Genomic DNA, 72,089 nt, shown 5'->3' with positions numbered 1-72,089 from the left:
TGGCAACACGGTGTAGCAGTCATTTAGCAATTCTTGTGTATGTTGCACGGTGTTGTGGCTATAAATGAGATAAAAAAAAATCAGGTTCAACGAAATTTTGGCACTGCACTGTCGACTACAGGGGTAGCTGTCTCAGTAGGTTGTCTCCGCATCTTGGTTTGCTATACAGGAACCAGAAGAAAAGGTTGGATGTTGTTGTATTGCTCGACTTATGTTTCTTCAATCAATGATCCTTTTTATGATCAGAAAAAATCTTCACATAGATTCTTTTTGAACCTATGTTTTTCTTTCTCTCCGAACTAAACTCCATGATGCATCAGAAAAGGGTACCTATCTCCATCCCAGTGGGGCAACGGAAAGACCGAAGCCATTGGTGCGACGTGCTTTCAAGCTCCAGCGGTGGGCCTGGCTGGCTGGCTGCAATCGGCCGACGCCCGCCGCAGCCACTTGGGTGGGAACTGGGAAGATTGGGAGAGCCCCTGCACACTACAGACGAGCACATGGAAAGAAGGCGTGCCATTTGGGACATCCCACTGTCACTTTATATATATGGGTTAGTACTCCTAGGAGTATGTACTCCTATGCCATGTGTCGTCCGTTGCTTTAATGCCCCGTCATACCATTTAAATTCCTTTAGTTTTTAATTAAAAGAAACAACAGGATAATCTCCCATGCAAACTTCCGTTCAAAAATTGTTAGCATGTCCCGTGATAATAGGGATTTGGGTGACTCGGTATATCTAGCCGGAATAGAAACCGAGCTGTACGGGCATTAGGAAACCTATCACGGCATCCCCGCATAAACAAAATAGAAGACGACGGTGGCGGCGGCCGCGACGGTGACGATAGCGGTGGCGGCGTCCACTGCAGCGACGATGGCGGCAGCGGCGGCGGAGACAATAAGATGCAGTACAGCTTGTTGTACCAGTACCATTGACATCCATCACATGGCCAAAGACAAAGCGACTCCCATGTACTTCTTCCAATCGGCATTGATAACGACAAGGTAGATACGTCCTTCGGCTCATTCACATGCATGCTTCATGATATTACCTGCACTCCTTATTCCTTCCGTAGTACTACTGTGACTATTAATTTGATATCATGCATGTTTGATCTACAGCTCATTTGGATTGATTGCACGCGAGATGGGTTCCCAGCCGGCGGCGCGTCTGCTCCATGCAAATATCTTCATGATGCAATCTACTCCGACGACAAATACGATGACTACTAGATTAACGCGACATGATTTGATAATCATGCAATAAACACGCACAAAAAACCTGAAACTACTTATACTCTGATGGTGTACTCTTTTTAATTAATTATTATTCTTCTTTGTCTTGTAATCTAGTTTAAAATGAATTGTGCTTTATTTTATTATATACTTATTTTCTTAACGCATCATACCCTTTTTATTCTTCTCTTTGAATAAATTATACATCGTTTGTAGTAGCTCCAACACAAAAAGGTGTGTATACTCCATAAAAAAGGTGGTATTGTCACATCCCTAGTTCTGGCCTGACCTATGCTAGCTTCCATGTGTGCATCATGTTTTAATTCAAATGAAATTTGAATTGAGGAATTTTCAAAGCCTCAGAAACCTTCTAAAAATGATCAACATTAAAATCTTCTCAAAGAAGTCCAAGAAAATGTTCCTTTTCAGCTTGAAAAATATTGGCATGAGGTAAAGTGCAAACCAATATTTTTGGAGTGACTGAAACATTTATTTTGGGCCTTTGAGTTAATTCAATAACTATTTGCATTGGATATATATATATATTATATATAATTAATATATGTCCAATAATTCTGGAACATTTTATGTGGTTTGGTATATTTTAGTTCTAGCCACATAACTATTTTCAGGATTTTATAAAATGGTTTAGTATTTTACTAAACCAAAACAAAACAGAACAAAATAGAAAACAATAAATAAAAGCAGAGAGAGAGAACTTACCTCAGCTTACCTGGCAGCCCACCCGCAGCCCAACACTGTGCAGCCCAGCAGCGGCCTACCCCCTCCCTGTCGCCTTCCTCCTCGCGCCAGTAGGCAGAGGAGGGACACGGCGCGCGCGCCCGAGCTCGCCACGCCACCACCCTGCTCGTCTGCATCGCCTGGCCACCGCGACGCCGCGCGTCATCTCCTCGGCGCCGCCCCGACCCCCTGGACCCCCTCGCTCTCTCCCTCTCCCTTGTTTCTCTCCTCTGCTTCCTCTCTCTCACTCGCCCGAGCGCAGCCGCAGCCGCGCCACCGTAACGCCGCGGCCACCGTCTCCCCCTCGACCCCTCGCTGTGCTTGCAAGCTCCGTCTCGACGTCCCCGACCTCCTCGACAAGCCACGACGCCACGGACGCGCTGCAACGCCGCCATCACCACCTTCTTCATCGCCATGGCCGGAGATCGCCGCCGCTCGATTCGCAGCAACGAGGACGCCCCCGAGCTCACCAACCCCTTCGTTCGATCCGCTGTGAGCTGCTGCGTCGATCCCCTCCCTCCCCTGACACTTTTTCTCCTGCTAGCGCCGATATCCACCGGAGCCGAGAGCTCTTCGCCGCCGGCCATGTCGCCGCCGTAGCCACCGTTGCCTAGAGCTGCAACCGAGCACGCGGCCGTGCTCAGTGCAACCCCAGGAGGTCGTAACACCCCCCTTTGCCTCCTGCCGTGCTCCCTAACACCGACTCCGAGCTCGCCCGAGCTCCGGCCGCCGCCGAGGTCGACGCCGTGCTCAACTCCGGCCACCTCGCGGCCTCCCGTCCGTTCCTTTGGATGCGGAGGAGCAAGAGCTTCTCCCTAGTGCCCTCAGCGCGCCAAACCACCGCTCGTAGCGCCAAACCCGCCACCACCCGAACTCCGGCCGCCACCGTCGTCATGATTGCCGTCGCCTCCGGCCACCCTAGCTTCTCCCATTGGCCCTGTTAGATGCGCGCGAGCCTGGGCATCCCGTAGAGCCCCTCCGCCGCTCTTTTGGTCATCGGAGGGCGAATCCCGACGCTCTCCGCCGTCCCTGGCCTCGCCGGCGACGAGCCTCGGGTCAACTCCGGCGAGTTTGACCCGGGTTTGACCCCCTCTCTCTCACTGACATGCGGGCCCCGCCCGGCTAATTAAGTTAGGTTAGTATTAACTAAGCTAGGTTAGTTTAGTTAGACACTGACACTCGGGACCCACCGGTCAGAGTTTGACCGGACTGTGCCACGTTGACCTGCTGACGTCAGGATGACGCAGTAATGTTTTCTGGATTTGTTTTTATTCAGGAAATTCCAGAAAATTGTAAAAACTTCTAAAAATCATAGAAATTCAACCGTAACTCCAAATTAAATAAATTATATATGAAAAATTATCAGAAAAATTCAAGGAATCCATCTGTACCATTTTCATGCATGTTAGAACAACTTATAGCTGCTGTTTAGCACAAATCAATTAAATGGCATTTGAATGATCACATATGGAGTTTAAATTTGAATCTTGTATTCAAACCAACTTCATTTAATCTATTGCTAGTTGCATTAGCTCAAAACACATTCATTTTGCCATGTCATGATCATGCATCATATTGTGCATTGCATTGATCGTGTTTCTTCTGTGTTTGCCGGTGTTGTTCTCCCTCGGTAGACGTTGTACCGACGATGTGATCGTTGACACTGATGAAGACTCGATGTTATCTTCAGAAGTGCCAGGCAAGCAAAACCCCCTTGTTCATTCCGATACAATCCCACTCTCTCGCTCCTGCTCTCTTTTACTGCATTAGGACAACAACGATTCATCTGTTACCTGCTGCGGTAGCTGAACCCCTTTATCCTTTGCATGACCTGTCATTGCCACAGTAAATAGATGAAACCCACTAGCATGAGTAGGAGTTGTTTGAGCCCTGTTGTGCCTACTCATTCATGCTTGTTTGTCATGCCTGCTACTGCTTAGAGTTGAGTCAGGTCTGATTCATCGGGGATGAATCAGAGGTGTGTGAACATGTCCTACGGTGTGTGAGCTAAGCGTGTGAACACGATTTGGTAAAGGTAGCGGTGAGAGGCCATGTAGGAGTACATGGTGGGTTGTCTCATTGCAGCCGTCCTGAGGAACTGAGTTCTGTGTTTGTGATCCATGATTCAGCTACTACCACGCATTGGGCCCAAAACCAATGGACCCTCTCGGCTTCTTAATCGCCCTTGTCCTCTGTCCAGGAGTTGCAAGTAGTTTCTGGTGTTTGTAGTATGCTGGAGGCCGTGCGCAGCGCTGACCGTAGGGGTGGGCTGTGATGCGGTAGGCACGTGGCCGGGTATACCGGGCGCCCGTTTGGTATCACGGAACCCTGTTCACATCGTTTGGGGCTGTGAGCGAAACTCCGGCCGGATCTCCTCATGGATGGAACCCGAATAGGCGATAAACCTGGACTAGAGACTCGAGTGTTTAGGTAGGCCGTGGCTGACACCCACGTTGGGCTTCCGCTTGAAGGTTGCCGAGTACATGTCGTGTAAACGGCGGTAAGTGGTGAGAGCGTGTGTGAAGAAGTACACCCCTGCAGGGTTAATATGATCTATTCGAATAGCCGTGTCCGCGGAAAAGGACTTCTGGGTTGCTTATATCAGTTCATAGACAAGTGAAAGTGGATACCCTAAAATGCGCAAGATAAGCGTGAGTGCTATGGATGGCGTTCTCGTAGGGAGACGAGAGCGTATCCATAGTGGTTTATTGATATGGTGAATATGTGGACTCGTGTGCGCCACCTCAAAAGAGTTACTTGCAGTCGTAGTTCAGGATAGCCACCGAGTCAAAGCTGGCTTGCTGCAGTTAAACCCCACCATCCCTTTGTTGATAATGATGCATATGTAGATAGTTCTGATGTAAGTCTTGCTGGGTACATTTGTACTCACGTTTCCCTATTTTATGTTTTTGCAGAGAGACTTCAGTCTCACTAGTATTCCCGCGTGGTCTTCGACGTTTAGCTTGTTACCTCAGCTACGATCTTGTGCCTCGGCAGGATTTGGTAGATAGTCAGGCTTCTCAGCCTTTTTTTTCATTTATAGATGTCTGTACTCAGACATGATAGCTTCCGCTTGTGCTTTGTTTTGTATGCTCTGAATGTTGGGTCATGAGACCCATGTTTGTAATATCTCGCTCCTCGGAGCCTATTGATAAATTACTTGAGTCATAGAGTCATGTTGTGATGCCATGTTGTATTTGCACATATCGAGCATATTGTGTGTATGTTATTGAAATGCTTGGTATGTGTGGGATCTGACCATCTAGTTGTTTATCTTTAGTAGCCTCTCTTACCGGGAAATGTCTCCTAGTGTTTCCACCGAGCCATGGTAGCTCGCTACCGCTCCGGAACACTTAGGCTGGCCGGCATGTGTCCTTCTTCGTTCCTGTGTCTGTCCCTTCGGGGAAATGTCACGCGATGAATACCAGAGTCCTGTTAGCCTGCTACAACCCGGTTCACCGGAGTCCTGCTAGCCCAGTGCTACAGCCTGGATTCATTCGCTGATGACCGACACGTTCGATGCTGGGTCATGGATGCCTGTCCCTGTAAGTCTGTGCCACTTTGGGTTTACGACTAGCCATGTCAGCCCAGGCTCCTTATCATATGGATGCTAGCGACACTGTCATATACGTGTGCCAAAAGGCGCAAACGGTCCCGGGCTAAGGTAAGGCGACACCCGTGGGAATACCATGCGTGAGGCCGCAAAGTGATATGAGGTGTTACATGCTAGATCGATGTGGCATTGAGTCGGGGTCCTGACAGCGTTGGTATCAGAGCTTGACTGCCTGTAGGATTACCAAGCCAAACTGGTCGAAGTTGAGTCTAGAAATTCTTTAGTTATGTAAGGGAATTGATTGTGGGATGGAACGTAAGGCTCTTTTTACTCCTTATACCTCATGCCCTTCTGATCTGAGTCATCTTATCTTTCCTACGGGGGTTAAGAACTAAGCTATCTCTTCTTTCTATCAGGATCGCGTGTTACTAATTCGTAGACTTATAGATTGTTGGATTTAAGTCTCAGTTCAGTTCCTACTACTTCCGTATGTTAATTGTTGATCTCGAAACCTTGATATTGTGCTTCTGAGTGGTTATGCCACCATTTTTGTGAATGTCTCAAATCTTTTCTGAGCATTTACAGCCGTTATGCTGTCCGAGTCATCCCAGGTTTCTAAGTAGTCTGATGCATTTGCAAATCCTTTCTTCCTGTTTCAATGTTCCCATGGGCCAGATTAACCACACTAATCAGTGAGTTGAGGTACTCCGTTACCTTGACATATATGTTGGAGATATTATTATGACCCTAGGTGTCTTAGGGGATCATCTAGTAATTTAGCCATGATTTGTGTTCCCAGTGTGATGATTCTGGCCATCATTCTCGAAAGCAACCCGTGATGCTACTTAGTAATAGGTATTCTGTTCCTGGGTTCTTGAACCCGAGATTCACTCTACCTACTTCATGTTGATAGTAATTGCTAGTGCCTTTAGGATATTAGTAACCCTTGCGATAGTCCTTGAAGTCCGTGGTATCTTCTTCTTCCAAATACCATGAACTACTTATGGCAGAAGTTCCTCGTTGAACTGAAATATCACAACAGGATTATTCTTGAGGAGTTCTCCATTCATAAATCGTGACTCTGCCAGTTCTACCTTTCTGCATGGGTTATCCGGAAGAAATATGTTGAACTTGGTTCGACATACTAATCTATGCATCCACAACTCAGAAAATTATATGTTCCTTTGAGTTGTTCTCTTTAGTTGCATTCTGACCCTCGTCTATCAATTGATAGTCAAGAGTATGTGTGTGTTCGTTTATCGATGCCTATTACTCTTGTGGTCCGTCAAGCCATTCTATCGCGGAATGACTAGGAGAAACAAACTCCAGTACCTCTTCCCTATCCAGGATTGGGTCAAAGAAGCTGTGCTCCGCAGATCAAATTGCTAATCCAGCTTTTGTTCTGCTCTACCTTGGAGTATTACATATTTTATATCGAGATTGTTATAGGAATTGCACACCATCCTATGAACTCTTGGTACAGTGATACTTCTTGCCATCATTGTTCATTCCTCGGTTCCTGTGTTATTGTAACCGGAATGCCGACAAATGAATCATGGCGTGTGAAATCAATATTGCTAGCAACTCTGTTGCTTGGTAGTTAAATGGACGATAACCTCATTCTTAGCATGTTGATTATTGAATCGTCACCCTAAGATTGATTGTGCTACCTAGTCCCTATTTCTGGTGCACTCCTCGACCAATGAGTTAGGAATTATTTCAAGTCCTCACCCATTTGATCATGTCGTCTTGCCCTCAAAAGCAAGATTGTTCTCGAGCTTAGTAACATACCGGTGGTTCGTGACTTTCCAAATATCTTCTTGGAAGTGTTACCGGGTTGTCACCTGACTGTTATGTTGAGCTCGTGATCAAGTTGGTTTATCCTGTAAACCACCCTTTCTCCAAGAATCCGTGTTGGATACCCCTGAGCTAGTTGGTTAAGCTAGACAACAAGCTGGAGAGTTGGAAGATAAAAGCTTGCCTGACTTAGTTCGTTCCAAAGGGATATTCTTATGTAGGGTGTGCTGAAGAAAGATGATATCTTCATCGATTGGTCCTTGTGATCAGTTGCTGGACCTATTGTCTTATCAATCCTTTGATTTGAGTGTGGGCTATCGTCAAATCAAATCAGTACCAACGATGCTCGTAATGTTGTCTTATTCGTGGTTGATCCCTCGAGCATACACCATTACATCTTTGGTCTGACCAATGCTATCACCGTGTTCACTTAACTATGGAATTCCTTTTAAAAGGAAACCTAGATGTATTGTTGTTGAGCCCATTGGCAACATCCTTATCTCCTCCATGATGTTGTTGAGCATTAAGCTAGTGTTGGAAACTTTTGAAAGCATTTTCTTCATGCTAGCTCATGAAGTATTTGTTTGATGAAAGGTAGTGACTTCCTTTAATTCATGTGCATCTGATGCAAGTTGCCGTCGTGGATTCGAGAAAGTCAATGTTGCTTTCTTTGGAATCATTCCAAATCAGTCATGCACACGTGCGAAGAATGCTGTGGTTTGAAGACTTGCAACCTTCAATCTATATGTATCCCTAGCACACCAAGCCACTGATTGATTTGTTCAAGGAGAAGGAGTTCCTTCATAAGAGCTAATCCGGACTTATGTAAGGACTTCGATACCCTCGTTGATGGTTCCCCCTCCTGAACTCGGTAGTGTTTTATTATAAGACTACTATGTGGTCATGCTTGTCTGGGACAGCGTGTTCACATGTGTGTAGCAGAACCAGCTCATGTTTTGGAGCTTGCTATCGTAGTTCATCTCCCGAGAATCCCGCAACGTCATCTCGTCGATTTGTGTTGCAAACTTTCATTTTTCTTCCTAGACTCGATGAGCCTGGAATATCCTGACACCAACCAGATCTGAATCTCAGGCAGATATGATGGTTGGAACATTTCCCCAAGAACTATAATATTGGTCTCTCGATAACCGGTAAGGTGGATGTCGTGGCCAACACACCCAGCCGGAAGACCTCCTATTGTAGTATCTTGATTTGAGGAAGTTGGCCACCTCCCCATAGGGATTTCGTAGGATTTACTCCCTAGTTGCCCTATGGATTTCTGTGTTCCGAAGTCTGCCCTTTTTACTTGATGTTCTAGATATCAAACCATATCTATGAATGGGTACACTAGCACATCAAGGAGAACATTAGAAGCGGAGTGCTAAATGTCTCTCGGTCGATCATCCAGATTCTATCTCCTTGGCCCCGTCAAGGGTGAAATCTGAGAAGGTGTTATCTTCCTTTGCATCTGCATCCTCCATCACCATTCATCATGGTAGTAAGTTGTGTTACCGGACCCTTGACACGGATGTTGGTAAAACCTTGATGATTATGGAATTGCTCAAGTTCTTGAGAGCACGCGCAAGTGCTAGGTTTGATCGTCGGCATTAACTGTATAGCGCTCTCAGTTTCCTCGGTTATGCTATAACCATTCCAATAGTGGAATAACTCTCTATTGTTGAGCCTCTCCCCAGTTACCAGAATCATTCCCAGCGTTTGCATTTTGTTCCTAGCTTGCACCGCCAATGTGCCATTCTACCATGGGTCTCTTCTATTTCCGGTGGTAAGAAAATTCATCCATTACGTTGTCTTCAACAAGGTAATCCACATCATCCAATTCCGAGTATGCCATTCTACCGACCCCCCTCCAAAAGATCGGTCGAGAATTGCCTTAGGTTGGTTTAAAGAGTCTCAATGATCTCTGAATCAAAGGTAATTCTTTTTGCCACTTAAGGGGATATTTCTATGAGTCACCTTCCCTAAGGTGCATCGTTATGGTATTATGGAAACTCAATCCTCGCTACGTTGACAACCGTTCACCACCCTCTTAGGTGTGGAATTGTGGTCTACCTAGTGAACCTTCGTCATCTGCTTCACTCCATTCCTATGGATGTGTGCTTCGCCTCTCAGCTCGAGAGATGTTGCTATGTCTCATTCCGTGAGTTAATCCTGAGTTGTTCGACCTTCGAGAAGAACCATTCTTTTAGGGTTTTTCCTTTCCTCTTGTTGTCATGTTAGCTGGAGTTCTCAGAGCAAGACTTCGAGACAATGATGATGATCAAATCAACGTTCAGTTGAAGTGCAACCTGGATCGTGAATATTGTGCTAGTTTGCGTTCCCCCTTCACCTTACCCTACGCTTGAATCTCGGGACGAGATTTTTGTTTAGTGGGGGTGAGTTGTCACATCCCTAGTTCTGGCCTGACCTATGCTAGCTTCCATGTGTGCATCATGTTTTAATTCAAATGAAATTTGAATTGAGGAATTTTCAAAGCCTCAGAAACCTTCTAAAAATGATCAACATTAAAATCTTCTCAAAGAAGTCCAAGAAAATGTTCCTTTTCAGCTTGAAAAATATTGGCATGAGGTAAAGTGCAAACCAATATTTTTGGAGTGACTGAAACATTTATTTTGGGCCTTTGAGTTAATTCAATAACTATTTGCATTGGATATATATATATTATATATAATTAATATATGTCCAATAATTCTGGAACATTTTATGTGGTTTGGTATATTTTAGTTCTAGCCACATAACTATTTTCAGGATTTTATAAAATGGTTTAGTATTTTACTAAACCAAAACAAAACAGAACAAAATAGAAAACAATAAATAAAAGCAGAGAGAGAGAACTTACCTCAGCTTACCTGGCAGCCCACCCGCAGCCCAACACTGTGCAGCCCAGCAGCGGCCTACCCCCTCCCTATCGCCTTCCTCCTCGCGCCAGTAGGCAGAGGAGGGACACGGCGCACGCGCCCGAGCTCGCCACGCCACCACCCTGCTCGTCTGCATCGCCTGGCCACCGCGACGCCGCGCGTCATCTCCTCGGCGCCGCCCCGACCCCCTGGACCCCCTCGCTCTCTCCCTCTCCCTTGTTTCTCTCCTCTGCTTCCTCTCTCTCACTCGCCCGAGCGCAGCCGCAGCCGCGCCACCGTAACGCCGCGGCCACCGTCTCCCCCTCGACCCCTCGCTGTGCTTGCGAGCTCTGTCTCGACGTCCCCGACCTCCTCGACAAGCCACGACGCCACGGACGCGCTGCAACGCCGCCATCACCACCTTCTTCATCGCCATGGCCGGAGATCGCCGCCGCTCGATTCGCAGCAACGAGGACGCCCCCGAGCTCACCAACCCCTTCGTTCAATCCGCTGTGAGCTGCTGCGTCGATCCCCTCCCTCCCCTGACACTTTTTCTCCTGCTAGCGCCGATATCCACCGGAGCCGAGAGCTCTTCGCCGCCGGCCATGTCGCCGCCGTAGCCACCGTTGCCTAGAGCTGCAACCGAGCACGCGGCCGTGCTCAGTGCAACCCCAGGAGGTCGTAACACCCCCCTTTGCCTCCTGCCGTGCTCCCTAACACCGACTCCGAGCTCGCCCGAGCTCCGGCCGCCGCCGAGGTCGACGCCGTGCTCAACTCCGGCCACCTCGCGGCCTCCCGTCCGTTCCTTTGGATGCGGAGGAGCAAGAGCTTCTCCCTAGTGCCCTCAGCGCGCCAAACCACCGCTCGTAGCGCCAAACCCGCCACCACCCGAACTCCGGCCGCCGTCGTCGTCATGATTGCCGTCGCCTCCGGCCACCCTAGCTTCTCCCATTGGCCCTGTTAGATGCGCGCGAGCCTGGGCATCCCGTAGAGCCCCTCCGCCGCTCTTTTGGTCATCGGAGGGCGAATCCCGACGCTCTCCGCCGTCCCTGGCCTCGCCGGCGACGAGCCTCGGGTCAACTCCGGCGAGTTTGACCCGGGTTTGACCCCCTCTCTCTCACTGACACGCGGGCCCCGCCTGGGTAATTAAGTTAGGTTAGTATTAACTAAGCTAGGTTAGTTTAGTTAGACACTGACACTCGGGACCCACCGGTCAGAGTTTGACCGGACTGTGCCACGTTGACCTGCTGACGTCAGGATGACGCAGTAATGTTTTCTGGATTTGTTTTTATTCAGGAAATTCCAGAAAATTGTAAAAACTTCTAAAAATCATAGAAATTCAACCGTAACTCCAAATTAAATAAATTATATATGAAAAATTATCAGAAAAATTCAAGGAATCCATCTGTACCATTTTCATGCATGTTAGAACAACTTATAGCTGATGTTTAGCACAAATCAATTAAATGGCATTTGAATGATCACATATGGAGTTTAAATTTGAATCTTGTATTCAAACCAACTTCATTTAATCTATTGCTAGTTGCATTAGCTCAAAACACATTCATTTTGCCATGTCATGATCATGCATCATATTGTGCATTGCATTGATCGTGTTTCTTCTGTGTTTGCCGGTGTTGTTCTCCCTCGGTAGACGTTGTACCGACGATGTGATCGTTGACACTGATGAAGACTCGATGTTATCTTCAGAAGTGCCAGGCAAGCAAAACCCCCTTGTTCATTCCGATACAATCCCACTCTCTCGCTCCTGCTCTCTTTTACTGCATTAGGACAACAACGATTCATCTGTTACCTGCTGCGGTAGCTGAACCCCTTTATCCTTTGCATGACCTGTCATTGCCACAGTAAATAGATGAAACCCACTAGCATGAGTAGGAGTTGTTTGAGCCCTATTGTGCCTACTCATTCATGCTTGTTTGTCATGCCTGCTACTGCTTAGAGTTGAGTCAGGTCTGATTCATCGGGGATGAATCAGAGGTGTGTGAACATGTCCTACGGTGTGTGAGCTAAGCGTGTGAACACGATTTGGTAAAGGTAGCGGTGAGAGGCCATGTAGGAGTACATGGTGGGTTGTCTCATTGCAGCCGTCCTGAGGAACTGAGTTCTGTGTTTGTGATCCATGATTCAGCTACTACCACGCATTGGGCCCGAAACCAATGGACCCTCTCGGGTTCTTAATCGCCCTTGTCCTCTGTCCAGGAGTTGCAAGTAGTTTCTGGTGTTTGTAGTATGCTGGAGGCCGTGCGCAGCGCTGACCGTAGGGGTGGGCTGTGATGCGGTAGGCACGTGGCCGGGTATACCGGGCGCCCGTTTGGTGTCACGGAACCCTGTTCACATCGTTTGGGGCTGTGAGCGAAACTCCGGCCGGATCTCCTCATGGATGGAACCCGAATAGGCGATAAACCTGGACTAGAGACTCGAGTGTTTAGGTAGGCCGTGGCCGACACCCACGTTGGGCTTCCGCTTGAAGGTTGCCGAGTACATGTCGTGTAAATGGCGGTAAGTGGTGAGAGCGTGTGTGAAGAAGTACACCCCTGCAGGGTTAATATGATCTATTCGAATAGCCGTGTCCGCGGAAAAGGACTTCTGGGTTGCTTATATCAGTTCATAGACAAGTGAAAGTGGATACCCTAAAATACGCAAGATAAGCGTGAGTGCTATGGATGGCGTTCTCGTAGGGAGACGAGAGCGGATCCATAGTGGTGTATTGATATGGTGAATATGTGGACTCGTGTGCGCCACCTCAAAAGAGTTACTTGCAGTCGTAGTTCAGGATAGCCACCGAGTCAAAGCTGGCTTGCTGCAGTTAAACCCCACCATCCCTTTGTTGATAATGATGCATATGTAGATAGTTCTGATGTAAGTCTTGCTGGGTACATTTGTACTCACGTTTGCCTATTTTATGTTTTTGCAGAGAGACTTCAGTCTCACTAGTATTTCCGCGTGGTCTTCAACGTTTAGCTTGTTACCTCAGCTACGATTTTGTGCCTCGGCAGGATTTGGTAGATAGTCAGGCTTCTCAGCCTTTTTTTTTCATTTATAGATGTCTGTACTCAGACATGATAGCTTCCGCTTGTGCTTTGTTTTGTATGCTCTGAATGTTGGGTCATGAGACCCATGTTTGTAATATCTCGCTCCTCGGAGCCTATTGATAAATTACTTGAGTCATAGAGTCATGTTGTGATGCCATGTTGTATTTGCACATATCAAGCATATTGTGTGTATGTTATTGAAATGCTTGGTATGTGTGGGATCTGACCATCTAGTTGTTTATCTTTAGTAGCCTCTCTTACCGGGAAATGTCTCCTAGTGTTTCCACCGAGCCATGGTAGCTCGCTACCGCTCCGGAACACTTAGGCTGGCCGGCATGTGTCCTTCTTCGTTCCTGTGTCTGTCCCTTCGGGGAAATGTCACGCGATGAATACCGGAGTCCTGTTAGCCCGCTACAGCCCGGTTCACCGGAGTCCTGCTAGCCCAGTGCTACAGCCTGGATTCATTCGCTGATGACCGACACGTTCGATGCTGGGTCATGGATGCCTGTCCCTGTAAGTCTGTGCCACTTTGGGTTTACGACTAGCCATGTCAGCCCGGGCTCCTTATCATATGGATGCTAGCGACACTGTCATATACGTGTGCCAAAAGGCGCAAACGGTCCCGGGCTAAGGTAAGGCGACACCCGTGGGAATACCGTGCGTGAGGCCGCAAAGTGATATGAGGTGTTACATGCTAGATCGATGTGGCATTGAGTCGGGGTCCTGACAGGTATATACTCCAGTGGTTCTCAACAAGTACGTACTTCATAAAGAAGTGGGGATATACTCCATTGAAAAGTATATACTCCATCGAAAAAAGAAGTGTAAACCTTCTAAAAAAATTAAAAGTGGTATATACTCGCGCGCAAGCAAGTATCTTATACACCCTGTATATACTCTCCATAAACGTAGTATATACTCTCGACAAAAAATGTATATATCCTGTCAGTATAGTGTGGTATATGCTCGTTCAAACAAGTTAAGAAGTATATACTCTCACAAAAACAATGTGAAAGATGCCGTTGTTTCAAAAAAAATGTGAAAGATGTCATATACTATAAGTACATGCATGTGTATAGAGTATTTAACAAAAAACTACCACAATTCATGGAACCGTGCCTATAAACTACCACTTTACAAATTTGTGCGAAAGACTACCATTTTTTCACTAATCTTTGACTAAAAACTACCATGTATAAAAAGTGTCCGATTCAACTTGTTTAAACTCAATTATGACGAGTTGGCCCACACGTCAGTATAGAAAAAGCAATCAGCCCCTCAGCTCGCCCATCTCGCCGGGAAGGCACAGGCACGCCGGCAGCCCCCACACGCTCCAATGCGAGCAAGATGGCCGGCGGCGGAGACACTACCGCACTAGCTGCTTGTGTACGGTGTACCCAACACCGTCGGAGTTGCCAGGCTAGCTAGCCATGGCCATGCACTACTGCTGCTCGTTGCGGTCGGAGCTGCCACTTGCCAGGCCAAGCTGCGTAGCGGCCCTGCTGGCCTCGCTACATGCTGCCGCGAACCGCGTCGCACCTGCTCGCCTCGTCCGTGCAGCGGTGACGCGCCGCCGCTGGCCGCCATGCTCTGCCGTGAGCCGCTGGTCGCCGCATGTACCCCGCAGGCTTCGTCGACTGCGTCGGGGGGACCTCTCCCCCTGCGACGACCTTGCCGACCTCGCCGGCGCCGCCAGCGTTTCCCGCCTCTGGTGCAGGTTCGGACCACCTCCCCCTCTTTCTCGCACGCGCTCCCTGGTGGCTGCCGCGCCCCGCAAGTCTCGCCGCCTGCGCATGCCGAGCTCACCGCATGTGCCCGCTGGTCGCCAGGTGGGGAAATCAGTCGATGAGAGAGAGGGAAGGGGAAAAAGCAGGAGGTACGCACGCCGCCGGCGACGACGTCAGATGGCAGGAGGATGGAAGGTTTGGCGCCAGCCGCTCCGGCCACACCAGCTCCGCCATGAACTCAGAGGAGGCACACGGGTCACCGGAGAAAGAGATCGAGGCGGCGGTGGTCTTCACCGGAGAAGGAGGCGGAGGACCCGATTGCTTTTTTGAAGAAAAACTAGGGACCCGATTGCATTTTTAGCCCGTTTATGTGTGGGGTCGGGCAGTCAGATTTGCGTTTAACCCAGGTAAAGCGAGCAGTTTTCACACTTGGTAGTTTTTTGTCACGGATTAATAAAAAAGTGGTAGTTTTCGGGACAAAATCGTAAAGTGGTAGTTTTCTGTCATGTTTCCGCGAATTGTGGTAGTTTTTGGTTAAATACTCATGTGTATACAAGTAAAATCTCGGTATGTGCATACACAAATGTACTGCACTTCAAATATCCATCCGTGAGAACAAAGTAAAATATACCTTATCTAGTGTAGTGTACCAGATGCCTTATCGCATGTTCAAAAAAAAAAAACTCATGCAATGGTTGCATGCAACGAGAAGTAAGCAATCATCTGGTCGTTCCTAACTTCTAGCAATCAGGTATGCATGTGGTTTGCATGGCTGGTTACGGTTAGTGCTAATTGGAGAGGTGGGAGTACATACTCCCGGGAGTATAAAAGAGGAGTCCTATATATATATATATATATATATATATATATATGTGTGTGTGTGTGTGTGTGTGTGTGTGTGTGTTTATGCGCTAGCAAACCCATGCACTAGTGCATGCAGCCCCTCTTTTTTCCCAGCTGCGCTTGCCCTCGTTTTCATTCGGGGAGCCGTCATGTCTTTACGAGCCGGGCTCGATCTGGCCCAGATGATGTGCTGTTGATTGTGGTGAAGCAACTTGATCAATGAAACCTCCCATTCGCGAAAAGAGAAACGATTGGGACATTGCTCAAGTGTTGCACGGTCAGGGCAAACCGCGAAAACGGCAGCTGGTTATCGGCCCGCTCTCTCTTCCTGCCCGGCGGCTGCAACCGCAAGATGATGGGTGCACAAGTTGATACGTACGTAGAGACGCACGCAGTATATTAACACATGTCCCCCGAAAGGAAGGAGGTAGGAACTCACGCACGGTTGCGGAAAGTGAAAATCAGAAGTCTCCAAGAAGCGTCCACTCCGCCACCTCCCTTGTCTCGTGCTCACTGCGCCATTCCGTCACGTGTTACCTCACCTTGGTTACTTCCCTACTCCCTAGGCAAATAAGTAACCTCTTTTATATTCCTCAGCAAGGAACAAAAGCAAGGCAAAAAGTTGTAAGTTGAGATGGAGACGGTGCGATGCGGACGAGTGACAAGTTGGGCAGCTGCGCCTAAATTAAACCGGCCCCGGATGGAGATGGATCATGATTATCTTATCACAAACAATGCGTGCGTGCGTCATTGCAGTTTAATTTGTCTATGCCGTGGGGAAAGAGAGAATGCTGGAAGTCTCCAATTTTCAGTTTTAGACATTTAAAACGTTTATTTTACACAGCTAGGGTATTTTTTATTTACAGTATTTCAAAAAATAAAAGAATAGAAAAATCACAGGATTGCAACGCCATGTCCTTTTGAATTCTATAGGAATTTGGATTGCATAAGTGAAAATACGGAGGATTCTTTTACAGAGATTTGAGTGGATGCTAAAATTCCTATGTGATGTAGCACAAAGAAATCCTTAAAAAAAAGTCTTACGAATCAAAAGATCAATGCAGGATGAACTCCCAAGGATTCTAATTCTTCAGAACTACTACTGTGAAAATCTGTTGAATCAAAGAAGGCCAGAAATAGGAAGCAAGGAAAAACTACTCCATCTTTTACCTTTTTTATGAGGTTGATTGAAGAAAGAGAAGCCATGCAGTAGCACATGAACTAGCTAGGTCAGTGAGAAGAGTTTTTTTTTTTTTTGTTATGAGTGATGATCTCCCGTTTGTAGTAGTATGACGAGAGACATCGTCACAGCTGATCACATTCCAATTTAATTAAGCTTGTTTACACGGAATAAAAAAAGACGCATGGTAGGGAGAAATATGCTAGCCCGACCAGGTCGTGGTGGTTGCCGAGGGCGGGAGGAAGCGCGAGAAAACGTCAAGGTTTGACGCCGCGCAGTCATGAACTATTAATGGAATGTCCACACACCTTTCCTGCTGCGATTGGCCGGTGCTAATCCTTTGCAGTATAGATTATTAACGGGGGCGTACACAGACAATTGCCAGAAGACGAAGAATAAAGGAAAGAAATCCGCAGCGACTCGTGAAGATGTACGGAATCGGAATCTATCAAGGTCCTTGCAGTCGGTTCCACACTTGTGAACCAAGATTTCCACACAAACAAACAAACGGACAGAGAGAAGCTAAACCAAACGCCGTCGACTCGCATGTGAGGTGACGCCACAGCGCCACCGCAGCCAATGGAATTCCACGCAGCACGACCCACCGCCGGCGACGTGACGCGAGAACGTTCTCCTCCTCTTCCTTCCGGCCCACTCCGCCTGCGGATCACGAAACCCCGCCCCGTCCCCGCCATCGGCTTCCCCCACCACTTTCCCGGTTGGATCTTCTTCACCGCGCCCCACCCCACCCGGGACAGGCACGTTTTCTTGCTCGCTCCGCTCACCTCCTTCGGTTCACGTACCTCCCTCCGCCGATGGCCGCTCCAGCTTCATCCATCCACCGCGCTTATCATAATCAGGCTCGTATATTTTAATCACGTGCTTTCGGAGCTCGATCTCCAAAAGGGGAAGGAAGAGGCGGTTTTTTGTACCTAAAGGACAAGATCATTACCTGCCGTCCGGCTACCTAAATTGCGTGCCCAGTCCAGCTAGATTGGCTGCGTGGCGTGCGGCTTTATTCTGCAAGTTGCAAGCAAACTAACATGTGCACACAAGCTAATATGACATGTGCAAAATATTGGGCACAGCGAGTGGATATGTATTAATACAGTAGTACTCATTCAAAATGATTGTATTCTTAGCAGAGCAAAAAAGTTTCAAAGAAATTTAGGTTATCTCCGGGGCCATTAGCTGAATCTAGGGCTGGACCAAAAGCTCGTAGCTCGCGAGTTTAATGAACGCTCGATAGTTCGGCTCGTTAAGCTCGTAGCTCGCTTCTTAATAAACAGAGTCAACCATTGATTTAACGAGTGAGCTATTCGTTAAGCTCGTTAGTAACAACACAACACATATTTTCATCTTACGTGACAAACTTTTTGTAGCACCTCAGCACATCTATACAATCTAATCAAACATGTAAGGCAATAAACTATTGTATATATTTTTTGTAGTCATCACATTTCATATTGAAAACCACACATACACATTCATCATGTATATCGTAACACATCATAATCTGTTAACGAGCGCTCACGAGCTTCAAACGAGCCGAGCCAAGCAGGGTTTTCTGCTTGTTAATATTAACGAGCTTAACGAGCCGAGCCTTAACAAGCACGAACTTAACGAGTCGAGCTGCTCGTTAGTCCACCCCTAGCTGAATCCATATGTGGCTGTCACTACGCAAGGAGAAGGACCAAGCACCCATGGTCTTTAGGAGCAAGCTATGGGAGATGGTCTCTTAGGATTTGTTCAACCTGTTAATTTGGTTGGGGGCCTATTAGTAGAATTTGGGATGCATAAGCCTCATCTCCTTGCGTCTTAATTTTTTTCACTTGCCTTGGGACTGCCATGCGTGGCAATATTTTTGTTAACTGTGCTATATTCAGGTCATGAACTTTCAAATGATCAATAAAAAGGATATACGCACCACTCGATGAAGAGGCCAGATGTTGTTTCCCATCCTTTTGAAAAATATAGTACTTTGTAAATGAATACTCCCTCCATCCCATAATATAACTTGAAAAAATATCTTATATTATGGACGAAGAGAGTATAAGACGTTTTAAAGACTTGAGACAAAGCAGCGGTCATATTCGCGTCAGTTATAACCCAAAATTTGGCATATTTCAAATTGATTCCTCGAAGGCCACATGGTTTAGGAAAGCAGGGCACTGAATTTTGGTGTACACTACATGTTTTATTATTGATCAAACAACATCATTTTCCTCCTCCATCTCCCTCCCACGATACCTTAACAACTAGGACGACAACGCTGATTTACCCACTCTGACGAGACCACGCCCCCCTTCTCCCTTTGTCAGCCGCTTCGACGAAGAGAGGGGATGATAATCCAGTTGTGTCGGTCTGTTGGTGGTAGAGTGAAATTTTTAGGTTTTATTCTCGAGTTGTCAGTGGTGAGGCGATGGTGAAAATTTTAGGTTTTTTTTCTTCTTCTGCGGGTTTGTCTCAGTGGTGCTGTCGTACGGAGGGATGACACACTATTGGTGCTCCGGCTCCAGTTCGGACCAACAAAGATTGGCCAACCTCGGTCTCGTCAGGGTTTGCGTGTGAGAGTTATGGTCCTCGACTCCATCCTGGTCACACGTGAGGAGTTACACATGCCCTCTTTAGTGGTTTCTTCTCCAAACAGGTGTTTTGCTATGCATATCGCCGGCATTAGTATCTTGTGGTCTACGTCGACAAATTTGTGAGCGTTTCTTCTACAAGCTTTTGAGTTTCAACAAGTTTTCTCAACTAAGGCGGAGGCTCGGAGGTGGCAAAGTGTTTTTCTCATGACGCGCAGTCGATGGATGCATGAAGAACAAGTTGTCAACGCTCCAAGAATTTAAATGTATCTTTATTTTTTGTAGGAGTATTTTTGTAAGGATATGTGCTATTCAATATATAGTTTCAAAAACATCTTCGAAATTAACTAATGTCGACCCCACAAGAAAACTAATGTCGTTGATTTCAGGCATCTACAGTCCATTTCAAGCATCTACATAGCAATATGCGAGTTGCTATGTAGATCGCGGTCGTCGGCATTTTGTAGTCTACATCAATAACTTGCTGAAGTTGCTTCTACAAGATTTTGGGTTTCAACAAATTTGCTCTTAGCTAAGACGGGGAGCCAGAGATGAAAATGTGCTTTGCTCACAGTGTCTCGTCGGTAATTACAGGAAGAATAAGATTTTGGCACTCCCACGAATTTAAATGTAATTTTCAATTTGTAAGTGTCTTTTTGCACGAGTTTGTGCTATTTAATACTCATACAGATTTTAGCTTTAAAAACATCTTAATAATCAACAAATGTTACCCCTCGTGAAAAAAAAACTAATGCTATCAATTTTAGGCATCTGCGGACATACGACAAGGAGTGTTTCATCTCGTCTCCTTCCATCCCATGTGCGGCGGCTAGGGCACTCCTCCCCTACAACTTTGTCGATGAGCCCATGGATCAGCTGCCTCCCCTCTACTCGGGGTTCCGGTGCGTAGGCTCCGACTAGCAGTTTAGGATAAGTTTCTTGTATGGGTGACGTGGCAGATGGCGGTGCTTCATCTTCGAGTTGTTCTTCCAGATTCCTATCCGCCTCGTGTTCGTTTGTCAGGACGGGGTCAATGGAGCTTCGACTCAGATTCGTGTAGTCTCCTTGTGACGAAGAGGTTAAGGTTTCTCATTGTCCATGTGAGACGACGAGTTTTGAGCTCTTGGAAAGAAAAACTTGTTTTACTCATGAATGATGTAGGCAAAATACAGTGAGTCATTTCTTGGCATATTTTGGTAGATCACATAGTCGTATTGTCGTATGACTAGGCAGTCGGCGGCGCTGGGGTCTCCCAAGATTTAGGCCCAATTTTTTTTCCAATATACATATGTTAGTATTGGCCCAGTCCAAACAGAGGACAAAGCGAGCCACACAGCGAACCAGACAGACGATCGAGCGGGTGAGGAGCCAAGCAGGCGAGCGCCCCTCGTCCTCTCCCAACCCCAGCAGTTCCCACTTCCTAGTCTCCCTCCCCCAATTCCCAATACCAAACCTAGCGGCGGTGGGCGGTGGCAATTCCAGGTCCGACCGGCCCTCTCCTTCCCTCCCCTCGGGCCTCGGCCTCCGGCTCTACTCCTCCCCTCCACGTCCGCCGGTCAGTTGGTCAGGGCGTCCTGCCGGCGGCCGGTCCCGGTCCTGCGTCTGCCGACCGCCGTCCGGCCGTCTCCTCCGCAAGGTGCTGCGCCTCCGAGATCCGGCCTCCGGCCTCCAGTGGCCTCTGCTGAATCGACTCCCTCCACGGCTGACCGTCTCCTCCAGCTGACCAGCTCCAAGGTATTTTTTGCCGTGTATTTTGTAAGAAATCTGAAGATTTGTGTGTAAACTGAAGTTAAACTAAACCTGAAGGATGTTTGGTTCATATACTGCATTTAGAGCAAAAAATTTTTTGGAATGAATACCCAACCTTCATTTCCTGCCGCCGCCGCTGTGACTAGGTGCAGGATTCCTCGGCGCTGTACAACTTGCGCCTATGATTGTAACAACCTTTGATGAGTAACATAAGTTTATTCCCGCGAAAAAAAGAAAAAAAATCAAATACATCAAATACATATACTAAAGGACTAGACAAAAAATTATTACATCACTTTGTAAGTACTCCTTTGTATAACAAAGCAAATAATTAGCGACAATCCTAAGTCGGGGGAAGATTGTTTTTCTATAGCTAACTTGATTATGGATTAATGATTTTTTTTGGAAAATTGCAACATGAGAAAAGAAATGCATGTTGCACTTTGAAATAACTTGAAGCTTCATTTTTCAGAATCAACCTCCACACATAGAAATCTCAATATATTTAGATATAGAGATACCCATTTGAAAAATAATTTGATCGAGCTATAATATTTTAGTGTGTGTAACTTCATAGTTGGTTCATTTTGCCCCGTAAAGATAATGTTAAGTTATGATCCAAATTCATATATAAGTATACATGCTAACTTCTAACGAGTGGAGAGGCCAGTCGTTGGGAGGCTTGGGCCCCCCTACCAGGGACGCCTGAGGGGGTGGAGGGGGAACTCCCGCGGTTTGGATCAGTATTGACCTAGGTCATCTATACTAAAGATATCGTCTTTTGTAAACGTCGCACGCGATAAGTTGATTAGTTGCAAATCTGTGGTGTCGGTAACCTCTTTTGATATAGTAAAGTTTTGCTAGCTGACGCCGTGGTTTTTTCTTTTAGCATTGGAGGGATTTTCCACATTAAAATCATGTGTCCCTTATTATTGATTGGTTCTTCTTTGATTTATTGCCAGTTGTATATCTAACACATAATGTAGCAAGGATGATGTAGCAACTCAGTTTGTTTGATAGACCAATAGATCAATGACTCGGACGAGACACCACAATCACACACGAAGAACATTTTCGCCGTGCAAGATTGGAGGTGAAGCACCCGTGCTCTCTCTCTCTCTCTCTCTCTCTCTCTCTCTCTCTCTCTCTCTCTTGCATACTTGATTCACTTCGTATGTACTCCCTCCGTTCTGAATTACTTGTCGCAGGTATGGATGTATTTAGATGTATTTTAGTTCTAGATACATCCATTTCTGCGACGAGTAATTTGGAACGGAGGGAGTACGTAGGATAGATGGATACGTTTGGTGTGTAGATTGATGGAGGTCAACTTGTCTAATGAGCTAGATACATTCTGTTGGAAAATTTCAAGTTCAGGCCTTTTTTCGGTTAAATCTACGTACGTCGGCTTCATCAATATTGGACTAGTCTCTAGGTCGTTACATATCTAGAAAATTAAAATGTCTTTGAAAATGAAAGTCTTTATGTGGTTCATGCATAAGGGAGTGCTTTTGACTGAAGACAACTTGATGAAACGTAGGTGGGAGGGTAGTAAACGATTTGTATCAGGAGGAAATGATTCAATATTTGTTTCACAAATGTCCGTTAGCCATGTTATTGTGGCACATAATACATGTGTCCTTTAATGTATTTTCACCTAGTACCATTTCCAATTTGTTTGCAACTGGTAACTGAGGTTTAGCGTAATACAACGATAAAAGATCACATTGGAGCGTGTGTGCATTACTTTGGGATATTTGGAATTGTCGAAATGGCGTAGTTTTTAGCCGAACCAATATCTGCATTGATCCGTATGTGGCGGAGCTAGACACAATCGGTTGGGGGGCGAAAGGTAAAATATTTGTGTTTGGAGGGGCCAAAGGCTAAAAAAGTTTATTTCCTTTAGGGGGGAGTACGTCTCTATTGGAGCGGTGTGAAGGCACAACGCTCCTCAAGAAGCCACTAGGGCTACCGTATTCTCCTCACTCCCTCGTAGAATGCAAGAAATCGGAAGTACCGGGCGAGCCGTACTACCATTGTACATCCACGATACTACTGCTTATATCTTCAAAGTTACAACGAGTGGTGTGGTAGTGGGGTAGTAGTATCGCCCAACTACTGTTGAAGCGAAAATCATCACAGAACCCCAAAACAAGCGGCGGTACCGCTTCAGTACTGAACATGCAGCAGTACCGCTGAAGTGATACTACCGCTCTCCAACGTTGTACTATCGTTTGGTTGCTTCAACTAAGCCAAGCAAAGAAGGAAAGATCTCTAAGTTGTCAGAAGGATAGGTAGGTGCAAAGGTAATGTGTACGTGTTGATTTCATCCTTCTTAGTAATATGATTTTCCTACGACTCAAATCCACACAAAAATAGAACGTTTGAAACAACCATCATCAAACACCAAAACCACCCAGAAAGAAATATGGCATAATAGTATGGCTTTTAGGTGCAACTGTCTGGAGACGATAACACGGGATACATATAACCGATTTGGATAACGGTCCAATAATAGAATAGATATTTAGGCTTCTTGTCCTATTTTTGCCGGCCATGGATTTTAATTTTATGTTTCGTTTTTGCTTCCGTATCTAAGATGAATTTCATACATTCTATCAATGGATTGTGTGCATCGCTTGATACAGAGGCCGGATAATCCTCCGTTCAAAGAAAAGCTTACGTATATAGTACATAAATCATCATCTTTTCCTTTTTGCGAAATGTTATGCAGCATCATCTGGAAGGCTAACTAACTACACATTTTCACGCTAAAAATATCCAAGCTAAGCACTGAAGGAGAAGGGACGGCAAAATGCCATGCACCATTCGTGCAAGATGACAGGCCGCAGACGAAGGGCAGTAGCACAGCGGACGCACGGCAGAAATTGAGATCCAGCTGAAATCACTCTCACTCACCCTCCGGTGCCTCCACGCGAACTCCGCTCGCTTCCACTCACCCGCCCCCATATATACCAGCAGGGAGCACTCCGCCTCCATCACTAGTCAGCTGCCTCCGGAGTTCACCTCACCCACCCACCCACCTCGCCTCACCTCTCCCGCCCAACTCCCTCCATTCCTTCCCATGGCTCTCGTCCGGCAGCGCCGCCAGCTACCCCACCTCACCCTCCCGCTCGACCACTTCGCCCTGCGCACCCCGCCGCCGCCGCCGCCCCCCGCCGTCGCGCCGTGCGCCCCCGCCGAGGGCCTCGCCCGCCTCTCCGACTACGAGCGGATCTCCCAGCTCGGCCAGGGCAACGGCGGCACCGTCTTCAAGGCGCGCCACCGCCGCACCGCGCAGCACTTCGCGCTCAAGCTCTTCGCCGCCGGGGACGGGGACCCCTCCGCGGCCCGCGAGGCCGAGATCCTCATGCTCGCCTCGGGCGCGCCGCACGTGGTGCGCCTCCACGCCGTCATCCCGTCGCCCGCCGCGGAGCAGCCGGCCGCGCTGGCGCTGGAGCTCGTGTCGGGGGGCTCCCTCGCGGGCCTCCTCCGCGCGCTGGGCCGGCCCATGGGGGAGCGCCCCATCGCCGCCGTGGCGCGGCAGGCGCTGCTGGGGCTGGCGGCCCTGCACGCGCTCCGCGTCGTGCACCGCGACCTCAAGCCGGCCAACCTGCTGGTCGGCGCGGGCGGCGAGGTGAAGATCGCCGACTTCGGCGCCGGCAAGGTGCTGCGGCGGCGGCTCGACCCCTGCGCGTCCTACGTCGGCACGGCCGCCTACATGTCCCCGGAGCGGTTCGACCCGGAGGCCTACTCCGGGGACTACGACCCGTACGCGGCGGACGTGTGGAGCCTCGGGATGGCGATCCTGGAGCTGTACCTGGGCCACTTCCCGCTCCTCCCGGCGGGGCAGCGCCCGGACTGGGCCGCGCTCATGTGCGCCATCTGCTTCGGCGAGGCGCCCGAGGCCCCCGCCGCGGCGTCGGACGAGTTCCGCGACTTCGTGGCCCGCTGCCTGGAGAAGAAGGCCGGGCGGCGCGCGTCCGTGGCGGAGCTGCTCCAGCACCCGTTCATCGCGGAGCGCGACGCGGAGGAGGCGCAGCGCTGCCTCGCCGCGCTCGTGGCGGAGGCGGCGGAGCTGGGCGACCAGTAGCCTAGCCAAACCGCCCGCCGGTTAATTAGTAGTCGGAGAGTTAGGAGTCCATCCATCCAAGCTGATGTGTACATAATCCGCGCCACGGGGAGGAATAAACCTGTCCCATGTGGCGTTTTTCTTTTCACCTTTTTGCCGTACCCAATGATTATTCCTTCGTTGTTTCACGTGAATTTGCAAGGGACAGTTTTGATAATTGATGGCACCTTCTTCATCAGAATCAGAAGCATGGCATATGGCGTCAGTGGAATGTTCTGATCGATCTGTCATGTTTTAAGGAAATTTCTCGAGCTATAAACCTGTGAAAGGCTCAGTTCCTATCGGGAACAGCACAGCGAACAGACTCACGAGAAACATGCATTACACGGACAATGCTTGGGTGCCGTAAGGCAACTACTTTTGTATCTATGACATGTGGGCTCAATAGATGGCTGGCCCATATGTCAGTGTCTCAAAGGCAGGTGCCTTTAGAAGCTGCGTCCGCATTGCGCAAGAGGAGATTGAGGGAGTTGCTGTTTGATTAAACTGCAGAAAAACGATGGAGCTCTTTTTTTCCAGGGGAGATTGCAAATTCAGAACTGCCACAGGCGACTGGTTTGGTATCCAAATTCCAATCGCTTCTCCTGCTCCTGGTTTGGTGCCATCTCTTGTACGGGGTATCTGATTTGCCATTCTTAATGACGGTACCTGATGTGGCAGGAAGGCCATTTACTAATTTCTAATCTTGATGAGCGATGATCACTGATGACATGGGCTAAGCATACGTAAGAGGGTACCAGTGGGATGAATGGCTTAAACAAAGGCCAATGCTGGGATTTCTGGATTCTTGTGGTGCTCCAAGTCTCGCGAATATGCCAATCCTTGTGGTACTATTGTACAGTATGATATAGAGAACTGTTGAGATGGCCCGAAATCAGTGCGCTAGCCGATCACAGATTAGTTATCAATCAGTGGCCCGAAATCAGTATGCTAAAAGCATTGGTTGCGCTGATAACGTACTCCTAACCATCGATAGGGTTTTCAATTAGATCGACAGCGCACTGTTCTGCACGGAGTAGTTGCATTTCCGTTAGGCAGCGCGTGCAATGGGTGCCACCGCCTCAACGGATCGCCGGCACATTCAAAATGTGCAAATGGCGCGTTCGTTGCCGCTCGGCTCAAGTACGTACTTGGGCATACGCCGCATCCTTGATTTTCGGTATATATAGTGTACTAGCAGCACACGCGCACGACCAGATAGACTCCGATTCCAATTCCGATTCCAAGCACGGCCGCGCTTATCCCAGACGATGTGGAACCGGCAGGCCTGCCTGTATCCATCCATCTTCCAACAGCTTCCACCGCTCACGGTCACGGTGAGGCTCATGGCTGTCATTCTCAATCTGGACGCGGCCGCGGACGAGCAGGAAGGAGGCCCTGGGCACGTAGTCCCCGCTGTAGGATCTCTCTGAACCAGACGCCACCGCCTGCCGGTCGCCGTTTTGTCAACGTGGATGGATATGCGTACGGGGAGCAGAGCAGTACAGACAAGGCAGACCGGTCGCATCAGTTCAGCAGCAAGGATTTTTATTTCCGATGGCCGGACGGAATCATCGGAGATGGTTCGCAGATGAAACGGAATCGCGTGCGGTGCGGTGCGGTGCGCCAGCTGGGATCGGAGGATCTTGCGTGTTGCCCGCCGCGCCGATGGAGAGCCATGGAGGGAGCAAGCGGCGCTGCGTTGCCAGGAAGCGGTAAGCTGACGAGATTAGTAGATTGGTGATGTCAGGTGTGGTGTCGCAGGTGTTTCCGTTCCCGTAAAGTCACGCATGCACCAGGCAGTCCTGGGACAGTGGGACGAGACGAGATGGGCACGTCCCGTGTGGACGAGGTCAGCGCCAAGCGCCAATCGCCAATCGCACTGTTGAGATGGCCTGAAATCAGTGCGCTAGCCGATCACAGACTAGTTATCAATCAGTGGCGCAAATTAAACAACACGGGACAGAACAAGGAGGTGTACAAAACCCAGCAGTCGTCAGCTAAAAGTATTGGTTGTGCTGATAACGTAGTCCTAACGATCGATAACTTACAGCGAACTAACAAAATCATACATAAATTAAAAAACCCTAGAAAAATGATACACTAACTTATCTAACAGCACGTTTTGATACATTTTTTCGTTCATCATAACGGTGCACTGTCGTCGCTGTTAACTGCGTCTACGTGACCGTTTTGCTCTCCCTCTACCCTGTGTGGGTCCCAATCGTCAGTGGGACAGCGACAGCGAAATAAAATCAAAGAAAAATACAACTAGTCTGCGGGTTTCGAAACGGAGACCGACCAACCTACCACACCATTCTACCGCCCACGTTAAAAAAGAGGCAGACTGGTACTCGCTTTTTTTTGACTGTTTTCGTTTTTTTATTTGTTCTTTTTTGCTTGTTTTTTTTCTTTTATCTTTTTTCAGAACTTGGGTATTCTTCGGGTTTTTCACTTTTTATTTTACATATCTCTTTTTTATGTACCCTTTGCAATATAAGGTGAACTTTTCTTCAATATGGTCGACTTTTTTTCAATACTAGCACAATGCCCGTGCGTTGCAACGGGAGAAACATATTCATAGTTTCACAGCGGGAGGGACAATTGTCTCGCTGTAAGCGGACACCCGCACAACCCCCTCCTATCAGCACCCGCAATCAGCGACTTAATCCCCTCTATCATCACAAAGCCTCTTGAATCACAACATAGAAGTTAAGCCACGTCATCACGTTGTCGCACCTCGTCCAAATCCACCAACCATGGCGCCGCGGATTCACACTGCTTTGGCCTGGCCTCCAAAGCAGCTCTAGTCAGGAAATTTTGTTGTTTTGAGGCTAAATTATTTGATTTCTGTCGTAGCCTACACATCATCATTATAGTATTTAATGGAATTTTACATATTTGTGGAGAACAACTATACCGGAGGAAAGAATCAATTTTCTTGGAATTTTTAAATATCCTTTTCAAATAAAATAAAGTTCTAGGCTCCATAGATCCATGGAGCCAAATTGCCTCATTTATTGATTGATCTGGTATTACACATTTGAGGGTGTTTATCAGACCAAATATTTTCCCTTTATTCATGCAAAATAACTCTTATCAGACTACACATGTACATCACATATCTTTATCTCTGCTTAACGAAAAACATACTGAATATGACACCATCAAATCTATCAGTCTGATAATATTTTCACGAGAGAAACTATTAAGTCACTTCTCACATGTATTTCATTGAGTTCCTCGCTGGAAACAAAATACTACAATACTCGCAAATTGGGTCAACTCTTAGAGAACAAAGCACGATCTCTTTCATAAGAGTAGAGCGCAAACAAAGCATTTATTATTTCAAACAATGAAAGCCAGTCACCTCCATTAATAAAAAGGCAGATGATCTCACAAGAAGATTTTATACTAAATAACAGATAGAGAAAAGGAAGTAAAGTCTGGTTTCAAAGTCGAAGTAGCGCTTAACAAGACCAGCTTGAGACTGGGTAAGATATGTTTAATTATGCATGACTCCATAGTCATTATACATCACAATATCGATGAATGAAATAAACGGCGGCTAGAAAAACAGAGGCCAAATGCTTGCTCTGGAAGCAAAAGATATGCCTCAGAAGAAACGCAAATCACAAGAAATCTGCTCCATGCTAGTAGTAGGTGGAGCTAATGTTGCTGAGGATGAGCAACATGTAGCCGGGGGTAGTGGTGGCAGGGGTTGTTGCAACAGGAAATGGAGGAGGCATGAGGGGCTCTGTTGGGGCATGGACGCCGCCGGAGGCAAAGTTGCGATGCGTAGGTCGTTGGAGGAGTCGTGGGAGGGGACGAAGGGGACGACGAGGATGAGGGTGTGTGGTGTTGTTGATGGGTGGTCGGACTACTGCAACAAAGGAGAAGCAGGAGACGTGGCGGCCAATTGACGATGTCGGTGTCGTACTTGTCGTGGTCGGGCAGAGGAAGGAAAGGAGTGGGGGAGACAGCGAGGAGGGGAGAGTCGTGGTAGTGGTGGGCGACAAGGTGGAGAGGAGCGTGGGCCGGACAGCGCAGACAACAGCCGTTGCGGTAGATCGGTTCTGACACTGTCGACTGTTGCCTGTTTGTATGGAGTTCTTTTTCCTAAGATGTGGCTAGTCGGGAGAGACAGGGGGTATCTAAAAATATCTACCTCAGTGCGGGCGCCTTTCTGCAAAATTGCCACAAATTGCCTCCAGTCCGTTAGATACAAATCCAATGGTTGTAAATAAAAAATGAAGACATCATCACCACCAACTCAGATTTTTATAGGATTAGTGAGATGTGGCTAGTCGGGAGAGACATGGGGTTATCCTAAAATATCTACGTCAGTGCGGGCGCCTTTCTGCAAAATTGCCACAAATTGCCTCCTGTCCGTTAGATGCAGATCCGATGGTTGTAAATCAAGAATGGCAGACACACCATCACCACCAACTCAGATTTTTATAGGAGTAGAGATACAGTGCACATTTTTTTCAAATACACACCGGACTTTTTAATATGTGATCAATTTTTGTAAATACACACTAATCATTATTGTATAAATGCACACAGAACATTCTGAATATATGATGAATAATTAGTTATACACATTGGCCATATTTATGTCACATTGCCCGCATTTAAAGCGCACGCGCTGGCGGCCCCACTTGGCAGCGACCCGGCCGAGCGGGTCGTCGTCCTTTTTAATGTGGAAGCCGTCGACCGGCGAGTTCACACTTTCACTCCCGATGACGCTTGCGTCCTCGGAACCTCACACACTCAGCAAGCCAGAGTTTCGGCCGCCTTCTCTCTTTCACCTCGCCGCCGGCACCATGGGTTGGCATTGGATATTTGGATCCCCGATCACAAGGGAAAGCACGAGCACGTACGAGGCCGGCTCGTCTTCCGGCCGTCGCAGCCGCTCCACCCCTCCTCAGAGCCCGTTGCGGGCGCGCTCAGCCAGCCATGCGCGCGCTCTCAGCCTGCTCCGGTCACACGGGCGTCCGCGTGTTCGCGGCCTGACGCCCATCCCTTCCCCCTCACCGTCCCCACCACCACCACCTCCGATGACCAACAAGGAGGAGGTGGAGCTCATGAGGCGGGTGCTGGAGGACTCCATCCGCACCATGATGAAGCCCAATGGGAGGGCCTCAGAACATATGATGGCTCTCTCCGCGACTGGCGACATCACCATCCTGGAGCTTGACCCCGTGGTCAAGGAGGAGGCCATGGAGGACCACCATGGCTAGTCCTGGTCGTGGACAGAGACGATGCCATGCACGCCAAAGTACTTGTCCGTGTCGCCCGTGTGGGTGGGCGCCGACATGTGGTCACCGTCGCCACAATGGCTAGAGGTTGTGCACACGCCACCGCAGCCGCCTCCGCCCTGGCAAGGGCCGCCAGGCCATCTCCGGTAGCCACCACCGTACGTCGACCTCAACAGGGACGACGACGAGGACGGCGATGGCATCGAGGCAGCAAGTCATTTTTTAATTTTAAGTTAAGTTTAATGTGCGGCCGGGACTTGTTTAAACGGTTTAAAGATTATCATACTGTTTAATTAAGTTTATTAGGATGATTTTAAATGTATGTCCGGTTTTTTTATTTTATTGCAAGCTGGACAAAATGCGACGGGCGTGTGATTCTGTGCCCTAGTAGGCGGAGGGACAAAACCGGACACGGCCGTCCGTTTCCCCGGCCCAAACAAAAATCTGGACATCCGTTTAAGGTCGACGGTTGAAGTTGGCCTAAGGGTCTGATATCTTGTGAATGAATTGCATTGTGTATTCATTATATGGGATGAAATTTTGTCTTCAAGATAGGGCAGACTGGACCTGTACAGTATTTGTCTAGTACACCGTATATTGCAAAATGGTATATAAAAAAGAAATGTGCAAAAAAAGCCGAAGAATCCCAAGTTAGTGTATCATTTTTCTGGGTTTTTTTAGTTTGTGTATGATTTTGTTAGTTCGCTGCAAGTTCTTGTACAACAGATGTAATTAACTCTTTTCAATTAGATCGACAGCGCACTGTTCTGCACGGAGTACTTGCATTTCCGTTGGGCAGCGCGTGCAATGGGCCTCACCTGATCGCCAGCACATTCAAAATGTGCAAATGGCGCGTTCGTTGCCATTCGGCTCAAGTACTTGGGCATATGCTGCATCTTTTTTTTTTTTTGCGAAAACTGCAATGTATTACTCAATCACAGGTTCAGTACAGTCTGTTGCTACTAACTCCAGCACCTCTGGAGGACCTGATCCAATCCAAGTCAAAGTCATACCCTGAACTGTACCAAAAATAGCTAGACTGTCGCTGGCCTTATTTTGCGACCGCGAAACATGAGTAATACAAGATTGCCGAAGAGTAAGAAGGTATCTAATCTCATTAACTAAAAAAGCATACGCTGAACGGTTCATGTCCCCACCAGTGATCATGGCCACCACCATAGCAGAATCCACCTCAATAGCAATAGGTAGATCAGAACGCTGAATAGACGATGATAGTCCCTCCATGCAGGCGCAAAGTTCTGCTTCAAGAGTATCTCGACAAGAGAATAAGGCTCTACATGCAGAAAAAATAATCTCACCCGAAGAATTCCTCGATATCATTTCAGCTCCGGCAGCATAAGTCGACACAAAGGATCCATCCGTATTGAGTTTTACCCAGCCCTGCGCTGGTTTCTCCCACCTTCGACATAACGCGTCGGTCTTTGGAACTGGAGGCGCACGATCTAAAGTAACAGAACTCTTTCCTTTCACCAGATCCGTGTGCGTGTTGGTACGGACAGCAAGCACAGAACTCAGGTAGGACTGTAAGAAGCGAATAGAGACTTCCATAGGAGGTAGGACTGTATGCTGCATCCTTGATTTTCTGCGAGTATATATATAGTACTAGCAGCACACGCGCACGACCGGATAGATTCTAATTCCAAGGCTTATCCCAGACGGGCCTGCCTGTATTCATCCACCTTCCAAGCTTCCACCGCTCACGGCCTCACTCACGGCGCGGCTGATCGCTGTCGTTCTCGATCTGGACGCGACCGCGGACGAGCTGGAAGGAAGGAGGTCCTGGGCACGTATCCCTCTGAACCAGACGCCACCGCCCGCCGGTCGCCGTTTTGTCAACGTGGATGGATACGTACGATACGGGGAGCAGAGCAGTACAGACAGGCAGAGCGGTCGCATCGGCAAGCAGCAAGGATTTCTATTTGCGACGATGGCCATCTATCTCGTTGGATGGACGGAACCATCGGAGATGGTTCACAAGAAGGAAAATTGCGTGCGTTGCGGTGCGGTGCGCCAGCTGGGGTGGGAGGATTTTGCGTGTTGCACCTCTGCGCCGATCCAGAGCCATGGAACCAGCGGTGCTGCGTTGCGACGAAGCCGGAGGCTCGCGAGATTGGCGATGTGAGTTGTGGTGTCTTCTTGTCTCAAAAAAAAAAAAGAGTTGTGGTGTCTTCTCCCATTTTTTGGCGTGCTTTTCACACCGGCCCAGGCGTATCTTTCTGTCTCAGTAGATTAAACATGCTTGTCTAAAAAAAAGTAGATTAAACATGCGTTTCTCAAAAAACAAAAAAGGGTAGATTTAACATGCTTGTCTCCAGAAAAAAAAAGATTAAACATGCATGAGCATTTAGTGGAAAATTCTTATAGATAGACAAAAACAAAAAAGAGGAAAATAATATATGCGCATCCAGGGAATCGAACCCTGGTCAGTACCGTGGGAGGGTACTATGATACCACTACACCAGATGCGCTTCCATGTTGCTTGCACTCCTGAAGCATTACTTATCGAAGTGTCACAAGACATGAAAGAGCAACCGCCGCTCATCATGTCAGGCGCTTATATAAGATCATAAAATGTATTTTTGACACGACGACAAGCTCTATATAGATGATTCATGTCTGGGAGCAAATACGATTTCTTATGTTAACGATGCTCGTTGTTTATCTAACACAATATACGTGTGCATCACTGCGTTGCTCTTTGACTCTTTTCGATAACCTCCGATAGAACAACACCCCCTCCACAAAAACAAACGCACCGAGGCGAGCTAGGAAAATACGATGTCTTTATTTAAATCACGTCATATGGATTCAGTATTTTGCATACTTAGGCCAACTTCACCACGTGATCCTAAACGGACGTCCGTTTTGTCTGGATTATGTCCGTTTGAGTAGGGCAATGGCGTCGTGTCCGGGCGTGTCCTGGGATACGGTGGCCGTGCGCCCAACTCGCGGACGCATCACGGCCGCATCCTGTCTGCGTACTTTCTTTGCAAGCCCTGAAACTTTTTTTCATCATTCATTCTTGGTACATGGGAATACATCAACAAATTTTGAATAGAAAAGTAAGACCAAAGAAAATAAAAACCACAATAATACATTTTAAAAGATATCCAACTTCCATAACTGCTCCTGTAAGTTGGATTAGTGTCTCCCCGATGCATTCATTGTTGATCTGCGGAGGAGCCGCCTCCATCTTGCGTGTTTCTTTCTTCTTCGAGTCTAAAGAAGTAGAGGTTGCTTCCTCGCATCTAGTTTCGTGTCTAGCCTCTAATCTAGCAACAAGTGCACTTGTCTCACCTACAACTTCTATGCTAGCTAAAAGTGCACGTAACATCTACTAAATTGCGCTCTATCAATATATCGATGTAGTCTTCTTCCCAATACCAAAACTTGCATCCATTCTACACAACAAAATTTGAAGTTAGCACAACTAGTCAAATCTAGAGCACAAAACCGAAGTTAAAACGAGCACATACCCCATCGTTTAATCACTTGATAAACACCCGTCTGGGATGTTCCGGCGTTGTAGACACGCGGCGCACAATCATCTTTAGGCAGTGGTCATACTTAATGAGCGGCAACGGTGCGCCAACGAGCTTTTGTGCGTCGGTGTAGATCCGAGCGGCTAGAGGAGGAGCCACTGCCTGCATGTGGCCTTGCGGCCCTGCCATGGCCTTTCGGCCCGGTGCCCGGCCAGTCCATGGCGTGGCGCGGCCTCCCACAGCCGGGCGAGCTCAAGACCGACCGAATCCGCCCCAAATCCGATCGGCGGGTGCGCAAAACAGGTGGCCGTGGTTGGATAGCTCGGGGGCGCCGAGGGGAAGGGGAAGGGGCTGGGCGACGGCGCGTCCGAGCTGCACGACTACAATGGCAGCGGCGGCGGCGAGAGAAGAGTGGGGAAGAATGAAGGGCGTGCGGCCGGAGAGAGGGAGGGGGCGGATAGAAAAAGGTGTTCCTGTGCCACCGACGGGCGGGCCAGAGGAGGACACACGCAGACGGCCCGCGCGTCCAGGTGCTGTCCGTTTCACCCCCAAAAGCGGCACAAATTTGGGCCGGGGATGGTTCGAAAGCGGACAAAAATCCGTTTGCACACGCGCGCTGGGTCATCTGATTCGTTCGTTTTACCTTAAACAAACGCACACGGATAGGATGGGGTCGCGCGATGGAGTTGGCCTTACACATCCTTTGTTGAAGGCAGCAGTCTCATACTAATAAGTTTCCTATTTCCCACTCCGTCTTTTTTTTTTGAGTTTTTTCTGCAGTTTTTAACTGACTGATTAGATCTTGACATGTGCATTATTCGGGGATTTGGTTGGGTACGATTTCCGTTACGCCTCGTGCGATTTTATGGCAACGCGGTCGCTGTTTATATCCACCATATACTCGATACATGTTCCTCCCTCTCTCTCTAGATGACTCCCTTAAAGTGAAGTCCTGTGGATAGACTTCTACCGTCCACCGTCTACGCACCGTCAAACCAAGGAAGTGCATCGCATGGTTTCACATCGTCTAATCATAGGTCTCGCGCGTGACCGGCCTGGGATTTCGGCCGGTCGACCTACGCAGAGTACCACCCTTTGAACGGTGCACAAACCGAATTTCATCGAAACGTTTCGCGCTTATATTGCAATCATCAAGGCATCATAACAGTACGTAGCTAAATATTTTTTTTCTCTACTCTAAGCATAGTGTATCCATAATCAGACTGTAGGGCGATGTTTTGAATTCCGATTTGCTCGGCAAACCAGAGCATAGACCAGCACGGTGGGCCAACTTGAATTCTGAGGATTTCGTTTTATCGAGGCCCAAAAATGGCAACCCATCGGCCTGAGCCCAGGCCCAGCAAGGCAGCAGCCCGGTCCCAGCTACTTTCTTGCCAATGGATGCCCAAGTGATATTGAGGATATCGTTGTGCACTCGTAACATTCCTGACTTTTGGGCTTGGCACCACGAAAAGCACGGTTGCTTCTCAGTAAAATCAGCGTATAATATGCTTGTTGCAACTAGAAACAGAAGGGAAGTATGGCTTGAGGAGGGGCCAGGGCCGTCTAGCTCTAGGGCTGAGGAAGGAGCATGGAAACATTTGTGGAAAACTCAGGTCCCAGGGAAAGTTCGCATGTTCTTATGGCGCCTATCTAAACACTCATTGCCGACAAATGATGTGCGGGCACATCGGCGCATGTTTGATTCACCCTGCTGTGTTCTATGTGGGGCGCGGGACTCATGGCGTTACTCCCTCGTTGAGTGCACTTCTTCGAGAAGCGTTTGGGCTCTAATGAATGAGGAGGTTACACATAAAATCATATCAACAACCGAACCCAAGGCGAAGCAATGGCTATTCACTTTGACGGATTCAATGTCCCACAAAGATTTTGTCCTTGTGGCCGTGACACTCTGGTCGATTTGGTACGCTAGGAGGAAAGCCATCCATGAGGCGATCTTCCAAAGTCCCCACGCCACACATGGTTTTATCATGAGCTTCATCTATGAACTGGAAGGGATAAAGGGCAGCCAAGAGCAAAGAGGCAGGGTCGTGCCGACGCCCATACATGGAAATTTGAAGCCGAAAAAACCACCAACAAGACACTGCAAAATCCATGTGGATGCAGGGGTCCGAAGAAGGACAAGGGGTGCAGCCACTGCAGTCTGCAAGGATGAAGGTGGTAATTATCTTGGCAGCTCTGCTCTTGTGATTGAAGGTGTTACCGATCTAGCAAGTCTAGAAGCAATAGCATGCCGGGAGGCACTAGCCCTCGCCGAGGACTTGGACATTCATCATTTTGTGGTTGCTTCGGACTGCCAGCAGGTGGTGTCGGATATCAGGAGAGAAGGCCGAGGTCCATATGGAGCAATCATCAGTGAGATAAATCTGAAAGTTTCATTTTTCCATTGTACTTTTACTTTCGAAAGTCGTGCTGTTAATTATGAAGCACATAGCTTAGCAAAATTTTATTTAAATAGGGGTCCGGGCAGGCACGTTTGGCTTGGTGCCCCTCATGACCCAAGATGTATCCCACTCAATGTGAAATTCCATGGATAAAGTTGGTTTTCCACCCTAAAAAAAATAAAAAAAATAAAAACCAGTTCCTCTCCTGTCGACAGAGAGGGAGGAGGCGCCCTCGCCGCCACACGGGCACACGGCCGCAGCCAGCGCCGCTCCCCTCCAGGCGTCACCGGTCGGCCGCTGCCTCTGCTCTGGCCCTTTCCTTATCCTCGCCGGCTGTCCCCCACGCTCCGCTGTCCTGTCCTCTGTCGGCTGTCGCCGAGACGCCGACGCCAGCTAGCCCGCTCCCATATCGGCGCCGGCCGGCGGCACGGTCCCCTCCCCTCGCCGGCTCACCTCCAACCTGCAGGGCGTCTGCAGTCCGCACCATTGCTGACTCCTCCGCGGCGCCAGACCGGCACTGCCGACCTACCGTAGCAAGTTAGCAAGGTACAATCGACCTTCCTGCAATTCGGCTTAGAAGATCTGGGAACATGAAGATGAATAGTTGATGCATACAGTGCTCCTGCTTATACTGCCATTGATGTCAATTCATGTTCATGTCAACCATACAATTGAACTTACATACAAATTGATGTCAATCATGTTCATGTCATATTGCCATTGATGCAAATCATGCAATGATGCTTGCTGCTTATATATAATTGAGTAATGAGTAATTGATGCTATTGCTTCCAAATTTGCACATTTGGAATATATTTTCTCAACTGGAATGTCGTGAGACATTTTTTTGAAATAACATACGAACTTTATTCAACCGAGATAACCGATATATCGTTTGTGAGGAATGGTACAATTCCATTCATAGGCTCCTCAAACCAATCAACAGTACAAAAAAATCTAGCCAACCTAGCAAGTTCGTGCACAACCTTATTTTCTTCTCTATTATAATGTTCGAACCTAAATATAGGAAAATCACAAGCCATTAAAATAGAATCATCAAAAACTGCCGCCGCCGCTCCTGCCGACCGTCCGCCATTATTCATGGTTTCAATGACCTCCAAATTATCAGAATTAATAACGAGGCGATTGCTTCCCGCCTGAATATTTGTGTTAGTGTTATTCTTTTGCTGAATATTGTATGACACTTGGATTAGGTCTCTTGGCCTTGCGTGGAGGGAGGGAGAAGGGATAGAGGAGGAGTCCGGCGCATCTGGATCGGCGACGCCAAGCTTACTTTCTCCGCTCCACGCATCCTTCTCCACCTCCTCCCCGCGACCCCGGCGGTGCTATATCACGCGGTCGTTGCGAGGAGGTGCGCCCCATCCCTCCTTCGTAGCAGCTTCAGCAGGAGGAGGAAGATGGTGGCATCGGTGGCAAACGCCGGGGTGCTCGCGCTCTTCGACGTCGATGGCACCCTCACCGCCCCGCGCAAGGAGGTGACGCTGGAGATGCTCGAGTTCATGAAGCGCCTGCGTGAGGTGAGGCCGAATGTGACCCTGCGTCCTCTCATTTCAGTTTCTCTACCCGTAGGATTGTCAGGCGAGATTGCTCACTGTATGTCTGGTTGTGGATCTCTGGTTTTCTTCTGGGAGCAGAATGTGACCGTCGGTGTGGTGGGGGGATCCGATCTGGTCAAGATCTCCGAGCAGCTCGGCAAATCAGGTACCCGCCTTGCTTGGATTCAGCAGTACAGTCTGCTTGGATTCAGAGTTCCTCGTGACTCCATTGTCTGCTCGTCTTGTCTGTAACTGTAAGCAATTGCAGCAATTTCGTTTGATATTTGTTCTCTCTTCTGCAGTTATCACCGACTATGACTACGTCTTCTCCGAGAACGGCCTGGGTCGCGCACAAGGACGGCAAGCTCATCGGGACGCAAGTAAGTGCCCAAGCCACATAATGCGCGCTGTTTTAGGCTTTTAGCACGAGCGTACCGAGTTTACGGAGATGTTGTATAATGATCCACAGCTGAATATTGACCGGTGTTCTTCACTCTGCAGAGCTTGAAAACGTATCTTGGAGATGACCAGCTTAAGGTGAGCCTTCGTCCCGCGGCGTTCTTTCTTGTAATGCCCTTCCTGATGAGTTTTGAGGCCTTGGTAGTGATGTTATGTGTTCTTTGCAGGAATTCATTAACTTCACTCTTCATTACATTGCGGATTTGGATATCCCAATTAAAAGGTATGTGCAGAATCATATTCGAGAATTCCCTCAGGTGCTAGCCCTTTACTGACCGAGTAAATGTTTGCTCAGAGGCACATTCATAGAATTCAGGAGTGGAATGATCAATGTATCGCCTATAGGGAGGAACTGTAGTCAAGAAGAACGTGATGATTTTGAGAAGTATGATAAGGTACAGATTGTCTTATAAGAACAAGTAGTTAGTTATACTCAATAAGGGAAAATAGCTATTAGAAAACATGAAACTGAACTGACTCATTTTGTTTAGGTACATAATGTTCAGCCTACAATGGTGTCAGTGCTTCGTGAAAAGTTTGCGCACCTGAACCTGACCTTTTCTATTGGAGGGCAGATCAGTTTTGATGTGAGTGTTCTAAACTCTTAAATATCTGCTAGAAATAATCAGTTTGATATTTACTACTGCATCACTGAATTCAGGTATTCCCACAAGGCTGGGACAAAACCTACTGCTTGAGATATCTCAACGAATTCAAAGAAATTCATTTCTTTGGGGACAAAACCTACAAGGTAAGAGATGTATACTTTTTTTGTGCCGTGCTTCCAAGTAAAGAAATCTCCTTTTCTTTCTGTGAAGTATCTTTGTGCACACAAGATGATGTTTGATAAACTTTTCAAGCCACTGTTATTCTGTTAACGACATCCCATTTAATTACTACAAACTTAGATGTACTGTATACCACAAACTGGAACTGACATTTTTTTTTCCTTTCATTATATTTAATAGGGCGGCAATGATCATGAGATATTTGAATCTGACAGAACAGTTGGTCATACAGGTATGCTGGTTGTATGTTAGAAGCTATTCTTCTAATGGCTATGAAATCAAGGAGACTTTTATATATAGGACAAATCCCTGAATGAACAATTTTGCATGATATGAAAGATTGTAGCTTAGGGCCTGTTCGGCAATGCTCCAGCTCCAAGCTTCCTCAACTCCACCCATAAAGCTGAGGCGAACGCTCTGGCTCCTGGAAGCTGGAATTGAGAAGCTAGCGACCTGTCTTAGTGTAAAAAAGGAGAAGTTGGGGAAGCAGCTCTTTTCCAGATCCGTGAAAGGAAGAAGTTGGAGTTGAGACAAATTACGCTGGGTTGCCACCGCCAAGTGACTCTCAGCGTACCGGTTCGAGTTTCTTTTCCGAACTCTCTCTCACATGCGTTGGCAATTTGTATTGGGCCCCAACCTGGCCTGCCAATCCCGCTAAATGGGCTGGCAGCCCCGTGCGTATTCGACAGGAAGCGGAAGCTGAGTTGCCGAACGCTTTCCAAGTCGCCACCAGAAGCGAGAAGTCGTGCGAGAAGCTGAATTTAGGAAGTTTTGGAGAAGCTAGGCAATTTCAGAACATGCCCTTAACAGGAGATTTCTCGAATGGCTGGTTAATAAACAGGAGAGGCAGAGAGAACATCTTTGAAAAACTTTATATCTCAGATATGAACCTAATGAGCTGTACTGCACAGAGCATGCACATAGCAAACAAAATTATTAGTTGCTAACTGATTTCATATTTGGCATTGTGCTCAAGCATGAGGGCAGTATCATTAATATCCAACTTCTCTGAATTGTTGATGATCGAGCTGTAGTGGCTGTCAGCAACTACCTTTTCACCATCATATTTAATCATCTGGAGCGGTACATTTTCAAGTCACATTTGTCCCTGAAGAGGGCACCTCAGGCTGTAATGGAGGACCGAACCGAGTAAACAATAGGGCATCAATACTCCTTCAGAAACATTGCACAACTCCCATTATGATTTAGTTGCGAAACATTACTATGTTAGTCCACTTGTTAGTGAGACTAATCTGGTTTCTGGCTCAGTTTTTTTAGCTGAGCCCAACTCATGATTTATTTATTGGTATTTGGTGCTGACTGAGGAAGGGGAGCCTTGGCGCAGTGGTAAAGCTGCTGCCTTGTGACCATGAGGTCATGGGTTCAAGTCCTGGAAACAGCCTCTTACAGAAATGTAGGGAAAGGCTGCGTACTATAGACCTAAAGTGGTCGGACCCTTCCCTGGACCCTGCGCAAGCGGGAGCTACATGCACTAGGTTGCCCTATTTGGTGCTGACTGACCATTTACCTGTGCAGTTACCAGCCCCGACGACACGGTGCAGCAGTGCAGATCTATCTTCCTGTCAAAGTGATCGCCAGACTATCGTCCAAAATAAATTTGTGTTCTCCACACCCCCTCGAATGCTCACTCTTTTGGAATAATTCCTCAGTAGATAGATCTCCCTTTGAACTCTTACATTTTTTGCATCCCTCCCCTTTGGGAGCAATTTCTCATCATTGTTATTGTAAACAGAACTGTATTGGTACACATTCACAAACAACGGATTTTGTATGCACGCATTTGGCGCAAATGTATGAGGGCATATTTGGTCCATGAGGGAGCCCGCGCCTCTGTTGTTTGTTTTTATGGAAGAAAAAGAGTTAGTGGTTTGAAAGGGTAGTTGGTGAGTGAGAGTTTTTGTGTACCTAGCAGATTCATGGAGTTTTGTTGGTGTTTATTCCATTTGTCACCTACTCCCTCCGTACCAAAATATAAGACGTTTTTGTAGTTTAATTTGAACTACAAAAACCTTTTATATTTTGGTACAGAGGTATAGTAGTAGATATCTCATTTTATTAGTACAACTTTGTATTAAAGTTAGTACGAAGTTAAGACACTTATTTTGGGACCGAGGGAGTATGTCTTTGCAGCGTCTAAATTTTTTGTTTAGGGTAGTTAGATTACCGTTGGTTATATTTCTAAGCGAGGGAATAACTTTTAAGCAAGAGTATAATCTGAAGGAGACCTGTGTGATACGCATATACCTAAATGGAACAATGGTACATATATATAGTCACGAATCTGCATTAGCAACGGTTAAATGCTTGCGGCGAGAATAGTCACGAACATGCTAGCTAGGTGGACCACTTTGTTTCTTTCTTCTGCTGCTTGTTGGTCTGGACGATGATATCTGCTTCTATTGCGTGAAGAGTTGCTGCCGGCTGAGCTGAAAACATAGATTCAGTCGGCAGTTTTCTTTATCCTGAGATGACTTGGAACATTGACTACCTCATCCGTCCGGAATTAGTTTACGCTCAAATTGATAGTGTGTATGTGCAGATAGTGTGTTCATATAAGCTCAGAGCATTGTCAGCGATAGTGATATGTGCTCTGACTGAACTAAATGAGCTGAGATATACTCGACAATTTACAGTGTGCAGAGGCTGCAAGATATCCCCGTTATATCAATCTCAGCTGATTGAGTAATGGTGTATCCAACAGATCCGAATTGAGAGATATTTTTCCTGTTCGTGCTTCTTTGCAACTTCCTTTCTCTGTGCCGGATCAAAGTAAGAATCAAATGGGGGCATGTTACGCCGTTTCTTCTAGCTAGTTATGATATTGACTTGGTGTATCGACAAAAATACAACGGAAAATATCATCATGATTGCAACGTACATGGACAGAACAAACTATAGAAGGGGAGAAACAGTAGGAAAAATCAGTCCTAACATGGAAACCGGGAGAATATCATACGGAAACCAATATTCAATGAAAACTTCGTGAAAACCATATTTTAAAGTTTCAAAAAAACTAGAAAAAATAGGGGTGTGTACTAATAAAACATCACCCTCTTAACATCCCGTAATTTTTTCAGATTTTTTGAAACTTCAAAACATCTTCTTATCGTGGTTTTCATCGGTTTCCACCGAATGTTGGTTTCCGTATGATATTCACCCAAACCAAAGTCTTTCCTGGCTGTTCTGTCTTTCCTTCCTCCTGTAGCCTCACGTAGTCACACAATGTGCTTCAGATCTATTCTTTTCGTGCTCACTGGAAGAGCAAAAACATTGTAATAAAAAATCACAGACAATAACAATACCATTTACTGTACTCCCTCTGTCCGGAAATACTTGTGAAAGGATCGATATAGTTGACTAGAGGGGGGGGGGATAGGCAATTAACAATTTATCAAAGTAGGTTGTCTAGATGTGCAACTAGGTGAGCAATCTATATGATGCAACAACAACAAGCACACAAGCAAGCAAGGAAAGAAACACAAATAAGCTTGCACAAGTAAATGTACGAGATAACCAAGAGTGGAGCCGGTGAAGACGAGGATGTGTTACCGAAGTTCCTTCCTTTTGAGGGGAAGTACGTCTCCGTTGGAGCGGTGTGGAGGCACAATGCTCCCAAAGAAGCCACTAGGGCCACCGTATTCTCCTCACACCCTCACACAATGCGAGATGTCGTGATTCCACTATTGATGCCCTTGGAGGCGGCGACCGGACCTTTACAAACAAGGTTGGGGCAATCTCCACAACTTAATCGGAGGCTTCCAACAACACCACGAAGCTTCATCATAATGGACTATGGCTCCGTGGTGACCTCAACCGTCTAGGATGCTCAAACACCCAAGAGTAACAAGATCCGCTAGGGATTAGTGGGGGAATCAAATTTCTCTTGGTGGAAGTGTAGATCGGGGCCTCCTCAACCAATCCCGAGAAAATCAACAAGTTTGATTGGCTAGGGAGAGAGGTCAGGCGAAAATAGAGCTTGGAGCATTAATGGAGCTTTGGGGGAAGAGGTGAGTCAACTTTGGGGAAGAAGACCCCCTTATATAGTGGGGGAAACAATCCAACCGTTACCCCCTTGAACAGCCCCGCAGAGGGCGGTACTACCGCTGAGGGCATCGGTACTACCACTGGGACCGCGGTACTACCGCTCCCCATGCCGTACTGCCGTTCGGACCCCTGCGCGGTACTACCGCGGTGGTAGGGCGGTACTACCGCTCTCGAGTGGCACTACCGCATCTACTGCCGTAGCTTAGTGCCGCACAATCCGACACGAGAGGCGACCCCCTCGAATCGACGCGGTAGGAGCTCGGTGCCGCAACGGTACTACGGCTGAGGACCCACAGGCGGTACTACCGCTACCAAGCGGTACTGCCGCCTGTGGCTCTTGAGCGGTACTACCGCTGGGACCCACAACAAGCACAAAGGAAGGGGAATGAGCTCTCCATTGAAGCGGAAAGGCTCAGAGGGTGTGAAAGGGATGTGTACATGTTGATTCCACCCTAGCCTTACCAAAGCGGACCCCCTCTTGATAGTACGGTGCCTCCTACGAAACTAGTCCACCAAAATAGAAACGAAAGAGCTACACCATCTTGAATAACACTCCGAGGGGAAAGAAATCGTCTCGTGCCAAAGGATGAAACTCTGAAATGCTCAAAGCACACGATTAGTCCGCAAACATGTTGTCATCAATCACCAAAACTACACCGAGAGAGATGTGCCCTAACAACTTGTCTTGGAAATAGATATAAAGGGGGGCGCCGCCCCCCTCTCCTAGTCCAATTCGGACCACAGGGGGAGGGGGCGCGCGGCCCACCCTGGCCGCCCCTCTCTCTCTCCACTAGGGCCCATAAGGCCCATTACTTCTCCCGGGGGGGGGGTCCGATAACCCTCTGGCACTCCGGTTTTCTCCGAAATCATCCGGAACACTTCCGGTGTCCGTATATAGCCGTCCAATATATCAATCTTTATGTCTTGGCCATTTCGAGACTCCTCGTCATGTCCGTAATCACATCCGGGACTCTGAACTAACTTCGGTACATCAAAACTCATAAAATCATAATATAACTGTCATCGAAACCTTAAGCGTGCGGACCCTACGGGTTCGAGAACAATGTAGACATAACCGAGACATGTCTCCGGTCAATAACCAATAGCGGAACCTGGATGCTCATATTGGCTCCCACATATTCTACGAAGATCTTTATCGGTCAGACCGCATAACAACATACGTTGTTCCCTTTGTCATCGGTATGTTACTTGCCCGAGATTCGATCGTCGGTATCTCAATACCTAATTCAATCTCGTTACCGGCAAGTCTCTTTACTCGTTTCATAATACATGATCTCGCAACTAACTCATTAGTTGCAATGCTTGCAAGGCTTATGTGATGTGCATTACCGAGAGGGCCCAGAGATACCTCTCCGACAATCGGAGTGACAAATCCTAATCTCGAAATACGCCAACCCAACATGTACCTTTGGAGACACCTGTAGAGCTCCTTTATAATCACCCAGTTACGTTGTGACGTTTGGTAGCACACAAAGTGTTCCTCCGGCAAACGGGAGTTGCATAATCTCATAGTCATAGGAACATGTATAAGTCATGAAGAAAGCAATAGCAACATACTAAATGATCGGGTGCTAAGCTAATGGAATGGGTCATGTCAATCACATCATTCTCCTAATGATATGATCCCCTTAATCAAATGACAACTCATGTCTATGGTTAGGAAACATAACCATCTTTGATCAACGAGCTAGTCAAGTAGAGGCATACTAGTGACACTCTGTTTGTCTATGTATTCACACATGTATTATGTTTCCGGTTAATACAATTCTAGCATGAATAATAAACATTTATCATGATATAAGGAAATAAATAATAACTTTATTATTGCCTCTAGGGCATATTTCCTTCAGAGAGAGACACACAACTTTGCTTCTTGGAGGACCAACTCACCAAAGAGCAACCAAGAAATTGGCACCCTCCGGAAGTGGAATTCCTATCCACTTTGTCTCCCGCCCAATCGGAGTCCGAATATCCTACAAGCTTGAAGTTTGCTCCTCTTGGGTACCATAAGCCAAAGTTTGGGGTATGAGCCAAATATCGAAAGATTCGCTTGACCGCCACAAAGTGGCTTTCCTTAGGTGCGGCTTGAAACCGTGCACAAATCCCCACACTCAACATGATATCTGGTCTAGATGCACAAAGATAAAGCAAGGAGCCGATCATGGAGCGATATACCTTTTGATCCACCGTTTACCATTGGGATCAATGTCAAGTTGGCACTTAGTGGCATGGGAGTGGAAGCCGGCTTGACATCACTTAGCTTGAATCTCTTGCGCATGTCTTGAGTGTATTTGGTTTGGTTGATGAAGGTTCCTTCTCTCCTTTGCTTCACTTCAAACCCGAGAAAGAACTTCAACTCTCCCATGGAAGACATCTCGAACTTTGAGGTCATGAGGGCGGCAAATTCCTCATTGAAAGCTGTGTTAGGGGAACCAAAGATAATATCATCAACATATAATTGACACACAAACAACTCCCATTTGACCTTCTTAGTAAAAAGAGTGGGGTCGATTAGCCCAACTTCAAAACCACGGTCTTGTAACAACTCGGTAAGGTGGTCATATCACGCACGTGGGGCTTGTTTAAGGCCACAGAGTGCCTTATCAAGTTGATACACATGATCGGGAAAGTAGGGATCCTCGAACCCGAGGGGTTGCTTGACATAAACCAACTCATTAATGGGACCATTAGGAAAAACACTCTTCACATCCATTTGTTGTAACTTAAAGTTATGATGGGAAGCATATGCAATCAACATGTGAATGGATTCAAGACAAGCAACGGGGGCAAAGGTTTCACCGTAGTCGATACCCTCGACTTGGGAGTAGCCTTGTGCTACCAACCGAGCCTTGTTGTGAATGATAATCCCATGAGCATCTTGCTTGTTCTTGAATATCCACTTGGTTCCAATGACATTGTGGTTCTCCGTTGGCTTGGCACAAATGTCCACACCTTGTTGCGCTCGAAGTTGTTGAGTTCTTCATGCATGGCATTGAGCCAATCCGGATCTTCGAGCGCCTCATAGACCTTTTGGGGTTCAACACAAGAGACAAACGCGTGATGTTCACAATAGTTTGCTAATTATCTACGAGTGCTTACCTCCTTTCTTAAGCTTCCAAGCACATTTGTCATGATATGATCCTTGGTGGAGAGCTTGTAAGCAATCTTGGCGGCACGACGCTCCAATTCTTCCTCGGGGGTGAGACGAGGAGTGGCCACTTGATCATCTTGAGCGCCGTCTTGAGCTTGTTCTTGATCTCGAGGAAGCTCTTGATCTTGAACTTGCTCGGAGGAGAGAACTTGACCTTGGGCATCACTTGATGTTACAACACCATCTTGAGATTGACCTTGCCCTTGGTCTTGTTCTTGAGGTTGAGGGCCTTCACTTTGTTCTTCAGAAGCGTGTGGGCCTTGGGTTGGTGATGGCTCCACAAGAGTGGAGCATTGTCCTTCTCCTTCGGCCACAAGGGGTTCCTCAATGGGTAGGATAAAACAAACACCCATTCTTCTTATGGCTTGGGGAGGAATTTCATCACCTACATCACAAAGTGCCACTTTGCTCCACTTGGGAGCCGTTATTCTCATCAAACTCCACATTACAGGTCTCCTCAATAAGTCCCGTGGACTTATTGAGGACACGGTAAGCATGGGAGTTTGTAGCATAACCAACAAATATACCCTCATGAGCTTTAGCCTCAAATTTAGACAAACAAACACCTTTCTTGAGAATGAAACATTTACACCCGAACACCCGGAAGTACTTGAGGTTGGGCTTGTTCCCGGTGAGTATCTCATATGGAGTCTTGTTCAAGCCTTTGCGGAGGTAGAGTCGATTTGATGCATGACACGCGGTGTTGATGGCTTCGGCCCAAACGTTGTATGGAGACTTGAACTCTGCCATCGTGGTCCTTACCGCATCCATCAACGTTCGGTTCTTCCTCTCCGCTACACCATTTTGTTGAGGGGTGTATGGTGCGGAATATTGATGCTTGATCCCCTCATCACTAAGAAACTCATACAAGGTGTAGTTCTTGAACTCGGTGCCGTTGTCACTTCTTATAGTCAAGATCTTTGCATTGTGTTGACGTTGAGCCTCATTTGCAAAGTCGATGACGGTTTGTTGGGTCTCACTCTTCCTCTTGAAGAAATATACCCAAGTGTATCTTGAATAATCATCCACAATCACCAAGAAATACTTCCTACCCCCAAGACTATCAAAATATGGAGGCCCAAAGAGATCCATGTGAAGGAGATCCAAAGGCCTCTTCGAGAAAATGATAGTCGTGGGAGGGTAAGCCTTTTCATGCAGCTTTCCTTCGATACACGCACTGCAAGCACGATCTTTGGCAAAACTAACATTTGTTAGTCCACGGACATGGTCCCCCTTGAGAAGACTTTGCAAAGATCTCATATTGACATGGTCAAGACGGCGATGCCACAGCCATCCCACGTCAACTTTAGCCATTAGGCATGTCACGGTCTTAGTGAGTCACTCCAAAAAGTTGATCACATAGAGACCGTTTTCGACATGCCTGACAAAGGCTACTTTAAGAGTCTTGCTCCGCAAGAGGGCCATGGTATCAACATCAAAGAAGGTGGCAAAACCCATGAGTGCTAGTAGATGAACGGAAAGTAAATTGTATACAAGGGACTCAACAAGCATGACCTTCTCGATCGTAAGATCATGAGAAATGACAACCTTGCCGAGTCCCAATACCTTAGAGGATGAGGCGTCACCCCACTCGACGTTGGTGGGCATGGATGGAATCTTTTGCACGTCCACCACCAAGTCCTTGCTTTCGGTCATATGATTAGTAGCTCCACTATCGAGCAACCATGAACCCCCACCGGAAGCAAACACCTACACGAGATCAATGCTTGGTTTTAGGTACCCATTTTGTAATGGGTCCTTTGATGTTAGTAACAAGGGTCTTAGGAACCCAAGCAGACCATTCAATGTACTCATAAGGAGAACCAACAAATTGTTGGGGATCGTAGCAGAAATTTAAAATTTCCTACGCATCACCAAGATCAATCTATGGAGTCATCTAGCAACAAGAGGGAGAGGAGTACATCTACATACCCTTGTAGATCGCGAGCGGAAGCGTTCAAGAGAACGGGGTTGATGGAGTCGTACTCGACGTGATCCAAATCACCGATTATCCTAGCGCCGAACGGACGGCACCTCTGCGTTCAACACACGTACGGATCGGAGATGTCTCCCGCGCCTTGATCCAGCAAGGAGGAGGGAGAGGTTGAGGAAGAGAGCTCCAACAGCAGCACGACGGCGTGGTGGTGGTGGAGCGGCAGTACTCCGGTAGGGCTTCGCCAATCTCTTAACGGAGAAGGAGAGGTGTTGGGGAGGGAAGGGGCTGCGCCTTTGATGTGGTGGTCAGCCCTTCCCTTGCCCCTCTATTTATAGGGGAAGGAGGAAGGCCCCCCCCTCTAGATGAGATCTAGAGGGGGGGGGGCGGCCAAGGGGGTGGCTTGCCCCCCAAGCAAGGGGGCGCCCCCTCTAGGGTTTCCCCCCCAACCCTAGGTGCATGGGCCCAAGAGGGGAGATGAGCCCAGCCCACTTGAGGCTGGTTCCCTTTCCTCTACGGCCCATGAGGCCCTCCGAGAGAGGTGGCCCCTCCCGGTGGACCCCCGGAAACCCCTCCGGTGGCCCCGGTACAATACCGATATGCCCCCGAACCTTTCCGGTGACCGTATGACAACTTTCTATATATAAATCTTCACCTCCGGACCATTCCGGAACTCCTCGTGACGTCCGGGATCTCATCCGGGACTCCGAACAACATTCGGTAATCACATACAAGTCTTCCTAATAACCCTAGCGTCATCGAACCTTAAGTGTGTAGACCCTACGGGTTCGGGAACCATGCAGACATGACCAAGACAACTCTCCGGCCAATAACCAACAGCGGGATCTGGATACCCATGTTGGCTCCCACATGTTCCATGATGATCTCATCGGATGAACCACGATGTCGAGGATCCAAGCAATCCCGTATACAATTCCCTTTGTCAATCGGTACGTTACTTGCCCGAGATTCGATCGTCGGTATCTCAATACCTCGTTCAATCTTGTTACCGGCAAGTCACTTTACTCGTTCCGTAACACATCATCCCGTGACCAACCCTTAGTCACATTGAGCTCATTACGATTATGTCTTACCGAGTGGGCCCAGAGATACCTCTCCGTCATACGGAGTGATAAATCCCAGTCTTGATTCGTGCCAACCCAACAGACACTTTCGGAGATACCCGTAGTACACCTTTATAGTCACCCAGTTACGTTGTGATGTTTGGCACACCCAAAGTATTCCTACAGTATCCGGGAGTTGCACAATCTCATAGTCTAAGGAAAATATACTTGACATTAGAAAAGCTTTAGCAGACGAACTACACGATCTTGCGATGTGCTTAGGATTGGGTCTTGTCCATCACATCATTCTCTTAATGACGTGATCCCGTTATCAATGACATCCAATGTCCATGGTCAGGAAACCGTAACCATATATTGATCAACGAGCTAGTCAACTAGAGGCTCACTAGGGACATGTTGTGGTCTATGTATTCACACATGTATTACGATTTCCGGATAACACAATTATAGCATGAAGAATAGACAATTATCATGAACAAGGAAATATAATAATAACCATTTTATTATTGCCTCTAGGGCATATTTCCAACAGTCTCCGACTTGCACTAGAGTCAATAATCTAGTTACATTGTGATGAATCGAACATCCATAGAGTTCTGGTGTTGATCATGTTTTGCTCGAGGAAGAGGTTTAGTCAACGGATCTGTGACATTCAGGTCCGCATGCACTTTACAAATATCTATGTCTCTATTTTGAACATTTTCATGAATGGAGTTGAAGCGACGCTTGATATGCTTGGTCTTCCTGTGAAACCTGGGCTCCTTGGCAAGAGCAATAGCTCCAGTGTTGTCACAGAAGAGAGTCATCGGGCCCGACGCATTGGGAATAACTCCTAGGTCGGTAATGAACTCCTTTATCCAGATTGCTTCTTGTGCTGCCTCCGAAGCTGCCATGTACTCCGCTTCACATGTAGATCCCGCCACGACGCTTTGCTTGCAACTGCACCAGCTGACTGCCCCACCATTCAAAATATACACGTATTCGGTTTGTGACTTAGAGTCATCTAGATCTGTGTCAAAGCTAGCATCGACGTAACCCTTTACGACGAGCTCTTCGTCACCTCCATAAACGAGAAACATATCCTTAGTCATCTTCAGGTACTTCAGGATATTCTTGACCGCTGTACAGTGTTCCATGCCGGGATTACTTTGGTACCTTCCTACCAAACTTATGGCAAGGTTTACATCAGGTCTGGTACACAGCATGGCATACATGATAGACCCTATGGCCGAGGCATAGGGGACGACACTCATCTTTTCTCTATCTTCTGCCGTGGTCGGGCATTGAGCCGTGCTCAATCTCATACCTTGCAATACAAGCAAGAACCCCTTCTTGGACTGATCCATATTGAACTTCTTCAATATCTTGTCAAGGTACGTACTTTGTGAAAGACTAATGAGGCGTCTCGATCTATCTCTATAGATCTTGATGCCTAATATATAAGCAGCTTCTCCAAGGTCCTTCATTGAAAAACACTTGTTCAAGTAGGCCTTTATGCTTTCCAAGAATTCTATATCATTTCCCATCAATAGTATGTCATCCACATATAATATGAGAAATGCTATAGAGCTTACACTCACTTTCTTGTAAACACAGGCTTCTCCATAAGTCTTCGTAAACCCAAATGCTTTGATCATCTCATCAAATCGAATGTTCCAACTCCGAGATGCTTGCACCAGCCCATAGATTGAGCGTTGGAGCTTGCACACATTGTCAGCATTCTTAGGATCGACAAAACCTTCCGGCTGCATCATATACAATTCTTCCTTAAGGAAACCATTAAGGAATGCCGTTTTGACGTCCATTTTCCATATCTCATAATCATAGAATGCGGCAATTGCTAACATGATTCGGACGAACTTCAGCTTCGCTATGGGTGAGAAAGTCTCATCATAGTCAACCCCTTGAACTTGTCGATAACCCTTAGCAACAAGCCGAGCCTTATAGATGGTCACATTACCATCCGCATTTGTCTTCTTCTTAAAGATCCATTTATTTTCTATGGCTCGCCGATCATCGGGAAAGTCAGTTAAAGTCCATACTTCATTTTCATACATGGATCCTATCTCGGATTTCATGGCTTCCAGCCATTTGTCGGAATTTGGGCCCACCATTGCTTCTTCATAGTTCGAAGGTTCACCATTGTCTAACAACATGATTTCCAGGACAGGGTTGCCGTACCACTCTGGTGCGGAACGTGTCCTCGTGGACCTACGAAGTTCAGTAGCAACTTGATCTGAAGTTTCATGATCATCATCATTAACTTCCTCTCTAGTTGGTGCAGGCACCTCAGAAACATTTTCTTGAGCTGCGCCACTCTCCGGTTCAAGAGGCAATACTTCATCAAGTTCTACTTTCCTCCCACTTACTTCTTTCGAGAGAAACTCTTTCTCTAGAAAGGATCCATTCTTGGCAACAAAGATCTTGCCTTCGGATCTGAGGTAGAAGGTATATCCAATAGTTTCTTTAGGGTATCCTATGAAGACGCATTTTTCTGATTTGGGTTCGAGCTTTTCAGGTTGAAGTTTCTTGACATAAGCATCGCATCCCCAAACTTTCAGAAACGACAGCTTAGGTTTCTTACCAAACCACAATTTATACGGTGCCGTCTCAACGGATTTCGATAGAGCCCTATTTAAAGTGAATGCGGCTGTCTCTATAGCATAACCCCAAAATGATAGCGGTAGATCGGCAAGAGACATCTTAGATCGCACCATATCCAATAGGGTGCGATTACGACGTTCGGACACACCATTACGCTGAGGTGTTCTAGGCGGCGTGAGTTGTGAAACTATTCCACATTTCCTTAAGTGCGTGCCAAATTTGTGACTCAAATATTCTCCCCCATGATCTGATCATAAGAACTTGATTTTCCTGTCACGTTGATTCTCAACCTCACTCGAAATTCCTTGAACTTTTCAAAGGTCTCAAACTTGTGTTTCATTAAGTAGACATACCCATATCTACTCAAGTCATCAGTGAGGGTGAGAACATAACGATAGCCACCGCGAGCCTCAACACTCATTGGACCACACACATCAGTATGTATGATTTCCAATAAGTTGGTTGCTCGCTCCACTGTTCCGAAGAACGGAGTCTTGGTCATTTTGCCCATGAGGCATGGTTCGCACGTGTCAAATTATTCATAATCAAGAGACTCCAAAAGTCCATCTGCATGGAGTTTCTTCATGCGTTTGACACCAATGTGACCAAGGCGGCAGTGCCACAAGTATGTGGGACTATCATTATCAACCTTACACCTTTTGACATTCACACTATGAATATGTGTAACATCGCATTCGAGATTAAATAAGAATAAACCATTGACTAGCGGGGCATGACCATAAAACATGTCTCTCATATAAATAGAACAACCATTATTCTCAGATTTAAATGAGTAGCCATCTCGCATTAAACGAGATCCAGATACAATGTTCATGCTCAAAGATGGTACTAAATAACAATTATTGAGGTTTAAAACTAATCTCGTAGGTAAATGTAAAGGTAGCGTGCCGACGGCGATCACATCGACCTTGGAACCATTCCCGACGCGCATCGTCACCTCATCCTTCGCCAGTCTCCGTTTATTCCGCAGTTCCTGTTTTGAGTTACAAATATGAGCAACTGCACCGGTATCAAATACCCAGGAGCTACTATGAGCGCTGGTTAGGTACACATCAATAACATGTATATCACATATACCTTTGGCATTGCCGGCCTTCTTATCCGCTAAGGACTTGGGGCAGTTCCGCTTCTAGTGATCGTTTCCCTTGCAATAAAAGCACTCAGTCTCAGGCTTGGGTCCATTCTTTGGCTTCTTCCCGGCAGCTTGCTTACCGGGCGCGGCAACTCCCTTGCCGTCCTTCTTGAAGTTCTTTTTACCCTTGCCTTTCTTGAACTTAGTGGTTTTATTCACCATCAACACTTGATGTTCCTTTTTGATTTCCACCTCCGCTGATTTCAGCACTGAATATACCTCACGAATGGTCTTTTCCATCCCCTGCATATTGAAGTTCATCACAAAGCTCTTGTAGCTAGGTGGGAGCGACTGAAGGATTCTATCAACGACCGCATCATCCGGGTGATTAACTCCCAGCTGAGACAAGCGGTTGTGCAACCCAGACATTTTGAGTATGTGCTCGCTGACAGAACTATTCTCCTCCATCTTACAACTTTAGAACTTGTCGGAGACTTCATATCTCTCGACCCGGGCATGAGCTTGGAAAACCATTTTCAGCGCTTGGAACATCTCATATGCTCCGTGTTGCTCAAAACGCTTTTGGAGCCCCGGTTCTAAGCTGTAAAGCATGCCGCACTGAACCAGGGAGTAATCATCACTACGCGTCCGCCAAGTGTTCATAACGTCTTGTTCTGCTGGGAAAACAGGTACTTCACCTAGCGGTGCATCAAGGACATATGCTTTTCTGGCAGCTATGAGGATAATCCTCAGGTTACGGACCCAGTCCGTGTAGTTGCTGCCATCGTCTTTCAACTTGGTTTTCTCCAGGAACGCGTTGAAGTTGAGGGCAACATTAGCGTGAGCCATTTGATCTACAAGACATATTGCAAAGATTTTTAGACTATGTTCATGATAATTAAGTTCATCTAATCAAATTATTAAATGAACTCCCACTCAGATAGACATCCCTCTAGTCATCTGAGTGATACATGATCCGAGTCAACTAGGCCGTGTCCGATCATCATGTGAGACAGACTAGTCATCATTGGTGAACATTTTCATGTTGATCGTATCTTCTATACGACTCATGTTCGACCTTTCGGTCTTCCGTGTTCCGAGGCCATGTCTGTACATGCTAGGCTCGTCAAGTCAACCTAAGTGTATTGCATGTGTAAATCTGGCTTACACCCGTTGTATGCGAATGTTAGAACCTATCACACCCGATCATCACGTGGTGCTTCGGAACAACGGACCTTAGCAACGGTGCACAGTTAGGGGGGACATTTTCTTGAAATTATTGCGAGGGATCATCTTATTTATGCTACCGTCGTTCTAAGCAAATGAGATGTAAAACATGATAAACATCACATGCAATCAAATAGTGACATGATATGGCCAATATCATTTTGCTCCTTTTGATCTCCATCTTCGGGGCGCCATGATCATCATCATCACCGGCATGACACCATGACCTCCATCATCATGATCTCCATCATTGTGTCTTCATGAAGTTGTCTCGCCAACTATTACTTCTACTACTATGGCTAACGGTTAGCGATAAAGTAAAGTAATTACATGACGTTTATGTTGACACGCAGGTCATAAATAAATTAAGACAACTCATATGGCTCCTGCCGGTTGTCATACTCATCGACATGCAAGTCTTGATTCCTATTACAAGAACATGATCAATCTCATACATCACATATATCATTCATCACATCCTTTTGGCCATATCACATCACATGGCATATGCTGCAAAAACAAGTTAGACGTCCTCTAATTGTTGTTGCAAGTTTTACGTGGCTGCTATAGGTTTCTAGCAAGAACGTTTCTTACCTACGCCAAAACCACAACGTGATATGCCAATTTCTATTTACCCTTCATAAGGACCCTTTTCATCGAATCCGATCCGACTAAAGTGGGGGAGACAGACACCCGCTAGCCACCTTATGCAACTAGTGCATGTCAGTCGGTGGAACCAGCCTCACGTAAGTGTACGTGTAAGGTCGGTCCAGGACGCTTCATCCCACGATGCCGCTGAATCAAGATAAGACTATTAACGGCAAGTAAATTGACAAAATCGATGCCCACAACAACTTGTGTTCTACTCGTGCATAGAAACTACGCATAGATCTAGCTCATGATGCCACTGTTGGGGATCGTAGCAGAAATTTAAAATTTTCTATGCATCACCAAGATCAATCTATGGAGTCATCTAGCAACGAGAGGGAGAGGAGTGCATCTACATACCCTTGTAGATCGCGAGCAGAAGCGTTCAAGAGAATGGGGTTGATGGAGTCGTACTCGACGTGATCAAAATCACCGATGATCCTAGCGCCGAACGAACGACACCTCTGTGTTCAACACACGTACGGAGCGGAGACGTCTCCCGCGCCTTGATCCAGCAAGGAGGAGGGAGAGGTTGAGGAAGAGAGCTCCAACAGCAGCACGACGGCGTGGTGGTGGTGGAGCGGCAGTACTCTGGCAGGGCTTTGCCAAGCTTTTAACGAAGGAGAGGTGTTGGGGAGGGGCTGCGCCTTTGATGTGGTGGTCAGCCCTCCCCTTGCCCCTCTATTTATAGGGGAAGGAGGAAGGGGGCCGGCCCCCTCTAGATGAGATCTAGAGGGGGGGCGCAAAGGGGGTGGCTTGCCCCCCAAGCAAGGGGGGGTGCCCCCTCTAGGGTTCCCCCCCCCCCAACCCTAGGCGCATGGGCCTAAGGGGGGGGGATGCGCCCAGCCCACTTGGGGCTGGTTCCCTTTCCTCTACGGCACATGAGGCCCTCCGAGAGAGGTGGCCCCTCCCAGTGGACCCCCGGAAACCCCTCCGGTGGCCCCGGTACAATACCGATATGCCCCCGATCCTTTCCGGTGACCGTATGATAACTTCCTATATATAAATCTTCACCTCCGGACCATTCTGGAACTCCTCGTGACGTCCGGGATCTCATCTGGGACTCCGAACAACATTCGGTAATCACATACAAGTCTTCCTAATAACCCTAGCATCATCAAACCTTAAGTGTGTAGACCCTACGGATTCGGGAACCATGCAGACATGACCAAGACAACTCTCCGGCCAATAAGCAACAGCGGGATTTGGATACCTATGTTGGCTCCCACATGTTCCACGATGATCTCATTGGATGAACCACGATGTCGAGGATTCAAGCAATCCCGTATACAATTCCCTTTGTCAATCGGTATGTTACTTGCCCGAGATTCGATCGTTGGTATCTCAATACCTCGTTCAATCTCGTTACCGGCAAGTCACTTTACTCGTTCCGTAACACATCATCCCGCCTTAGTCACATTGAGCTCATTATGATGATGTCTTACCGAGTGGGCCCAGAGATACCTCTCCGTCATACGGAGTGACAAATCCCAGTCTCGATTCGTGCCAACCCAACAGACACTTTTGGAGATACCCGTAGTGCACCTTTATAGTCACCCAGTTACGTTGTGACGTTTGGCACACCCAAAGTATTCCTACAGTATCCGGGAGTTGCACAATCTCATGGTCTAAGGAAAAGATACTTGACATTAGAAAAGCTTTAGCAGACGAACTACACGATCTTGCGCTATGCTTAGGATTGGGTCTTGTCCATCACATCATTCTCCTAATGATGTGATCCCGTTATCAATGACATCCAATGTCCATGGTCAGGAGACCGTAACCATCTATTGATCAACGAGCTAGTCAACTAGAGGCTCACTAGGGACATGTTGTGGTCTATGTATTCACACATGTATTACGATTTCCGGATAACACAATTATAGCATGAACAATAGACAATTATCATGAACAAGGAAATATAATAATAACCATTTTATTATTGCCTCTAGGGCATATTTCCAAAACAAATTTGGCATAAACATGCCTATCTCTAGCACGGCACAACACATAAGAAGGGTTAAAGTCGCCGGCTTTGTTGGGAAGGGAAGCGTTGCCCTTCTTGGCATCACTACCCCTCACGGTGTTCTTCTCCTTCTCCTTAGTAGCACCCTCTCCCTCCTTCACAAAGGTTTGCTTGAGAGGAGGAGGTCGTTTGGCCTTGTCATTCTTCTTCTTGTTCTTGGACTTGGGCACGTACCCAACCCCTTCCTTGGCCACAACTCCCTTTTGGTTGGTCAAAAGGTCGTTGAGGTTCTTCTCGCCTTGTATGCAAGACACAAGACCTTTCTCAAGTTGCACCTTTAACTTAGCGTTCTCCTCAACAAGATGCACATGCTCACAACATGGGTTAGTAGCATTTGCATTATCAATTAACATCATACGAGGAAAAGTGGCTTTCTCCTTGGTTATCTTTACTTGAAATTGATCATGAGACTCTTTGAGGCTAGCATGAGCACCCTTCAAGACCTTGTGAGCCTTGTCAAGTAGGTCAAACTCCTCTTTGAGTCTAACAAGATCAACCCCAAGCTTGGCCTTCTCGGAGTTTAGCACACGAGAAACAACAATAGCATGATAAAAATCTTTCTTTAACTTAGCGTGGTCAACGTTGTGTGACTCCTCAAGAGCCAAACGAAGACCACGCTCTTCCTCAAGAGCATTGGAAAGATCTGAAATCTCATTGGCATAGTCCTGACTATGCCCCTCCATCTTGGAGATAGTATCTTCGCGAGCCTCGATCATGTCATTGGCTTCACCAAGTTGTTCCAAGAGAGCAACGAAATGCTTCTTGGATTTACCCTTGAGTTTACCCATAAAGGACTCAAACTCATTTTCCTCCACACTAGATCCCTCATATTCATCAATGCAATCCGTCAAGGAAGGATTATTAATGATGGTAGTTTTGATGTTGAGGGTTACCTTGTTGGTGGCTTTAGCCATGAGGCACTTGGCGGTGATGTTCTCATTGGGTGAGTCGAAGAGAGACACTCGCGGAGTTGTTGCAATGGCAACGGAGGCCATGGTAACCGACTAACCATCTTCATCATCATCATCATCCTCATGGTACTCTTCTTGAACCACCAACGCCTTGTGAGGGGTCTTCTTGGTGAAGTTGCTCTTGTTTGGGAAAGACTTGGCTTTGTCCTTTCGGATGAGCTTGCCACCATTGTCTTCCCTCTTCTCATACAGGCACTCCGCGCCAAAATGGCTCACATTGCCACAATTGTAGCAAGTCCTCACACGTTGCTTGCTCTTCGTGCCATTTGAGATGTTCTTGTTGAAGTTTGGCCTTGAGTTTTTCTTACTCCAAAATTGCCTTGAAGCAAGTGCCATGTGTTCATGATAGGCATACTTTGTATCTTCGGGGTTGCTTTCCTCTTCTTCCTCTTCTTCTTCTTCTTCTTCAACACAAACCTTGCCCTTCAATGCAAGGTTGGGCTTCTTTGCCCTTTGAGAGCGAAGCACCGCATTGTCGGCGGTCTTGTCCAAGATGCTCATAGCCACAAACTCATCCAACACCTCACTTGAGGACAAGGTGTGGAAGTCCGGCCTTTGACGAATGACGGAGGACATAGCCTTGTGGTAAGGCATCATTGCCTTGAGGAATTTGCGCTTGATCCAATTGTCATCCGTGTCCTTGCTCCCATGATCTCGAAGTGAAACCGCGAGTTTGGTTACTCTTCGATAAAGCTCACGAGGTTCTTCATCTTTCTTCATAGCAAACTCATCGGCTTCATCTTGCACCACTTCATAGTTAGAGCGTTGAATGCTTGCGCTTCCCCGGTAGAGAGAAACAACTTGGTGCCATGCATCTTTGGCTATGGCGTAGGGCCGGAGGTGAGGAAGATCTTCGGGTGGAATTGCATCTTGGATGATGAAGAGAGCATTCTCATTGAATTGATTATCCGCGGCTTCTCTTGGAGTGAAGTTGCTTCGGTCATGTGGATAGAAACCTTCTTCAATGATTCTCTAAAGATTAGTATTCACATGATTTAAATGACGCTTAAACTGATAGACCCAAGAATCAAAGTCCTCATTTTTCACAATCTTAGGGGGAGGACTGGCATGATTCAAATGAGTAGAGGGAATCGGTCCACCATACACAAGTGGAGGTTCCACATGGCCAAAGGTGCCGGTGCCATTCTTACCACTAGATGAAGGAGCTTTTTCACCAATAGCACCCCCTTGTCGGAGTTAGCATCCGTCACCTTGTTAATCGGATCACCCACTTTCAAAGGTGCGGTGGATAGTTTAAGCCCTTCTATGAATTTATTAAACATGCTTTCAACCTCGGCGTCATGGAGGTTTTCAATGTTTCCAGGCCACATTGAATTCCTCATGAGAGACCACGGTTTCCCCATCGCCCGTAGACGAGATAGGATTCACACCGGAGTCCTCCTCCACACCGTCTACGGTGTCAACCATACTCTTCGAACGGTAAAGTCCTTAGTAAAGATACGAGGCTCTGATACCAATTGAAAGGATCGATATAGTTGACTAGAGGGGGGGTGAATAGGCAACTAACATTTTTTTAGCTTTTCTTTACCAAATTAAACTTTGCATCAAAGTAGGTTGTCTAGATGTGCAACTAGGTGAGCAACCTATATGATGCGACAACAACAAGCACACAAGCAAGCAAGGGAAGAAACACAAATAAGCTTGCACAAGTAAAGGTACGAGATAATCAAGAGTGGAGCCGGTGAAGACGAGGATGTGTTACCGAAGTTCTTTCCTTTTGAGGGGAAGTACGTCTTCGTTGGAGCGGTGTGGAGGCACAATGCTCCCCAAGAAGCCACTAGGGCCACCATATTCTCCTCACGCCCTCACACAATGCGAGATGACGTGATTCCACTATTGGTGTCCTTGTAGGCGGCGACCGGACCTTTACAAACAAGGTTGGGGCAATCTCCACAACTTAATCGGAGGCTCCCAACAACACCACGAAGCTTCACCACAATGGACTATGGCTCCATGGTGACCTCAACCGTATAGGGTGCTCAAACACCCAAGAGTAACAAGATCTGCTAGGGATTAGTGGGGGAATCAAATTTCTCTTGGTGGAAGTGTAGATCGGGGCCTTCTCAACCAATCCCGAGCAAATCAACAAGTTTGATTGGCTAGGGGGAGAGATCAGGCGAAAATGGAGCTTGGAGCATTAATGGAGCTTTGGGGGAAGAGATGAGTCAACTTTGGGGAAGAAGACCCCCTTATATAGTGGGGGAAACAATCCAACCGTTACCCCCTGAACAGCCCCGCAGAGGGCGGTACTACCGCTGAGGGCAGCGGTACTACCGCTGGGACCGCGGTACTACCGCTCCCCCACGCGGTACTGTCGTTCGGACCCCTGCGTGGTACTACCACGGTGGTAGGGCGGTACTACCCCTCTCGAGCGGCACTACCGCATCTACTGCCGCTGCTTAGTGCCGCACAATCCGACATGAGAGGCGACCCCCTCGAATCGACGCGGTAGGAGCCCGGTGCCGCAGCGGTACTACGGCTGAGGACCCACAGGCGGTACTACCGCTTCCGAGTGGTACTGCCGCCTGTGGCTCTTGAGCGGTACTACCGCTGGGAACCGCGGTACTACCGCTGGGAACCAAAACAAGCACAAAGGAAGGGGAATGAGCTCTCCATTGAAGCGGAAAGGCTCAGAGGATGTGAAAAGGATGTGTACGTGTTGATTCCACTAGCCTTACCAAAGCGGACCCCCTCTTGATAGTACGGTGCCTCCTACGAAACTAGTCCACCAAAATAGAAACGAAAGAGCTACACCGTCTTGAATAACACTCCGAGGGGAAAGAAATCGTCTCGTGCCAAAGTATGAAACTCTGAAATGCTCAAAGCACACGATTAGTCCGCAAACATGTTGTCATCAATCACCAAAACTACATCGAGAGAGATATGCCCTAACAACTTGTCTTGGAAATAGATAAAATTGATGTATCTATAACTAAAATAAGTCTAGATACATCCATTTCTAGGACAAGTATTATCTAACAGAGGGAGTACAAGAAAGCGAAAAGTGGAATAGTAGTCTCCAGAGGAACAACAATCGCTTGTAGAAGAAGAGGCTACAACCGGCGACAACCACGACAGACAGGAGACTTACCCCTTCACGTTGACCGACTTGATCCTAGGAATCCGCCGTCTCCTCGCCTGCCTCCTCATCCAGATCGATCTGGTTTCAAGCGCTCCCCATATAGCTCCAGGCAGCAAAACAACTGAACAAAGGGGTATGTTGAGGGCTTGGACAACTCTGGTGCTTGGGCCTTGACCGAGTCGAGGATTCGCTTCTGGGAGGAGGGAGATGGGGAGAAGCCCCTGCAGCAATTCCTCCACAACGGATCACGCTAGCGGATGGCCTTGGCGGGCCTGGAGAGAGGAGACCGCGAGTTGAGGCAATGCCTGACGGCTACGGACAGACATGACCGACGACACTGGCGGACGCGACCAGGAGGGCCAGCGGCGGCAAACCCTAGACCAGTCGATGAAGACGTGAGGCGATTTGCGGGCTGAGCGAAAGCAGAGGAGGGCTAGGAAGAGAGGAGATGGCAGAGAGGGGTGGAGACACGACGCCGACATGGGAGGCGACCAACCAACCGTGGCCGCGGAGCAGGATGCCCTGCTCCCCTTTCTCTCTGTCTCTGTCTCTGCCCATCTCTCGTTCTCTCTAGAATAAAGAAGAAGAAGTGGTGGCCTCTAATCGGTAAGTCAGCAGCGTTAGTAAGGGTCTGTTTGGTTGGAGACTAGTGTGGCCAAACCAAAGTGTGGCCAGCCACACAAGTATGGCAAGCCACACAGATATGGCTGAGAAATTGGATGCCAAACTTTGGCAAAAAATTGTCTCTATGACAAGTGGGTCATAGAGGCAATAACGTGTGGCAAAAACCAAACACGTGCCAAGTAAACTGTGGCTGCCAAATTTTGGCTTCGCAAACTGTGGATGGAAACCAAACAGCCCCTGAGAAAAAGAGCGGAACACGCATCGTGTTCTCCTCAAAGTATCGATCCACACATGCGTCAAACCAGGAGAGCGCACACCCGAGCATTTCAAACACACCGGGTTGCCGATAGCTTAGTCATCTTTAATTTTGTACATATGTACTCCCTCTGGTCTTTTTAGTTCGCATATTAGATTTGTCTGAAGTCAAGCCTAGTAAAGTTTGACCAACTTTATAGAAAAAATACCAACATTCACAATGTGAAATCAATACTAGTAGATGTGTCATGACTTAAAGTTTCATGTTGTATAACTTTATCATGGTAGATGTTGATATTTTTTTCGTATAAAGATGGTCAAACTTTATAAAGTTTGACTTCAGACAATTCTTATATGCAGAGTAAAAAGGACCGGAGGGAGTATATAGTCAGTTGACCATTGCACCATTGGCACATTGACTTGTCATGCTCAGCATTGCCGAACAACTCTGGGACGTGCGGCCATTTAGCAACCGAGCACCACACAGTGCACGATAATGACCACTAGAGCACAGGTTTGGTTTCATTTTGATAATGGAATCAGGAATGCCTTCTGGGCAACTAGCTCTTATTGGTACGGAGGGACGGAAAAGGCTAGATTAGCTGAAAGATAGTTATAGGTTTAAAAACACTCCTACCCTTTCCACCTCCTCCTCCCTTGACGTTCACGCGGGCGGCTCCAAAGGTTGAAACCTTAGCCCCGTGAGTCCCTCCTCCTCGCGCTTCCCTGATCGCTGCTGGCAGTGGCGACAGAAAATTAACATTGAGAAATTGTACGCTGTTAATAGAGGGTTATTCACAAAAAGGTTATTGTATTTGAAATGGCCTACTCTCTCATACGTACTGTTCAAGTGCCGAGACATGGCATCGGATGCTAGTTGCGCATACATCATCGGTGTAAGAGGTAATACCATCTGCCATCTAGTACATTAGACATAACTTTTGAAATTCAGGGATGGACTTATAATTGTGTGTCAATTATTAATGTGTAAATTTGCACTAACCTGGTTAAGTTCAGGAATATAATGTATACCCACGACCAAATCCGAAACCGCCAAGGAGATAGTATTCCTATACTTCGTCAATATAATGTGGGCACCGTACCTGCCCGATCAATTCCAGACACAACTGCGAGCGGCCAGGCCATGTCGAAGCGGCGAAGGTCCGACGAGGAGGGCGGCTCAAGATCCAGGCGATCTCGACACCCGCGGCACTATCTATATTTTGTCGTGGATGACTGGACCGACGGGTACAGTATATACAAGGTGGACGTGGCCGACTTGGACGGTGACCCTAGCGCCGACTTGGACTCGCAGGCTAGCCGTCTTCCCGGCCCGCCGGTCTTCCGCCTGGAGTGCTCCCACAGCCGCTGCCGTAACCCGCGTTTCGCCGTCCTGGGCAGCCGAATCGTCGCCATGGACTACCGCTAGAACAAGGCGACCACCCGCGTCCTCATGTTCGACACGGCGACAGGAGGCGTCGCCGTCGGCCCTTGCGTCCCCCCGGAGCTATGGCGACTCTACAGGTTCGTGCCCGCCTGCAACAGCCTATACGTCGTCGGCACTCTGACGTCAGAGGACCCGGCGTACTTCCGGTTCGGGGTGCTCGCCGCCGACGCCGAGAAGGGAGGCTGGGCCTGGGACACCGGGCTGGGCGGGCCGTGCAATTTGTGGCAGGTCGTCTGCACCGCCGCGCACCCAGACGGCCGCACCATCTTCTTCTCCACGTACTATGGCATAACGCACTCGTTCGACACCGAGACCCGCGAGTGGAAGCACCACGGCGACTGGATGCTGCCTTTCCAAGGGCACGCCTGCTACGACGGCGAGCTGGACGCATGGGTGGGGCTCCGCCTAGGCCCCGGCGAGCTCGAGCCGGGGACCGTGTGCTGCTGCGACGTGGTGCCCGCGGGCGGCGGCGAGGGACAACCGCCGCCGTCGTGGAAGATCGTCAAGGAGAAGATTGTGTGCGAGGACAGGGATAGGACACTGGGTACCACGCTTACGCGTGTCGGACGCGGTACGTACTGCCTCGTCGAGTATCGGGCGGGGAAGGGCGGCGGGCCGCCGGAAGACTCGCGCCTGTTTTACGCGACGGCGTTTAGGCTCCTGTACGACAAGGACGGGGAACTTCGAGCCACGGCGCGCCGGGCTCGCTCCTACACCAGCCCCAGAAAATCGAGGGATTGGAAATTTAATTGGTGGGCGTTCGGCATGTGATGATACACGGAGCAAGTAGAATGCTTATTTCTCTTTCCGTCATGTCAACACACGTCGGGCATTGCAGGAAGACTTACAAGTTGGTGGTGATGACACATGGAATTTCGGTTTTAGTGGTGTTTTTTTTTTTGAGTACCAGGTCTCGAGTTCATGGTGAAAACCCTATGTTTGATCTGCACTAATTAATTGTATATCTAGCAGTGGTGGTGTATGCTCCTTTGTTGAAGGCGCGATATAAAATATGCTCAGGCTTTCTGTTCGGGTGAAAACCCATAATTTGGTCTATGTGATTGGATCCGATGGCGATGGCGTTCAAGCACCGTTCCCTTGCTTAAGGTGTTGCTGTGTTTTGTTATCATTTGTCGTTTGCAATGCCTAAACCTTTACGGGTTCTTTTCATTTCCTTGTTGACGATATCATCCTAATCATGTAGAGACGTGTTTGTATTTTCTTGATGTCACACTAAGAGTTAATAAAAACCATTCTTTACCAACAAAGGTCAAGACACATTTTTATATAAACAGAGCGCTCTCTTTGATTCTACTAATAGAAACCACAATGTCTGGTTACAACAACTAGAATTTAAAAACCAAACAAAAGGGGAACTACGATGCATGATCTAACGAGGACAAACAGGGCTATCCCTGATCTGCCTTAGCAAGACCACAAGGGCTACACCAGGTAACAGCATGCTGGAGAGACCTACCAAAAGGCGATAAACTCCTAGTTTCGTTTACCTTTGGATCCTACAAGCAGTTCTCCGGGTAAATGCAAAGGCAAATAAAGAGAGGCGAGGTTCAAGACATAACAGAACCAAATTAAAGGCATAAATAACAAAATGAAAATCTTCATTAGCACCTCAAGCAGAAGATCGGAGGAGCTCCACAACTTTATCAAGCCATGATCCTGTTAGCACCAATCCATCACCCATGAGTCACCTTGATGACTTCACTTGCAACTGCCTCCACCATTTTTACACCATGTTTCATTTGCCTTTGTTTTTCTGGGTCTTTATGCAAAATATTTCAGTCCTGGATTTTAATGATCATATTAATCGGGATACAAGAATCAGTCTCCTTGCTATTATAAAAAATAATGTTATTTCTCAATTTCCATATAGTTTAGAAAATGGCAGAAATGCCTACCACAATTAGATTTCTCTCACTTTTAATAAATCTCGAGAGCCTAGTATTGAACAAGTCACCAGTTGTATGAGGAATATATCAAGAAGTTTAAAAGCACATTTCATAATATTCCATAATAACCTAGCAATAGAGCATTGAAAGAAATAATGATTAATGGATTCCTCCCTTCCACAAAAAGGACACTTCTTATCTCCAAGCCATTCTCTTTTGAGAAAGTTATCTTTAGTTAATAATATGTTCTTTCTAAGCACTAACCAAACGAGCACCTTAACTCTAGGTCGTATCTTGACTTTCCACAAGAAATTATGAGGATATTTAATATCATTTTCAACCAATAAACTATAATAAGACTTAACTAAGTAATTCCCATTTTTGAGTATGTCCACCTAATGGAATCTTTTTTATCAGTCAGAGTTGCTGAAGCACAAACTTCTTTGATATAATCCCACAGTTCAAGAGAATCTCCATACAAAGTCCTTCTAAATTGGACCTGGTCAATTTCTTTACAAAAGATCTCTTTAACAGATTTTATTTTTTCAAAGCATATGTTGTAAAGTCTAGGGGCACTAGCTTTGAGAGATTTATCCCCAATCTACCAATCTTCCCAAAACCTTACATTTTCCCCATTCCCAACTACGTATAAACTTGCACACAGAGAAAAAAAAAGATCTTTATGCCTCGGAATTTTAGACCAGAAGTGAGAATCTCCCTGTTTTGGTTTTATCCCAGGCGGACAAGCATTTATTTATATATTTTATTCAAATATTACTTTGCCACAACCTTTCAATATTATAGAGCTTCCACCACCATTTACAAACTAGAGCTTTATTCATCAAGGATAAGTTTTGTATACCCAAACCACCCATATCTTTTTGTTTGCAGACCTCGGACCATTTAACTAAATGATTTATTTTATTTACATCCTCATGTCATAACAACCTGGCTCTAAAAAAATACATCCTCTTATTAACTCTAAAAGGTAGACCATAAAAGGACATCATAAAGTATAGACTTCCAATCAAAGAGGACTATATTAAGTTGATCCTACCAACACTGGTAAGTAATCTTCCTAGCTAGTTACCACACTTCTTTTCCATTTTGTCCTCAGGCGGCTTCCGATTCTTATTCCTTTTTTTTCTCATCCACAAGTAAACCTGAATATCTCATAGGGTGCGGTCCTATAGGACAAGTGAAAATTCTTGTATATTCATCAATTTTATTAATGGCATTACCATACAGGAAAAGCTCATTTTTATGAAAATTAATTTTGAAACCAGACATTTGTTCAAATAAACATAACACAAATTTCAGAGTAATCAATGGTGGGTCCTGAGCCCTCCGGAAGCTTCCCCATGAAAATTATTTTCTAGAATTTTTCAGTATTTTTTGAGCTCCATAAATTGATTTTTGTATAATCCAAAACATGTAGAAAACAAGAATTGGCACTTGGCAATGAGTTAATATGTTAATAAAAAATTGATAAAAATTGATGCCAAAATTATTCCCCAATGATATAAACATAGCATAAAGTAATAAAAAAATTATAGATACGTTTGAAACATATTAGTACAACATCCTCTCCACCTCTGCAATATTCATAGTGTCTCAATTTCAGGTTGGGATCGACACTAGCGAAACTGCCGTTGCCATTCTGGACACGTCGCGGTGACTATTCCGTTCGTCGTCGCCGCAGACCGTGCCTTACCTTGCTTGAACCGCGACAACCTCCTGGTCTCACCCGACCCTCGATGATGTCTGCCAGAGTCCGCATCATTGGCGGTGAGCACTGCTTCCACCTTGTCTGAAGCACCGACCGCACTGACAAGGACCAATGTGCAAACTTACAATGTGACTTTTTTAATAACCCCGCTAAAAAAATTATCAAACAAGTATATATTCAACCAACTGTGTGTCACTTATGCAACTTCATGTATTGAACTGTTAAATTTCTAACTTGATGTATAAAAGTTAACTTTCGCGACAACTTCGTGTACTAACCGTGCAACTTACTCTTAAATAAAGAATCAGGCTTAATATAAGTAACAATGTTGAGTTGGCATAACATAAGACAACATATAGTAACTACCTAAAGAGCACCAATTTATTGGAATATGGTTAAACAATTGTTGTGTGATTATCTATGTTTTTCGGATGGACCCGTACAAGTTATGGTGCAGGTAATTGCAAAGCAGGTCTAGGAGATCACCTTGCGATTGAAATGAGCATTAAATAATCTGTCAATATTGAATACTATGATCATTACTGGCTTAAGATCAGGTACCAGAGCAACTTCACCGGGCTCAACCATCTTGTATAATGTGTTGATAGTTTCATAAAGCACCAATATATGAGCCAAGTGTGAACTGAGTGTAGCTCAGATAGTTAGGTTCCTTTTGGTGGAACCACCCCACCATGGTTCAAGTTCTAGACTCGACGCTGGTGCTCGTATTTTTTTAGATTTATTTCAGTCTTCCTGATGACATTCGTTCGGTGGGAGGAGATGTTCCCGCTGACTAAGAGATGTCTATAGTGACTTCATCAATTTTAAGATATTGTGTCGGGTCAATATCTCAGAGGTGATGTTCTCCTTGCATACCAAGGAGCGGTCAGTGAAGAGTGCCAGCAAACGGAGCAGAACATAAACATCACTCTCAGCACTCTTGGGATTCTACACGTTTCACAATATAAGCTTTTAGGCGCTCCATTCAAAGTGAAGCGCACAATTGAACTACTCTAATTTTCAAACTTTGCTGTAAATATGACAATTCAGCTGCTAGCCAAAACATACATCATTCTGCTCTGATTTCATTGGCATCTCCTCATCATCATAGACTAGAAAATGGAGAGTACATAGTGTCAGTTTTCATACTGCATTCCCTTAGGATTAAGCTCCCACATGGCGAGTCGCTTCAGGACCACGCTCTGACGGGGCAAGGCGCCTCAAGTACTGCGTCAGGGGCAGCTCTCCATATTGAAGAGTCCGGTCCACAGATTGAAGTAAATAAAGTGGATCGACCAATCACTTTGGCATCAATGCTTTTACAAGACTGAAAAAAACACTCCTCAGATTGAAGGGGAAATATCAGAAAAATACCAAGTATTCATTTTGTTTGAAATACAATTGTCCAAGTACCTCCGTGTCAATGCTATGACAGGCGCTATATTGGTGTGAATGGTGTCGACTATTTTACACTGATTCTTGTCGGTAGCTGGCAAAGTCTTGGCACGCAGAAGGGAAAATCCTCTACAAACAGAAAATTGACATTCAGAAATTGTATGCTATTAATGTAGAGGGTTATTCGGAAAAAGGTTATTGTATTTGAAATGGCCTAGTCTCTCATACGTACTCTTCAAGTGCCGAGACATGGCATCGGATGCTAGTTGCGCATACATCATCGGTGTAAGAGGTAATACCATCTGCCATCTACGTTAGACATAACTTTGAAATTCAGGGATGGACTTATAATTGTGTATCAATTATTAATGTGCAAATTTGCACTAACCTGGTTAAGCATTGCAATAGAGACGGAGCAAATCCTCAGCTCTTCTTCATCCGGTCTTTCAAGTATTTTCAACTTTGCATCTGCGACAAATGATCGAATAAATAATGTGAACTTCTAGTGTTGACAAAGACTGCTGTGATAATAATAGTATCGCCAAAATTAGGCTTGGCAAATACCTAATGACGTGACCGTCTGGATGGCAGCAAGAATATCCTGGAGGACTGCTAATTTAACCAAACCAATCCACCTGCAATTAACCGTGCAAATCTATGAGTCCATGTTAGGTGCAGAAATAAGTTCGTTCCACTGAATCGTTCTCCAACCTAGCAATAAGAATCACCTGAGATTTTCCCCAGGAGTATTCTTCCCTGCAACATTTTGGACATAGAAAAACGAACTTAAACCAAGGATATGTCTCACTGCCTACACGTGATAAAAAATAGACAACATAATTACCAGAGGTATCGTTGAAGTAGCGCGACACGACACGTGGACAGTAGTTTGGATCAATATAAAACATCCTTTCCGTGGAAAAGGACACGAGCCTCATGTCCATATTTCTCATGTCCAGAGCACCAAACAGACCCAATGGCTTGTCATTGCTTCCAAGTGGCCGGGCCATCATGTAAAAAACGTCATCATCCATGCCAAGGATAGGAGAATAAGAGCATAATTGGTTTGCTATCAATATTTGGCTTGTCAAATGTTGGCACTGCTAACTATTGCCAATACCGAGACTTGCCAACTATTAGTAACTTTATGTGAGAGAGGCAAAACAACTCGTAACCAACCAAGTAGTTGCCAATATTTAACACAATGCCAAATATTGGCATGCCAATTTTTAGCAGCAAACTAATTATGCTCTAACGCTCGAATTTCCTCAACGAAAGCCGTTGCTCATCGTCATCCCACACCCTATGCGAAACCAAATCCCAACTTTGACCGGCTAAAAGGATGTCGCCGGTCTCCACACTACAGCACATGTTCCAATCCGAAGCGAGGGTCCTTTCCATGCTCGTCGCCCTTCAACCATAGTCGGTAAGGTTAACTCCACCGTACGACTCCACTCTGTCCGGCCTCGCTTGTTTGGGGTAAAACAAAAAAACAAGATGGCCCAGCGCGCGACGGTTCGGACCCATTTGATCCGTTTTGTGTCCGGGTCAATCCATTTCAAGCGCAAACTTGCGCGGGGTTTGGGTCGTCGCGGACACCGAACGGACGCACCGCTCGTCCGCGTCTGACCGCGTGGCGGGGCGGCCACCTACCTCCCACCCGCCAACATCAATACGCGCGGGCGGCCGACCCCACCTGTCATCGGCCCAATGAAAGGTCGCCGTCCTTCTTAAATGGGGAACCAGTGGACCGGTCGTCGTCCACACTGCCCCACTCCATCCTGCGGCCTCCTCGAAACCCGACAGCGCGAAAACCCTAGCCTCCCCCGTCCTTGAGCTCGTCGGTCGGCCATCTCAAAGCCATGGCTTCTAGAACCGCAAGGGGAAGCACGATCGCGAGGCCGGCTCCTCGTCGGGGCGCCGCGCCGGCTCCGTGAAGAAGGAGGAGCCGGCATCACCACCACGCCAGGCCCTCGCGCCGCCCGCGTTCCATCGCCCCCATGTCAGCCGGCGAGCGCGACCGGCATTACATCCGCGCGTCGGTGTGCCGCCGTTATTGGGAGACGAGGACGCCGCTCCCCTGGAGCGACGTCCACCTCCCTAACAACTGGCACTTATCCGTCGACCGTGTGCCGATCCCTCCCGTCTCGTCGAGCGGCCGTGCGCGCCGTGAAGAGATCGAGCGCTGCCGCCGCCTCCTCCCCGATGACCTGTACTACGACGACAGGTATGCCCCGGACTCCACCCTCTGGGACACCTGGCGCAAGGATGAGCACGACGTGTGGCGTGCCTCCTTCTTCGCCGGCACGGCGTCTGGGCCGCGGCGGCCACGTCGGGAGCGCGCAGCGCCTGCTCCCCAGGAGCGCGAACGTAGGCGGGTGCGCGGCCTCACGCCCACGCCGTCGTCGTCATCGTCGCCTTCGTCGTCTCCACCACCACCTCCTCGCATGACAGAGGAGGAGGAGGCATGTCTCATGGCGCGTGTCATGGAAGACTCCATGTACACGCACGATGAGCGCCAGTTGGAGGGCCTGGAGGAGATGATGGCCCGCTCCGCCGCCAGTGAGGTAGCCATCCCCGAGCTGGAGATGGTGGCCGCGGAGGAGACGATGGAGGAGGAGCCGATCGCCGTGTTCCACCCGGGCCTGGTGGGCATGGGGTGGGGCTGGTCCTGCACTGCTCTGGAGATGGCCGCCGCCGTGGGCGTGAACTGGTGCGCCACTCCGTCGCGGTCACCGGAGCGGAAGACGTCACCATGGAAGGAGATGGTGCAGGCACCTCCCGCCGTCCAGCTCACCCGCATCTACCACGCACCGCCGGCCCACCTCTGGACGCCGCTGGCCTACGTCGACCTCGTCAGTGACGACGACGACGCCGGCGGCCACTGAAGACGGTGACGGCATCGACGGGCACAGGCAGGAGCATGCTGGCGGCGCCCGTTTTTTATTTTATTTTTCATGTTTAATTATGTCAAGTTGGACGTGAAACTGGGCCGTTTTATGGCCATGGACCCTAACTTAAGTTTTAAGTTTTTTAAACTGCGTTTATTTACTTTTTTAAGTCATTTTATTTAAGTTTTTATGTTTTTTAAACACATCCGACACGGACAAGATTTGGGGTGCAGCCGCGCACTGGGCGCACCCACGACCCATCGGACAGACACGGACATGGGCGAACCCATTATCACCCCAAAGGGACAAAATCCGACCAAATCGGACGTTCGTTTGGGGTCGTGCGGCGGAGTTGGCCTAACGTCGTCGTCTTCCGAATCCGCATCTTGGTGGTACTCCACCTCGACAAACCTGAGCATGTCGCCGACGCATATCACGTCCGTGAACGGCCTGGAAGACGACGTTCCGACGTGGCGCGAGTTTCCCGGCGTCGGGCGGGGAAAGCTCGG

At 47.3% G+C, this 72,089-nt stretch overlaps 2 protein-coding genes, 1 long non-coding RNA gene, 1 other non-coding gene and 1 pseudogene across 6 annotated transcripts in view; 4 read left to right on the top strand and 1 right to left on the bottom strand.

Moving 5' to 3' along the window:
• Window positions 1-95, top strand: part of LOC119284990 — a 4,997-nt gene extending 4,902 nt beyond the window's left edge. For all 3 annotated transcript variants that reach the window (XR_005139306.1, XR_005139307.1, XR_005139305.1), the window contains one exon: window positions 1-95. This exon is cut by the window's left edge and continues 50 nt beyond it. This is a non-coding gene — a long non-coding RNA (uncharacterized LOC119284990).
• Window positions 96-14,536: 14,441 nt separating this feature from the next.
• LOC119288674 lies at window positions 14,537-15,529 on the top strand. Its single transcript, XM_037568248.1, has 2 exons — window positions 14,537-14,952; window positions 15,065-15,529. Exons 1-2 carry the CDS (start codon window positions 14,666-14,668, stop codon window positions 15,321-15,323), a joined length of 546 nt encoding a protein of 181 aa, XP_037424145.1. The 5' UTR covers window positions 14,537-14,665; the 3' UTR covers window positions 15,324-15,529.
• Window positions 15,530-24,339: 8,810 nt separating this feature from the next.
• LOC119284989 (mitogen-activated protein kinase kinase 9-like) lies at window positions 24,340-25,632 on the top strand. Its single transcript, XM_037564181.1, has one exon. The coding sequence runs from the start codon at window positions 24,405-24,407 to the stop codon at window positions 25,410-25,412; it is 1,008 nt and encodes a 335-aa protein (XP_037420078.1). The 5' UTR covers window positions 24,340-24,404; the 3' UTR covers window positions 25,413-25,632.
• A 7,480-nt stretch (window positions 25,633-33,112) lies between these two features.
• Window positions 33,113-33,183, bottom strand: TRNAG-CCC. Its single transcript has one exon. It is a non-coding gene; the product is annotated as a tRNA-Gly (tRNA).
• Window positions 33,184-36,788: 3,605 nt separating this feature from the next.
• LOC119284988 lies at window positions 36,789-41,201 on the top strand (annotated as a pseudogene).
• The last annotated feature ends 30,888 nt before the right edge of the window (window positions 41,202-72,089 follow it).

Source organism: Triticum dicoccoides, chromosome 4A (genome assembly GCF_002162155.2).
Source record: "Triticum dicoccoides isolate Atlit2015 ecotype Zavitan chromosome 4A, WEW_v2.0, whole genome shotgun sequence".
NCBI classification, from domain to species: domain Eukaryota; kingdom Viridiplantae; phylum Streptophyta; class Magnoliopsida; order Poales; family Poaceae; genus Triticum; species Triticum dicoccoides.
The sequence above is the reverse complement of the archived record's forward strand: the minus strand, read 5'-3'. Positions and strand labels throughout refer to the sequence as shown.

What these genes read in the sequence shown, in the direction of transcription:
- LOC119284989 (XM_037564181.1), top strand. Translation starts at nt 24,405, where the DNA reads ATGGCTCTCGTCCGGCAGCGCCGCCAGCTACCCCACCTCACCCTCCCG.
- LOC119288674 (XM_037568248.1), top strand. Translation starts at nt 14,666, where the DNA reads ATGGCCATGCACTACTGCTGCTCGTTGCGGTCGGAGCTGCCACTTGCC. An exon ending in GTTTCCCGCCTCTGGTGCAG is followed by an intron (nt 14,953 to 15,064) that starts GTTCGGACCACC and finishes GCTGGTCGCCAG; the next exon opens with GTGGGGAAATCAGTCGATGA.